Genomic DNA, 72,089 nt, shown 5'->3' with positions numbered 1-72,089 from the left:
AAACACTCATTGAAAAGGTTTTTGACCCCTGATTAAATAAAATCAAAACCAAACCTCAAGTCCCTTCAGGTTCCTGACCCTTGTTAACAATTCTAACTATCTATGTAAAAGTTGATTCTTATACACGAGTGCCAAATTTTCGAGTTTCAAAGTAAAACTTAACCACACAATACAGTTTATACATTAAAATCCTGAGTATCTATTGAAAGACCCACCTTCTGAGCAATACATAACTGTGCATCAGATTCCCATCATCTTACACTGAGTAAATTCCATTTTTCAATCTGGACAAAACTGTTCATCAGTTTTTGGAAAAATTTAAAATTTCAACAAAAGATGTGCTAACTAAATAGCAAACAGTGCAGACCATGATCAGACAGCACTAATCTGCCAGCTGGCCTTCGTCTGCACAGGTCGCATAGTTCTATCCAGTTGCCAACAGCAAGGTAAGGGTATGAAAGATTAAAATGTTAGAAATATGGAAAGCCCTATAAACAAATGTATTCATACTGAGAGTTTTATCACATTCACTGAGCAAAATATTATGGACATAGTCATTTTATTTGATTATTATAATAATTATGAATTATAATTATAAATTATATTTGATGTCAAAAAAGGACACAAAAAATACAGGTTTTATAGCTGGTGACTTAAGGCAAGTAAGTGCAAGTACATTGTAATGCTAACCAGTCTTATTATTAATCAATTATTACTTGTGGAAATAAAAAAGACACCTTAATCTGAGCTTATTGAAGGCACAAATATCAAAATAATAAAGCCTTTCTCATTACAATTGTACTAAATAACTAATACAAAAATACCTCTGATCTATAGCTAATATTTTAGTCAGTTTTCACACCTTATGCACTTGTCATAAACAGACAATACCTGTTTACTGTGATGTCAAAGCATTTCATTGATAAAAGTACAATAACATAGGGATCAATATCTCCATAACATATCAAAGTTATTATCTAACTGTGACAGTAGTATTTGGACTGATCCTTTAATCTGACCTTAAATATCACCTATATTAAATCATGTGAAAATAAATTAAAATGAGAAAGGTCAATTTATAACCAAAACAATTATTGGAAAACATCCTACTTGTTTCACTTCATACAAATTATAATAATATTATATGCCTACCAAACAGGGACAGTCATTTTCAATCTTATATCAAATTACCTTACATCAACAATAAACCTTAACACTATTTAGTCTGAAATATAATATGTGATATCATATTATCTAACTGAAAGACCTGCAAAATACAAATCTGCATTAAACATGCATAAAAAACAAGCACATTGGTCATAAGATATGGACGTATGGTATAATTTATCGACATTTGAGGGGCATTTTACGATAAGTGATCATAACACTGATATTAATCAGAATAGCTCTTTGACATAATGACAGGGGAAGGACTGAATTTGCTAGATAAATTAACCAAACAGGACGTACATAATTAAACACTGGTCACTTCACAATTGAAAGTTATTCACCAAATAAGGAAATGGGTTAATTGTTTGTAATTACAATACAGAATAGGTTCCTAATTGCTTTATTTTGATTGGTCTCATTTATTTTCATAATTAGGAGTTTCAAACACATGTTAATGTCCTTGAATTGTTATTATGTGTACATACATTTAATTGTTATTATGTGTACATACATTTAAGTTAATAGGCAATAGTGGCAATGCTTTATAATAACTCTGGTAATGTGCATACACATGTACAAGTAATATTAAAATCCAGCAGTCTTTTCTTTGTACTTTCAGTTTTTGTAAAAGATTTGGCATTTCTGGACAAAATATACATTCAAATTTTACTTAATCATTTTTATATTTTATATGTATGTAATCCTATTATGACTGTAAATTGTATTGTATCTCCTATGTTCATTTATTTTCAAATATATCTACAGTAAATTTCAATTCCGTACAAAAAATGATTACATACATGCATATAGTGGTATGTTCTGCTCTTTATTATAGAAGGAAATAAAAGATTCTTTTTGCATATTGCCTAAACAAGACATTAAATTAAAATCTGACAGAATGTTTTATCAAAATTGACAAGAAGTTTTCTTTGAGCCATTTACTCATTTTATCATTAACTTGGACATATCATTCTGCCTCCTATCATGTGATTATTCATTTATTGTGTAAATCCATTACACCAACTTACTCTACAATCTCAAAGACTGGTGCTCTAGTCAAAATATACTGATTCTGAGATATTTTCGTTCTGGGGTAGAATCTCGCCTTTTCTGAGATATTCACCCAGACACGAAAATAGCACAATATCTTGTGGCGCAGTACAATTAGTTGGACTAAGAGGTGCTCAAATTAAACTAGATCATCACCCTACATGTGTTTAACTCATTTCACCAGTATTAAAACACATCAATATTATTTTGCTTCCTGTCATGTTACTGCCTAAGGAAACAGCACTAATGGCTAAATGAGATTCTCACTGATATGGGAAGTTTTAGCTTAAGGAACATAATTATTTAACTAAAAAAGCTTTCCATAATATTAACCCTAATCGTGCAAACATCTATATCTTATGCATAATAAATGCAAGAAAGACAAATTATAAATACCATATCTAAGATCACAGATAAAAAAGCGATAAGCTTATGAATTTAAAGATATGTAGCATGTATTTATCTGAAGTCTAGATAAAGTCTAATTGTCTAGTTTAAAGTTTATTTTAATTTGGAAGCCGTTATAAAAACATCTGTGCAAGTTCAAAATAAGAGAGACTCAGAAATAAAAAACATTAAATTATCATAAGTAAACCTATACAGATCCATACAATATAACCTTATTAGATGACATTATCTGATTTACTTGTTATCTGAGGTAATAAACTTCATTTCCTGGATATCTGATCGGCAGGTGTTTCACTAATTTCAAGTCGTGTTAAAATTGCTAATTAAAAAAGGATCGGCAATAAACAGCACATTATTTACAATTTCAAGCAACATTCTTTCAATATCTGTTCCAGTTTTTCAAAATCATTCATTAATTTTATCATAGGTAAGGTCGCCAAATAGCATTCGTTAATTCAACTAATCCAAAATGGCGGCCATACCTAAACCGGTGCGAAATCCTTTGAAGATTTTTGAAACGCCGACTATTATAATTTTAAACGAAAATACAGATTAATTCAAAATAAAATGCACTTACACTTTCGAATGCCGACCTCAAATCTTCAATTTGTTCCTGCTCTAAACACACAGAAGATCTCCCTGCCATTTTCGATACTATACTGAAGTAATCTAGCTCAAGGGTGGGACTGTCACGTGACTTATGTGTAAATTTTACCAAATTGTCAAAGTCGCGATATATCAGCAGGTGCGCGTGACGTAACAGCTGTCAACACAATCCATATATGGAAGCGTTTACTATGATAGGGAAATAGATAACTTAAAGTGTTAATAATGAATCAGTAATGAGTCAATTAATGAATAATTACTATAGTTATAGCATAAAAAAGTGTTTTTTTGGTTTAATTACCCCGAGACATTCATTTAGTGTATATTTTAATATATTTCATGAAAGTGTATACTTAATAAGATCAGGTAGTATGTTAATAAGATGTGCATTTTGTTCTTTAAAGAAGCTTTGCTGAGGCCCAACACCCAATGCAAATTTTATACAAAGATCAACTGGGGCACTTAAAATGGAGAGATATGCATGAGATAACTAGGATACATACCCACAAATAATTTATAAATCATATTTTTGTGGTATTTAACTGGCCCAATTTAGGGCATTTTTTCACAATTAAAATCATTAATCAGGAAAATACCCAAGTCAGGAAATGAGTTGGTCCAGACCTACATCAAATGGCACATAAGTCTTTAAAAAAAAAATATAGCCTATATATTTCTAATTCTGGCATTTCAAAAAAAAAAACCAGTGGAGTCCCTTTAATTAAGATATTGAATATATAATATATATAATAAAACATAACAGGAATTTATTATATGAATATAGGTTTACCTTTTGATTTATTCTTCCTGGCTCTTTATGCAAGAATTATGTTGCATAATATAGTCCTACACATACTAGTATAAAAATACATGTATCAGTTTTTTTTCGTTATGAATTGTGGAGGTCATGAAGTCACTGACAATGGGATAAAATGTCAAAATATATCCTTTGTAGTGGTTATTGTCAAATCAATACTTCTTATGTATAGTTGTGGAACTTGCAGAAATCTGATTCAAAAAAGGGAGATAACTCTGTAACATTTTGTCATTATAGTCATATATTCTGACAATAATTTCAGTAATTGTTTACTATTTGTCCTGTTCAACTTACTTAGTTCAGGATAGGGAGATTATTTGAATAATAACATATTTCTCAGAATAAGTGTTAAGTGCCACTTGGGAGTTGAAAATTATTAAACTTATTGAAAAGGTTAATATTGTCCTTCTTTCAAGAACATACATGGAAGATAACTGGGCAAATTTATGACAGTTATAGAGCTTCCCAGAATTATGGCCTTTGTAATAGTAACTAGGTGTAAGAAGGCATTCATGTGTTTGTGCTAATCACACATGTACAAGATACTCCAGACTTGAAAAGGGGAGGTAAGTTTGCAAATTATTCTCAAACATACATTCTGCCCAAGTTCCATTGAGATCCCTCAAATATGATTCATGTTAATAACCAGACAGTATATTTCATTCTTTTCATTGCTTCAATGTACACACACTGAATTTGCTCAGTACTGGTTGACAGAACTGTAAGGCCCTAAAAGTGCCCCTCTACTCAGGAATGGCGTGTTCAAGCTATACTTAGGTCACACAATGTTTTTCCTCATATGACAAAGGTACTGGTCAGTTCCAGGAAGCAGACTCCTAGAGTTTGAAATGGGCTACACTTGGCCTAAACTCAGTTATTGGAACTGGCAACATTGTAATTTACATTTTGTATATGCTATACAGAGCCAGGCCATCCCTGCGGTCATAACCAGACTCCATACTGCTGGCTGGCCATCTTCAAAATTTTCATATTGCTATCCTAAAACTGATTATGGACGGTTCCAAAAAATTGAATAGTGGGCAAGTCCATTTAAGAAATTCAGCAGGTTAAGTTCATGCATGGTGAAGCATTTCTCAATTTAACCTTTAGCCTGCTAAAAGCGGCAACATATTCTTCCTATATGATCAGTGCAGACCATGATCAGACTGCACAAATGGTCTGTACTGTTCAGTATTCAGTCAGTGCATCATTTTATGCCCCATCCAAGAGATGGGTATACAGGTTAGTCAAAAAAACTTTAGATCTTGCCTTAATTGCTTTCAATTTTAAATTCTATAAATATCCTTTTGAATGTATTGTAAACGTTCAATAGATAAAAAGAGCGGGGCAGTCTTTTTTATATTTTAGGCAGTTGTTATATATTTTATCTTTAACATTTTTCATTATCAGTTATTAGTCAATGACCATTATAATACTCTATCTTTTTAAATTTACGACAGTCAGTTCAGCTCAGCTCGACAATGTATAATTGAGCATAATGTCACTTCAATTTTCCCTAAAAACAGTAAATGTTTAAGTCCAGATTAAAAGATGGGCAAGTCCATTTAAGGTAATTACAAATGTAGCATGGTAAGATTTATTCATTAATCATACCAGTGATGACAAGTCCATTTAAGGTATTGAGCCTGGTAAGAGTTCATCATTAAACATACCAGTTATATCTTCCAGAAATACTTATACATAAATACATGAACAGACTGTGCAATGGTTGGTCACAAGGTAACAAAATCATGACACATTTTTATCATTTATTACTTTTTTTTATCACTTTTAATGACATAATTCTACATGACAAGCTGACAATGTACAGCAATAAGATCACATTAACAACATGAGTCTGTGGTCACAATATAATTACAATAGCTATATGAGCCGTGTCATGACAAAACCAACATAATGGGTTTGCGACCAGCATGGATCCAGACCAGCCTGCGCATCTGCGCAGTCTGATCAGATTCATGCTGTTCGCTGTCTAACTCTATTACGAGTTGAGAAACTGACAGCGAACAGCATGGATCCTGATCAGACTGCGCGAATGCACAGGCTGGTCTGGATCCATGCTGGTGGCAAACCCATTATGTTGGTTTTGTCATTACAATAGCTATATAATATAATAGCATTTTAAAAGCAGATCCTTGGGGGGGGGGATGAATAATTTCCATCAAAACTTATGAAATTAACAATACAATTCATATTAATTTCAAGAACTAGCAAATTACTTAGAAAAACCTATCTCTGTCCATTTCAAGAACTAGGAAAATTACTTACTAGGAAATTACTTAAAGATAAAAAAATAACTTGTACTTTTTCAAGAACTAGCAAAGTAATAGAAGAAACCCATGGTTTAATGTACCATTTCAGGAAAATATTACACGAAACCTTTTATCATTTCAAGAACATATATCATGGAATTACTTATTTAAGAAACTTTAAAACAACCTCTTCCAGAAATGTGTTTCACTTAGAAACAAGCTAACATTAATGACAAAGTTCACCATGAATCTGTTTTTAATATGCCTTTAACAGAAATCAAACTCTTTGTTATGTGTTTAAAAATAGTCTGAAATTATAATTTGCTAAGAAATGCAGTGAATGAAGTTATAATTATGAAAGTGCCTTATTACAAATTTTTGCCTTGAAATTACAATTGAAGTTGTTTTTAAGGAAGTTTGATACATGTACAATCTAAATCAAAGTACTGTCTTTTCACAAGTGTATTATATATCAGAACAATATTTTTCAAGCATTGACTTAATGGAGACCCTAGAGATACATGCATTCTAGCTGGCAAATTAAAAAAAAATGTCCCATATGGGCATAGTGCCTTCAGCATGAAGGAGAAAAGTGATTTAAGTAAAGATTTTGACAGTTGATGCAATAGCAAACCCCCTTCTTTTCATAATACACTTAAAAAAAAATCTAGAACTTAAGTAAATCACACTTTTGAAGAAATGTCAACCAAACAATAAATCTACACATGATTTATTTCCACATTAAAGCAGCACACTTCCAGATGAGTCAAGAATAAGGAAATTATTCTAGAATTTTATCAAACGTAAAAATATTCAAGTTGCATTTTGAATGTTTGATACAAAAATATAACAGAATATTACTATTCAACAGAAACTCTGCTGAATTTGCAAAATGGATTTGCCCCTTCTTACTGGTGACTTAAGTTTCAAAAGGGTAAAAGCATAATCAACTTAGTTCTACCCGGATATTAACAAAATTAAAACAATATAATACTACACATTTTAACATGGTTATGGATAGAAAGCAAGTGCTCTGAGATTATTTATTTGTACAGTTCATATTTATTCCAACTATAACAAAAACAAAATATTCTTAAAATATACATTAAGATAAACTCAAATCTGAAAGCATGCTGCTCTAAGTCTTTGCACAAATCTTAATTAATAAAATTTTTACTTTAAGGTAACAAACCCTCCATACAAGCTCATGTAATTTCAACACACTATACCACTTACAGTATATTATAAGAAACCTTACAGCATCAATATGACACTGTTCTATATAACTTCTATCAACTTATTGTTTTTCAAATTCAATATTTGATAGGACCATCTTGCCAAGTTTTAACTATTTGTAACAAATACTTTTGATTAGGTTATTTGCCCCAGTATTATTATTTACTATGAATTTAAAATGACATTATGGGCATCCAAGAGTAAATGGGGATTGTTTGTTTTTTACGTGCATCAACAAAGTTTAGGTCATATAGCGACAAAACAGGAAAGATGATTTTGGCTTACCTCGGGTGTTACAAACTCAAAGCAACACCTGGGGTCAAAACCCCAACACCTGCCAGAGCTAAGAGATCCATAGACTCCAGCAATTTTAACCCATTTAGACACCTCTTACCATCAGGCAGGCTTAAACAAGGGCTGCAACTCTGATGCCTAAACCAGTAAAGGCAGCCCCTCAGCCACTCTTGTAAATGGCGAGTGTAAGGGTATGTCAAAACAACTTGCCATAATTGTTCCCAATTTTATATTCTCATTCAAATGAACAATAAATAACCAACATGACTAGAGGAAAATTCTTTAAGCATCCCTTGCAATGTATCTTTCACATTCAAAAAATGGGGCAGTCTTTTTATATTAAAGGTAGTTTTTATATCTTATCCTTTTCATTATTATTTAATGGTCAATTACCATTATAGCAGTCATCGTTCTTTTTAAATATTTCAGCTAATTTAGTTGAACTGGACAGTGAAAAGATGATCATAATGCCACTTTAAACAAATGCCTGTCTTGACCAATGAAAATCACAGTTACAAAGTATCATACAGTACTGGTTTTTAGCGAATCAAACACTTGAAGCTGTCTTACCATTGTCAGCATAATAGCATGCATTAAATAACAAAAATTAATTTTGAAAATATCTATTTCATTGTAGAAAAGATAAGATGTCCACTTCATAGAAGGAAAAAAAATTAGGACATATGGAAAAAGTTCTTTATCTATGTTTATGTATTTACATAACAATAATACTTTAAAATAATTTCCAATTTCCCCCTGATGAAAAATAAACATTTACATCCCACATGCAAAAAAAAATGTAGGTGAATGAATAAATAAGCTTTCAATCCCATACTCAGTAAGATACCTTTCTCAATTTCCAAACCCAGTAAATTATAACCATTTAACCTTAAAGCTAGCTTGAAAAAAGATCTGACTTCATGAAATAAATAAACCTATACTCAGTAAGGTACTTTCCTCTCAATTTCCAAAACGCTGTAAATTATAGCCATTTAAACTTAAAGCTAGCTGGAGAAAAAAATAATCTTGACTTCATGAAATAAATATAGCTGACAAAGCAAGATTTTCACTAATAAGATGAAATACAGCAATCATACAAAAAAAAAATTGGACTAAGTGCAATTCTGTTGTATCTTATTGATCTCATGCAAGTAACAAGCATTTTTGCCCAAAGCCCTTAAAAATGCCATTTTCTATATATCTTCTCCAAATACTACAATTCTGGAAACACTATCTTATTAATTACAGAAGTTTCCCTCAGAAAAAAAATTAGAAATCAACAAATAAGCATGCATGATTCTATTATACAGAAGTACCACAGGTCCCTGAAATGCATGTAAAGGACCATATTTAAAAATTCTTGGTGTAATTTACAAAGTATCAGCTCCCAGTATTTCTTTTTGTCATTAAATACATAAGTAAAATATTCTATATACAATGTACATTCATTTTACTCCTAGAAGCCCCATTTCATTTCTTTTTAATTAAAAGATGAAACTATGAGAGATGAATAATAATCTTTCGAAAAAAAAAATATAGTCATCATCTAACTTTCCCATTGCTAACCAAGCAGCTCAAAATCCAGCTTTGTAAAAACAAGAGGGCCATGATGGCCCTAGATCGCTCACCTGAATTATCAAACTCATCCAAACAATTACCTAGACAAGCATTCTGACCAAGTCTCATGACAGGTGAGTCAAAAATGTGACCACTACAGTGTTAACAAGGATTATCCATATTTGAGCAGTGCGACCTAGTTTTTTACCCAGGTGACACATATTCAAACTTGACCTAGAAATCATCAAAACAAACTTTCAGACCAATTTCCAGGATACTTGGATCAAAACAGTAGCAACTAGAGTGTTAACAAGATTTTTCTATTTTTAGCTCCGGTGACCTAGTTTCACATGCGATTTCGAACTCATCCAAGCAATTACCTAGACAAACATCCTGACCAAGTTTGATGATAATTGAGTCGAAAATGTGACCACTAGAATGTTAACAAGGTTTTTCCATATTTGGGCGGTGTGACCTAGTTTTTCATCCAAGATGACCCATGTTCGATCTTGACTTAGAAATCATCAAAACAAACTTTCAGACCAATTAACAGAATATTTAGATCACAACAGTAGCCACTAGAGTGTTAACAAGATTTTTTTCTATTTTTAGCTCCTGTGACCTAGTTTTTCATCCGAAATGTCCCATGTTCGATTTATTCCCAGCAATGACCTAGACAAGTTTCCTGACCAAGTTTGATGACAATTGAGTCAAAATTGTGACCACTAGAGTGTTAACAAGGTTTTTCTATTTTTAGCTCCTGTGACCTAGTTTTTCATCCGAGATGACCCATGTTCGAACTCATCCGAGCTATCACCTAGACAAGCATCTTGATCAAGTTTGATGATGATTGATGCAAAAATGTGACCGCTAAAGTGTTAACAAGGTTTTTCTATTTTTAGCTCTGGTGACCTACTTTTTCATCCGAGATGACCCATGTTCGAACTCATCCAAGCTATCAACTAGATAAGCATCCTGACCAAGTTTGATGATGATTGATGCAAAAATGTGACCACTAGAGTGTTCACAAGGTTTTTCTATTTATAGCTCCGGTGACCTAGTTTTCATCCGAGATGACCCATATTCGAACTCATCCGAGCTATTATCTAAACAAGCATCCTGACAAAGTTTGATGATGATTGGGTCAAAAATGTGACCACTAGAGTGTTCACAAGGTTTTTCTATTTTTAGCTCCTGTGACCTAGTTTTTCATCAGAGATGACCCATGTTCGAACTCATCCAAGCAATTGACTAGACAAGCATTCTGACCAAGTTTGATGATGATTGGTTCAAAAATGTGACCACTAGAGTGTTCACAAGGTTTTTCTATTTATAGCTCCTGTGACCTAGTTTTTCATCCGAGATGACCCATGTTCGAACTCATCCAAGCTATTATCTAGACAAACATCCTGACCAAGTTTGATGATGATTGGGTCAAAAATGTGACCTCTAGAGTGTTCACAAGGTTTTTCTATTTTTAGCTCTTGTGACCTAGTTTTTCATCCGAGATGACCCATGTTCGAACTCATCCGAGCTTTCAACTAGATAAGCATCCTGACCAAGTTTGATGATGATTGAGGCAAAAATGCGACCGCTAGAGTGTTCACAAGTAATTGTGGACGGCCGGACGGACGACGGACGACGGACATTCACCGATCCTAAAAGCTCACCCTGAGCAAGCTCAGGTGAGCTAAAAATGTGATCATAAAATTTCTTAAAGACACACCATGACATACTTTTGTACCAGACGTCTTCCTGTAACTTCACATTAATATTACATATTGTGCAGCGAGTAAAAACATATCACTTCTTACTGCAAACATATTTAATTTAACTTTATATTGTACCAAAGTTAAGTCTTTCAACACAATTATTTTCAGACACTTATGTACCTAAAATATATAAATACAATACAATAATAATCACAAAATCACAAGTAAGCCAAGGTGGGTCTTTAAGGAATTCCTGACCAATTTGTCATGATTAATGATTATAAATAATTCCATAGCTAGAATTTCAAGGACCTCAATAAAAATGTTTTTTCCTTGTTTTAATTATATGCTAAAATATTTGTCTGTGTTTAGTTATTTGCTTTTCCGCGATTTTCGTCCCTCGTCACTAACTTTACCCCGGGCCCTTTATTACGCCCCGGGTTTGTGGGCAAAAATGGTAGGATTTTTTCATAAGATCAAAAAAATTTTTTTCTCTGATAAGTCTATACAGTCATACACCTCACTTCCAACCTGAAATACAAATAAATATACAAATAAATAATGTTAAAATGTTAGATTAGTATACAGTCTTAAAATCATTTACTACTGAAACATATTATATGCTTTGTTTTATACAGTCCATCCATTAATCTTTGTACCAGTTTTTTCTCTTTTTTATCTGTTGAATTTTACCTTGCACCAACACAGTATAGGTCATGTGGCGACATTCCAGCTTTACTGGTTATGAAAGACCTCAGGTGCCCTTCCATGCATTATTTTATTATTTAGAACTACCAACATTCTGTAAGCGACCTGGATAACTTCCTCACATGAAAGAATCCAAAGTCTATGTTGGAATTAGAACCAACAAAGGGTAATGACCATGACCACTCACCCATGGATATTTTGCCATGCACACTATCTTCCCCATGAATCATAAATGATCATAAACTGGTCTCCATGTGGCCAATTAATTTATCTCATGTTAAGTATTTAGTACCTTATTTTACGAGTTATTTGCAACTTAGGAGGAAACAAACTGACAATCTCCTGCACTTGAATTAGTTTTTCAATAAAAATGCCACAGCTACAACTGAGTAACAAGGGCACTGTATTCAGTGTAAACGCTCTTGGTAAAAAATTCTGAGTAAAAAGGGGGCATAACTAAAAAATTCTTGCTTTCAGAATTATGCCCCTTGTCTTACAACTGCATCTAGTCATGATAACCAAGTATTTCATGTTGTTTCATGTTGATAATTTATAAAAAGTTTGAATAATGTGCTACATAAAGGATGCCAACAAAGACAATGCAGACATAATACAACTAGACTTCTTCGAAACAGACTATAGACTTTTTATTCAAAACAGACTAGCTAAACATGAGCAACTTCAAATCAATGACTTACCTTATTGTATTCCACAGCATTTCTAAATACTAAAGCTACATCGTCTATAACCTCCTGTGGTGAACCGTACACCAGACAGTTCAATTTGTCTTTAATTTTCTGAAAGCTGATGGGTTGCTTTATAATATTGTAGTAGTCAGGCACCTGCAGAAAGATATGTTAATCTGTGAAACAGTATTTAGCCATAAAGAAGTAATGGTTATCCGGAACTCTGCAAATGTGGGTGTTTAAGTCTATTATATTTTTTTTTTCATTTTTGAACATCATTTGTATGAATATTAACTTGTGTTTTGATAAAACATACTTCCATGCCAAATTCAAACACAAAAGACCAAAAATATTACAAAAAAACTGCCATTAAAACAAGAGCTGTCGGTAGGAAAGCAACGCTCGACTATTCTTAGTGCTTGATAGTAAAACAAGAGCTGTCGGTAGGACAGCATGCTCGACTATTCTTAGTGCTTGATAGTAAAAAAAATGCCTGATACAGTTACCTCCTCCTGTTTACAGGTTGGGGTCATGATGGTGAACAAGTGTGCAAAGTTTCAAAGCCATATGTCAATGGACTTTGAAAATATTTGAACTATTACAAAAACTTTAACGTAAATTCTAAGTCGAAAAAGGGGCATAATTCTGTCAAAATGCTTGAATAGAGTTACCTCCACCTGTTTACAGGTTGGGGTCATGATGTTGAACAAGTGTGCAAAGTTTCAAAAGCCATATGTCAATGGACTTTGAAAATATTTGAACTATTACAAAAACTTTAACGTAAATTCTAAGTCGAAAAAGGGGCAAATAATTCCTGTCAAAATGCTTAATAGAGTTACTTTCCTGCTGTCTACAGGTTGGGGTCATGATTGTTGAACAGTGTGCAAAAGTTTTCAAAGCCATATGTCTATGACTTTGAAAATATTTGAACTATTACAAAAACTTTAACGTAAATTCTAAGTCGAAAAAGGGGCAAATAATTCTGTCAAAATGCTGATAGAGTTACTCCTCCTGTCTACAGGTTGGGGTCATGAATGGTGAACAAGTGTGCAAAGTTTTCAAAAGCCATATGTATGGACTTTGAAAATATTTGAACTATTACAAAAAACTTTAAACGTAAAATTCTAAGTCGAAAAAGGGGCATAATTCTGTCAAAAATACTTGATAGAGTTACCTCCACCTGTCTACAGGTTGGGGTCATGATGGTGAACAAGTGTGCAAAGTTTCAAAGCCATATGTCAATGGACTTTGAAAATATTTGAACTATTACAAAAACTTTAACCGTAAATTCTAAGTCGAAAAAGGGGCATAATTCTGTCAAAATGCTTGATAGAGTTACCTCCTCCTGTCTACAGGTTGGGGTCATGATGGTGAACAAGTCAAAGCCATATGTCTATGGACTTTGGAAAATATTTGAACTATTACAAAAACTTTAACGTAAATTCTAAGTCGAAAAAAGGGGCATAATTCTGTCAAAATACTTGATAGAGTTACCTCCACCTGTCTACAGGTTGGGGTCATGATGGTGAACAAGTGTGGCAAAGTTTCAAAGCCATATGTCAATGGACTTTGAAAATATTTGAACTATTACAAAAACTTTAACGTAAATTCTAAGTCGAAAAAGGGGCATAATTCTGTCAAAATGCTTGATAGAGTTACCTCCTCCTGTCTACAGGTGGGGGTCATGATGGTGAACAAGTGTGCAAAGTTTCAAAAGCCATATGTCAATGGACTTTGAAAATATTTGAACTATTACAAAAAACTTTAACATAAACGCCGACGCCGACGCTCGGGTGACTGCGCAATAGCTCTACTTAATCGAGTAGTCCGAGCTAAAAAATGCTTGATACAGTTACCTCCACTCCTGTTTACAGGGTTGGGGTCATGATGGTGAACAAGTGTGCAAAGTTTCAAAGCCATATGTCAATGGACTTTGAAAATATTTTTGAAACTATTACAAAAACTTTAACGTAAATTCTAAGTCGAAAAAGGGGCATAATTCTGTCAAAATGCTTGATAGAGTTACCTCCTCCTGTTTACAATTGGGGTCATGATGTTGAACAAGTGTGCAAAGTTTCAAAAGCCATATGTCAATGGACTTTGAAAATATTTGAACTATTACAAAAAACTTTAACGTAAATTCTAAGTCGAAAAAGGGGCATAATTCTGTCAAAATGCTTGATGACAGTTACCTCCTCCTGTTTTACAGGTTGGGGTCATGATGATGAACAAGTGTGCAAAGTTTCAAAGCCATATGTCAATGGACTTTGAAAATATTTTGAACTATTACAAAAAACTTTAACGTAAATTCTAAGTCGAATAAGGGGCATAATTCTGTCAAAATGCTTGATAGAGTTTACCTCCTCCTGTTTACAGGTTGGGGTCATGAAATGTTGAACAAGTGGCAAAGTTTCAAAGCCATATGTCAATGGACTTGAAAAATTTGAACTATTACAAAAACTTTAAACGTAAATTCTAAGTCGAAAAAGGGGCATAATTCTGTCAAAATGCTTGATAGAGTTACCTCCTCTTGTCTACAGGTTGGGGTCATGATGGTGAACAAGTGTGCAAAGTTTTCAAAGCCATATGTCAATGGACTTTGAAAATATTTGAACTATTACAAAAAAACTTTAACGTAAATTCTAAGTCGAAAAAGGGGCATAATTCTGTCAAAATGCTTGATAGAGTTACCTCCTCCTGTCTACAGGTTGGGGTCATGATGGTGAACAAGTGTGCAAAGTTTCAAAGCCATATGTCTATGGACTTTGAAAATATTTGAACTATTACAAAAACTTTAACATAAGTGGTTACGCCGACGCCGACGCTCGGGTGACTGCAATAGCTCTACTTATTCTTATCGAATAGTCGAGCTAAAAAGGGCATTACACTTATCAATAAGTTGATAGCAGTGAAAATTGAACAAATCTTGTGTTTTAATAAAACATACTTCCATGTCAAATATAAAGGGGGCATTACTCTTACTAATGATGAGTTAATTTCAGTGAAAATCAAACAAAGCCTGTGTTTTGATATAACAAACTTACATGCTAAGTATAACCACCATAATACATCCCTAAGTTTCTTTCAAAGTTTTCAATAGTTTTTTTTTATTCTTGCTGTTTTTTTTGTTGTTTTTTTTTTTTAATTTAACCAGAACTAGTGTAGAACCACAAACCATACAAATGTTTATTAGATAACATCTTCACAAACTTTTTTCTCTCAATACAAACCAGTCACATGATAACAAGACATTATATACTTCAAATTACTTTAAATTTTACCACAATTGCTTCAAATTTCATTTTTACTTTGCATGAATATATTATTCTGTGAAATTTCCATAAATATCAGTCAAAACTTGTCTGTAACATTCATTTGTTTTATTGGGTTTTACGTCACACCAACAAAGTATAGGTCATGCAGTGACATTCCAGCTTTACTGGTGAAGGAAGGCCTAAGGTGCCCTTATATGCATTATTTCAGGCAAAAGGGGGCAACTTAGTAGAATCACCGAACTTCCATAACCTAGCTTGATAGCTTCCTCACATGAAAGAATCCAAAGTCCCTGTCGGGATTTGAACCCACAGCGGTGAGGGGTAAGTGGTTTGAAGTCAACAACCTTAACCACTCGGCCACGGACGCCCCATGTAACATTCATTTATAAAGGAGAGTAGCAATCCTTTTATATTCTAGGCAGTTTCGTATTTTATTCCCAACATTTTTTATTATCAGCTATTGGTCAATCATATCATAAAAGTCAAACTTTTGAAATTTGTTAACTAAAAAAGCTCAACCTGACAGCAAAAAGAAATGAGCTTAATGTCACATTAAGTGAGATTCCCAACAATCTACCAAAAACGCCTCTATTTAGTGCACTAGTTTCAGCTGCCAAGGAGATCTCTGACTCCAGCCGAATTTAATGCTTGTTATGAGTACATAAGCACTTACATCTTTCTTACTGACATTATGCCAGAACGGCCACGCTGCTTTAAAAGCCAACATCTTGTTGATAATGTCTTCAATGAGCTAAAGAGAAATAATAAAATCACAATAATATTTCATGTGCATTGTATTTGGTAACAGTTAAAACTTTAAAAACAGTTATATTTCTTTCAACTTTCAGGAACAAAGCTAATATAGTTTTATGATCAAACCAATGGTGTGTATGAAAGAATATATTAAAGCAGGATGAACTGTTATCATTGTATGGTTTTACTGCTTACTTAAAATTCTCAAATCTGTAGTATAATAATTATTCAATGGGGCAGCTACAGTCTAATGGTTAAGGTGTCTGCATCTCAGTCAAGGGCTTGTAGGCTTGAGCCAAACATGAACCATGACACTGTTAACTTATTTGATACAAACTCAATACTGCCAGAAAGCTGCACATAGTTCACAATCAGGCATAACTAATGAGTTTGATTGTGTCACTAGTACAGACTTATACCAACCACGATTTACACATCACAACAAAAAAAGGCAATCCTGCAGAAAGAAAGAATCAAAACTCTAAACAAAAGTCTTTTAATAAATTCATTGATGAAGAAAACCTCTAATGATAGAAATCAAGCAAAGCTAGTTTCACCATTTTGTAAACTTATTACAAACAAAAATGTTGGTCTTACTGATAATTCAGATGGGGCCCTTCTCGATACTTTTGGTCTTGTTTCATAGACAGGTTCTGGTGATGGGGCCGATCTTCTACTCCTTGATTTGCTCGTTTCATTTTTTGGTGAATCTTGTTTTGAATTTTTTGTAGTTTTGCTTTGTCTGCCAGCTCTACCCTTTGACGTACGAGCAGCTTTTTTTGGTGGAGGTTTCGAATCCTCGTCCTCAGTTTCGCCATCATAATCGTCGTTGTCTTCATTGTCCTGCGATTCGTCATCCGACGATTCCTCATCGCTAGATTCTACGTAACGTTTTCGCTTGCTTGCTGGACGACCTGTGCAAGTTTAGTATTTACTTCTTTAATAAAGAATTTCAGGTCTATCATACTGATACGAGAAATGAAAAATCAGTATCAAAAACTTCATATTTGGACTTTTATACCGATACAAGAACAAAATCAGTATCAAAAACTTTGCATCTGCTGTGCTATAAATTTCTACTTTTTTCCCGTAAGCTTTTGTAAGCTGCAAGTCATATTACAGATTCTATGAATCTTATATATCTTTACTATAATCCCAACTGTTTGTGGCTTTTGATTCTGTGCATTAATATAATAATTATTTCAAATTTAATGTATCACAATTAAATGAATAGTGTCAAATTCCATATAAATACTGAAAATCATATATCATGACAGGCTAAAAAGAAATTCACGGCTGATCACATATACAGTACAACTTATTAGCTTGAGCATAAATCACTGGTCATTAATAAATGAAAATTCCCCGTTATCTTTATAAAACCTCAACACTTACTACTGAATTTTTCTGCTTCCTAGTTGAAAAACCTTTATGTGTTTGACAGATTTTGATCTTGAAATAATAAATTTTAGATGTGCAGACTGGCCTGGCTCTATAATGGTGGCTCAGAAATCATAATCACTTTAGCATTGAATTTTTCTATGTTATAAACGGTTACCTTGTTTCCTTGCATCTTGAGTTACAGCCCCTCTTCTAGTTCTTCTCTTTACGCCATTCTTACAGTCATTACACAGCCATCGACCCCTAAAATACAAGATACAACATTGTTGTGAATTGCAATTTTTTTTCTATTATTATGAGACATACCAAAGTCATGGTGTCCCAGAGCTTTAACTGGTAATAGACCCAAGATTCAAACCGCTCCCTGACATTAAATCGGAAAGAATAACCAACCTATATAATATAACTGGGTATCTTAGTCAAATTAGCTAACATGACTTTCTGTTCTAAGGATCAATGTTTAACATAAAACATTTTGTTTGCTTACTTAACAATGGTTCCAGTACTTAAAACACCTTTCAGGGCTTTTTTTTACAGGTAGAGTAAGTTGCCCTATCTTTAAATTTGGGGGAAAATAACATGGTATTTTTGCAGAAAGGTTAGTAAAAACTTAATCAGGGTTCATACAGATCTCCAATGCCAAAATTCAAGGACTTTTTAAGCACTATTTAAGCATGTTTTCCCATTTTTCAAGCACATTTGTTGCACATATACCGACACAATTTTCAATCGAAGATGGGTAGTTTATTTGCCATTTTTTGTTGAATACACATTTTCTGACCACAATTTTAAGGAATTTATAGAAGAACAAGAAAGGGTCATCAAATACAGATTAGTTCAAAACAACTGCAATTTGCCCACTTACTGTTACCTTGAGTAAACATTTTATTGATTTTGATACTAAATTGGATCATTTTCTTTATACTTTGTTATTTTTTATCGAAACTATGTTATTCTGTGTTTCAAATTTTCAAGCACATTTTCAGCATATTTAAGCACTTTTTAAGCACTTTTCAAGAGAGTAATCAAATTCAAGGACTTTTAAGCACTTTTTTTCATTTTTAAGCACTTTTTAAGAAAGGGACTCAAATTTAAGCACTTTTTAAGACTGTACGAACCCTGCTAATGTAAATTGAAAACTGGATGATTACAAAGCATTTTTCAGAAGGGAAGCAGTCTATAGACAGCTCCTGCTATAGACGGGGATAAAAAATCCTCGCCTTCCTGATTAAATTTTGATAAACACTAATCATCCAAACCTGGGTGGGCGTCGTAATGGTGGATCGTGACATTCTAAATGATATGCAGAAGGACACTCGGCACAAAGTATTAAACTCTCGTCACCACCGCATTCTAAACATGCCTCATCGTGTTTTATACTTTTCGCTTTAGCTTCTTTAATCTCCGCGTCGTCTTCTGAGTCTTCATGATATCTTCCAGGGACGTCAATAACTCGTTTCCTTGCCAACGGCTGAAAAAATCATACAAATTAAAGTAAGATCTTCTTCATAACAACTCTGTTTTTTAAAGGGTATGGCAGAAAAACTGAAAAGGTATGTTACTCTGTTTTCAAATGGTATGGCAGAAAAACTGTAAGTTCATCATTTGTACAGCTTCAATTATACTTAAATTTCTTACTTCATTACTTTTTTACTTTACTTCAATACAAAGTTGTATAGAGACTACCCAAATTTTTCTGATATCATAATGTCAACCGGTGTACCTTTTTTTTTATCCTTTTATCCAATAATAAGAAGTCATCAATTAGGGTATGACCATAAACGATGCTACTGAAATCATGAATTATTGTAAATTTATAACTGCTGTAAATGTACCTATGCCTCGAACAAAAAACAAAGAGGGGAGATAACTTACTGCACAAGCAATACACTTCCAGTCTCCTTTTGGGACACATGGTAAGGCTGGTCGTAGACAGTATATATGGAAAGCCTGGTTGCAATCATCACATAACAACAGCTTCTCTTCTTCTCCCTTTTTCCTACAGATCTTACATTTCTAAAAACAAAAGGCAGCATCCATTATCACAGATTTTACTAAAGTGTAAAACCCTATATCAGACTGGACCCAAAAGTGATTCACCTTTTGCCACCATTATAGACGCAGGCCAGCCTGCAGATCTATGCATCCTGATCAGGATCTATACTGTTGGCTGACAAATTTTAACCTCGATTATTTCCAAAACTTGTACTGAACAGTTCCATAAACGGAAGCTGGACAACTCCATTTAATCTGGTTAATAGTTAAATCAGACAATATATTCAACCTCTTGTTTTCTCTTTTTTTCTTTTAATTTTTCAGCAATATCCAACACCCAAGTGTTTTTATGACATCTCCTGATAGTTGGTTAAGTTATTTTAACACTAGCATGGTAATTTCAAACAGTCATGGGGAAAAATTTGGATGATTTTCTTTACTTTCGATGCCACAGCCAATGCATTTGAAAGTAGAAAATTTTAGTTTAGTTATGCTTGAAAATTGGGGTAAAAAATAAATAACAAGAGGGCCATGATGGCCCTGAAGTCGCTCACCTGTACATAGGCCCCCTGAGCGGGGCCAGTTTAAACCCCAGGGCTTTTATTTAACAAACTTGGAAGACACCCATTAGAACATGTTTCATGCTAAATATCTTAGCTCTAGCTATTTTGGTTCATTAAAAGAAGATTTTTAAGTTTTTACTATATGCATATAGGGAAAATCAATGGGGCGGGGCCAATTTTGACCCCAGTGCTTTTATTTGAACAAACTTGGTAGACACCCATTAGAAGATGTTTCATGCTAAATATCTTAGCTCTAGCTATGGATTAAACGATGATCGAGTATAATCGAAAATTGATCGTTTATAGAACCAATCAGTGATGATCGATTACAAAGTTTAATAATCGATTATCGGTAATTTATTTTCTTGCTGTTACTTAAGTGACTGACTGTATCAGTGATTTTTTTACAAACTTATCAGTGTGGGTCCTTAGTACTCGCTGGGCTATAAATCTATGAGTCCCATAATTTAGCCGACAAATCCAAGTTACAAATCTTAATACTGCTTAAGTGATATGACAGGTATATTAACAATGGAATGGAGAAAAAAATGAATTTGATTTCTATATTAATTACAATGCTTCTGATACTGAAATTATTCAAAACTGTCAAATAAATTTAATATGTTTATTTCCATTAATTTAGTTTGATATTAATCAAAACTTCATTTTCCTTAATATTTTTAAGCTTACCTATAGTATAGCACATTATTATATCTTAGCTGGACCTAGAATATGATTGACATAAGTTGAACACTATTTGGTATTAATTTTAATACCAAATTTCTGTCAGACAGGACTCCCTACTTAGAAAAAGTATGCATCCAAAAGATGCACATTATTTGAAACTTTGCATCCATAGCAAATTCAATGAGTTCTGGACTCAGGATGCAAAGGTAAAAAAATCACTGCTGTATTATAAAAACACTAAATTAAAGCCAGTTTTGGTTGAAACAATAATTTTCATTCAATTGAATATGAAAGTATACTGGTGACCATGAAGTTAATAGTTGACAGTGAGGCATGCTAGTTTAAAGGTATACTATGCTCAAATTTGACATTAGAAAATATTTAAAATTGCTACACAGTCTATTTGTAAATATAAAATAAATATGTTTTGACTTCACACAAAGAAGATATGTTATAAAATTATTCTACACACTAAAGGTGGATGCAATATCAATATTTAGTGTCATTAAAAATGGCAGTTTTGTAAAGAAAGGACCAACTTAACTTGTTCCCATATATAGTTTATTCATTGCTTTTTTGAAAAGTGACACATAATAATTTTATAGATTTTAATGAATTTATTTGATAAAAATATTTTACTCAAGGATGAGCATAGTATATCTTTAAACTTATTTATTTCGGTTGATAAAGTGGTGGTTACATGCATGGAAATGGAATTCTTATAAATATTAAAGCATGATATGAACATTGTACATATTTACTTTGTTATTGTTATTGTTTCGATTATATAATCGATGATTGATCGAAAAGGGTTGTTCGATTATTTTCGATGATCAATTATGATTTTTTTCCGATTAAGAAACCCTAGCTCTAGCTCTTTTAGTTCTTTAAAAGAAGATTTTTTAAGTTTTTACTATATGCATATAGGGAAAATCAATGACCCCTGGGGCGGGGCCAATTTTTACCCAAGGGCTTTTATTTGAACAAAATTGAAAGACACCCATTAGAAGATGTTTCATGCTAAATATCTTAGCTCTAGCTCTTTGGGCTCTTTAAAAGAAGATTTTTGAAAGTTTTTACTATATGTATATAGGGAAAATCAATGACCCCCCTGGGGCGGGGCCAATTTTGACCCAAGGGCTTTTATTTGAACAAACTTGGTAGACATCCATTAGAACATGTTTCATGCTAAATATCTTAGCTCTAGCTCTTTTGGTTCATTAAAAGAAGATTTTTAAGTTTTTACTATATGCATATAGGGAAAATCAATGACCCCCTGGGGCTGGGCCAATTTTGACCCCAGGGCTTTTATTTGAACAAACTTGGTAGACACCCATTAGAAGATGTTTCATGCTAAATATCTTAGCTCTAGCTCTTTTGGTTCTTTAAAAGAAGATTTTTTAAGTTTTTACTATATGCATATAGGGAAAATCAATGACCCCCTGGGGCGGGGCCAATTTTGCCCCAGGGATTTTATTTGAACAAACTTGGTAGACACTCACCAGAAGATGTTTCATGCCAAAAATCTAAGCTCTAGCTCTTTGGTTTTTTTAGAAGAAGATATTTTAAGTTTTTTCTTTTGGTTGCCATGGCAACCAGAGTTCTGCATGGAATTAAATTCTTTGAACAATTTTCCAAAGTGACCACCATAGGAACATTCCTGTGAAGTTTGGATGAAATTGGCTGAGTGGTTAATGAGGAGATGTCATTTAAAGTAAAAGTTTACGGACGACGGACAGACGGACGCCGGACGAAAAGCGATCACAAAAGCTCACCCTGTCACTTTGTGACAGGTGAGCTAAAAAAGCCTATAATGTACATATACACAATTATTCTGTTGCTAGGTAACTTAAAAAGGATGTTTGTTATTATTAAAATCATGTTGCCTCATGTTTAGAGGCAGATACGACAAAAATTCAAACTAGTTTTGGTAAAACCTGCATAATTTTTAGATGCTGTAATAATTTCTAAGATCAAATTGGGAATTGTCAACAATTATCTTAATTGAGAAAAAACTTGTATTCAATTTATATTTTAGATAAATACATCAATTTTCTTAGTCAGTAGTCTTAATATTGGTACCCAAAAAAATGTGTGAGAAACAATATCAAACTGGAAAATCAACACTAGTAATTTCTGAAATTATGCTTATTATGGCCGATGCATTTTAAATTCAGAAAATTAAGTTTTTACTATTCCCTGGCAATTCAATATATAATACAAGATATAGCAAAGTCCTCTAGTGTTAATCTATCATACAAATAACATAATTTTCCCTTAAATATATGTATTTAAAATACTTACAGCATTTGCTGCTGATTTTTCCCATTTAACACAGTTTTCAAGTATACCAAGCAGGACGTGTAATCGAGACATAGTTTTGCTTGATTTGACAGCTTCTCTCCACTGCTGAATACCAGGGGCTTCAACTTTCACCTCTTCTATAACAGACAAAATAAACATTGCAATAACCTTACTGATATTTTTCTTTATCTAATGTATTACCTTTACCCAAGTTGAGTTTTCAACTCACAATTTTTCGATTGTGATGTCATACTTGTACTTCAATTATGATTTTTACGGTTTTAGGAAAACCTTAGACGTCTCTCTAAGCATTATATCGGAGGCTATTCATTTGAACATGGGTGCCGAGCAAAATCCCTAGCAACAAATCTATATAGGTTATCTGACTAATAATGGTAATGTTTCTGGTGTGTGTATACATACCAGCCAAGCATCTTTCAAACATGAAACTCATTAACTGTGCAGAACTCCCAATCCTCTATCGGCTAGTTATACTAATACATTGTTATTTATTTGTTGTATGCTTTTACACCAATCTTAACACAGTCTATGTGGTCAGTCTACCTAACCCATTTCCCTGCATAACTAAACAGTAAATTCCACAAGTGACCCACTTACAAATGCCAAATGATTTCTGAACCAGCAGTAAGAGACAAATGATGATAAGACTCAATGTCTGAGATCAAATGCCACAGAGAAATTTCTGTTCTCCCAAAAAATGGAGCCAACAACCCCTTCAATTACTTTATTACTGATCCAATACTCTCCCTATTGAGCTAAACAGGTGGACAAATGAGCTGACGGAGCAATATATAACTACCAACCTTCTTCCTCATCCTCTTCTTTAATATCATCACTTTCCACCTTCTTCTTTTTCTTTATTACCATGATTCCATCACGGAACTTCTCTAACACATTAGCTTGAGACTCTAATAAACAATCAGCCTGAAATTCACCCAGGAGAGAATCATCTCAATTTCTAATACTATACCTTACATAAATGCGTAAAAAACAAGAGCTGTCAGTAGGTCAGAATGCTTAACTATTTTCAGTGCTTAAAGATTGTAAAATAAGAGCCTGGATAATGTAGAATTTATAAGTTGATAAAGGGCCATAATAATTAATTCTGTCAAAATCTGCAAAGAATGTGCAGGCCATGTCAGGATCTATACTTAAGGCAATCTGCACAATTATCATTAATGCTAAATAAGATATAATTTTATCTCTATTTTAACATTTTTATGACAGAAGTCAAATTTTCTATTTCGATTAGGAATTCTTTGGAAGAAAAGTAGCAGAGTACTTCAAATGCCCCTATACAGTGATTGTAATTAAATAAAAACAAAAAGCTTGCACTATAGGATTGGTTCACAGCTGGGGATCTTCCAGTTATTATTTGACAGCAAGAAAGTTGAGTGACTCTAGCAATGAATTTAAGATATTGTAATAGAAAACACTCCACTAACAGATGTAAACAGAATCTTAAAATCTACTCATTCACTTACCATAGTAGATACATCTTCAGAAGTTTCTAATTTTACACTCCATGTATCAAAGTCATCCACACCTCCTAGGCCACCAGTCCTCAGTCGGAGTTCACTTTCTAACAATTCCTGCAAAAACATCAAACCTCTAAAATAACTCTTGTCTTACAACTTAGTATATCAATTTTTACAATTGACTATTATCTTTTACTATAACTTCTTGTATGAATATGCAAGTCTAGTAACTTTTATGTTGATATTTGATTTGCTACATTAACATTTTTGCACCACTACTACCCAGCGATCATAATAACTCAACTTTATCTTTCATACGGTCAATCTAAAAATATTATTTTACCTTTTTAAATGTTTTAAACATCTCCTTTTCACCATCACAGTCTCTCAGGTTCCTATTCTGCCTGAAAAAAAAGAAAGAAATACCATTACCGTAAAATTAGTTATTTACACAAATGTTAAATTTGTAAATTTGTTAAATGAAATTAAAATGATCTAAGCATAGAAATAATGTCTTGGAGACAAGAATTACATGTGCAGTTATTTTATTTTACGAGGATCATTCAATATATAATGCAACTCATATTATAATTTCCATAGTAAACAAACAACCACTTTTAAAATTGTCATGTAGATACGCTGATTAAAATTCAACTAGCCAAGACCGCCAATAGCAAACCCAACAGTTTTGTGTTTATTATCACCCAATATTTGCTGATATTTACAGATTCATAAGGCTTTGTAATCCTCAACTCATAGCCTACTGTCCACAACTGTTTGTTTGATTGGGTTTTACCTCCCACCGACACAGTATAAGTGATTTGGCCACGAAAACCCCAGTGTCCACAACTGCTTCTACCCATGGAACCAGTGCAAATCATTATCAGCAGGCACATTCATCCCGTTTGATCATCGTCTTCTCTGTTGCTGTTCCCTTTTCAATCAATATCTATTTTGAAATTTTACCCTAAAAATTATGAATGGTTTTGTCCTGATTGAAAGATGGACATGTCCAATTAATATTTTTAGCGGGATAATCCATAAACAAACACAAATGGTATACTGACCTTTGATACCTGCGAATAGCCGAGTAAACATCATCCGATCTTTTCTTCAGCTCCCTCTGCAGCACACTCTCCCTGGCCCCTTTTGGGTGAAGTGTCTCAATCAAGTCATCGATTTTTGAAAGTTTGTCGTATGTAAACCAAAGATTTTGACCAACATGAGGAAATCTATAAAATCAAATGAAAAATTATGCCATCTTTTGTTTTACATCAATCAAATGTATGAAAACTTGATACAGTATCATCATTGCTGAATTTAAAAATACTACAGCTTAAGCAAATTGATAGTGGTTTATCAGTATAAAAAGAAGAAAAACCAACCACTTTTTACTCATACCCTATTGGACATGAAAGTCAATGGAACCTGTATAGAGCCAGGCGAGCCTTCCTGTTGGGTTTTTTTTTTTGGGGGGGGGGGGGGGGGGGGATTGCAGGGGGGATGGGGGGGTTGGCAGTCTGAACATGCCCTATTCTGGTTGTTCGATACTGAAATTCCTTAATCCTTTAACTCCTGATGTTTGCAGTTCAAGATTCAAAGATATTATAATTTGTTACCCAAATCAGGTTTGGGTTTATTTCATATATTTTTATTGGTTTCCCATTGCACCAACACAATTTAGGTCATATGGCGACATTTGAGCTTTACTGGCTGAGGAACACCTCAGGTGCCCTTCCATGCATTATTTCAGGCATAAAAAGACACCCAAGTAGAACCGCCAACATTCTGTAAGCTAGCTGAATAGCTTTCTCACATGAAAGAATAAAAATTTCCTGTGGAGATTCAAACCTTATGAAGAGACCATACCATAGCACTGAGGGGCCATTGGTTTGAAGTCAACATCCTTGAACAATCGGCAACAGACACCTGTATAGGGTTAAGCAAGGTTTTAAAGCATTATTAAAGTAAGGACTTACGTAGTATCAACACATTTTGCCATCTTTATGTGCCTGGTTTTCTTCTTTGGACCCGATGTACCCTCGGCATCTTCCTCCATCACAGATTCATCGTCTGAAGAGCTTGACATATCTACATCATCATCATTGTCTTTCCTCACTGTGTATTCCATCTCATCACCAGCCCATCCTTTTTTAATTGTAAATATATGTTATATAAATAAGAAACAACAACACAAGAAAAATGACAATGCCATGAAACCAGGATTTCAATTATCACCATTGTAGAAAGTTTTCTTGTAGTTGGAATACAAATACAAGCAAAGTTCTTAACAATGTAACAATATGCAATGTTAATGATAAACAACAGATCCTGCCACGCTTTTAATAGTTTGGTCTAGTCAAGCTTGTTGTTTTGTCCAAGTTTGAATATTTTTCATAAATAAATGGCAAAGTGAAGCAAAATTCAATCATTATACCTTGATGGTTAAGATCATTTTTAGGTCAAGGTCATTTCTAAATTATTTAACATGGAAACTAATTTTCTATTTTAAGTAATTGTGATCTTGAACCTAGGGGCCCCAAGAGCAATTTCAAGCTGGGTCTTACATAAATGAATAGTTTCATTGAAATAATTCATTCTAAACTGAAGTTACTGACCGGAAACCGATTTTTTATTTTAAGTTAGCGACCTTGACACTGGATGGCCTAAAAGTAATCTACACATACACTTGCTATACACAAAGTTTTGATAAGTCAATCTGAACTAAAGTTTTTGACCAGAAACCATCTTTTTAGATGCCCACAGGTCTTACCCTAACCTAAGAATAACAAGGGCTTTCAAGATTGAATTCAAAATCGATCAAACAATTTATTCAAATCAGCCCAAATCTTAGTCAATACCTTACCTTTTTCAACATAGACACCTGGGGTGGTTTGACAGAAGATCCAGTATCTAGAATGATTCCTATCTGTGCCAACTGGAGTTTGTCGCAGTGTTAATTTAGCCAAGGCTATGCCTTCCTGTAAAACAAAATAAATTTATCATAGAACTGCGGAACATGCATTCCATAAAACTGGTTACAATTACTTGTCTGTATCATCTTATAAAATCAAGTGATACAGTCAGACCAAAATCTACACCACTATTAATTCTAGATATATTATAATGACAGCCTGAAGTCTATTGAAATATCTCCCAAGCCAGCTTCCTGGAAAACAATACGGTCAAGACCAAGTTTAAGGCTCAAACACACAATTCCTGGATTGAGAGGCAGACAAATTAGCTAGTAGGCCACCTATCTTGTATGCTCCATAGCACATACATTCAACTAACAATCTGTAATTCATATTTTACTTACTTAAACTTAAAGACTGTTTAGTTTATACAGAATTCATCTTAGTTTAAATGTGTAGAAAGTTATAAGCTTATAATATTGACACACTCTCCAAACTGTTCCTGGAACAAACCAGTAATCAGCACTAAGTTTAAAGTTTCTTGATCAATGAAACAACAACCTGTTCTAGACCAGGTTTAAAACACAAGTGGCCAGCAAACCTTACATCTTGAGTATGAGAGGTTAACCACTAGACCATGCACAACCTTAGACTACTGTTAAATATCACATATCTAAGATGAAAAAAATTTCTTACATTAAAATTTTTCTCAAATAGCTCCTTCTGTCTTTCTTCCTCCTCCTGTTGTCTCCTATATCAAATACAAACAAAAATTGTGTCAATAAAATCCCACTTAAAATCGTTTTAATTTGAGACCTGCAATCGTAGTTCTAGTTTTCATATAACAAGATTCAAAGTAACACCTTCACTGACTGTGGAGGAAACTTGCAAGACCAGAACCAGGAATTTTACGCTTGCTAAACAAATAGGGAAAATTTAGTCATACTCTATGACAAGAGCTACTGATATTGGTCACTGCTGCACTTAAAACATGTATGAAACTCTACAGTGATTGTGAACACAGAACTTGTATGCTAAACATAGCATAAAACTAAGTCAAATACAAAATATGTTGTGATTAGTTAATGATATTCTACATCCAACATATGGGCCTACACACCATATTATAAATTTCTGGAAAAAAAATACCCTCTAAACATAAAAGGCTTTAAAGATAAACGGCCGTCTTTGCAGTATATATATGGAACTGTAGTAATGTGAATGTCTCAATTTTTTCCTAATTTGACAAAATATTACACTAGAATTCTCAAAATGAAATGCATAGACCTCTTTCAAATTACTGGGTAAAAAGCCCTGAATTGATCTTTGCTGACAATAATTGTCAAGCTATTCTTTAGTTACAATTTGAGCACCATAGACATCACTTACAAAAACTCACCTTATTTTGTCTTCCAATTCTTTCTTCCGTCTTTCTTCCTGAGCTTGAGCAGTTGTCAAACGCCGTCTTTTTATTGTGGTAATTAAATCCCCATCATCATCTTCCGTAACAGTTTCACTGTTTGAACTAGGAGATTTATTATTTTGGGCATTTTCATCTGTTTTACCATAAAACTGGGTGAGTAACATATTGTTGATTGCTGAAAAGGAAAAAAAAAAATTCAGCATCAGCATGCATAAAAATTTAATTCAGAGCTCCAGATAATTTTTTTGGCCGAGGAGTTTTTACCCCTCGAAATCTAGAGCGAGGGGTAAAATGCAAATTCTGAAAAACTTAAGGGGTAAAACTTGTCAAAAAACCATTTTGCATTTTTTTAAACAAATTAAACTTATTGTTTTTGTTTGTTTGTTTATTTTCTTTTTTTTTAGAAAAACAAATGAAATACTGATTCAATGTGAAACAATACAAAACATGCTCTGTAAAGACGGACTTCCAGAGAATACTGGAACTCAAGTTTAGGATACACAGCAAAATTATCTGGGCTTCCATTTTCAAACTTTGGAAGTCAAAGACTTTAAAATCTCACATTTTATAGGTAAAGTAGGAAAAGTATTAGATTTTGGAAGTCACAAGCCAAAATGAAGGAGTAAACGACTCCCAATTTCCACTAGTGGAAGCCCTGAAATTATTTTATATTCTAGGAGTCAATATTTTCTTTCTTTATTTCTGATGACATGTACCTTATCATGTACCCCAGTTTGAACAATTATATAGTGGAAATTATGTAAAAAGAAAAATAAACAAGAATTTTATATCTTTCCTTAAAAAAAAGTATTGGTCTGAAAGAAAATTGTCCGTAACTGTAGACTGGGTACGAAAATATTGAGTACAAAACATCAGGTGAAAAACGTGTTTTTTTTTGTTCCAACAACAAAAGTGAAAGAAATTAAAATATATTTTTGTTTATATTGAGGCATAAACATGTCAATAGATGCCTAAACAAACTTAATACTATGTTAACTCCTACAATGATTATCTAGCACAAATTTTATCAATAATTTCACAGGTTGATCTACGGGAGTTACCTCCCTTTTGTACTTCCTGCTACTTTTGTTTTATACATGCATTGTTGACAACAGAATTTTTAGTTTTCAAAGCAATAAAGTAGAAATATATTGATTTTTTTATGCTCAAAACATCCACTTTATAAATATAAAATGTTTACACTTCTATTGTTTCACGCTTAAATTTTGACATACAAGCCTATTTTCATTTTGTATGCGGAATTTTGACGCACAAATTTTGAAAGTGATGCGTATTTTAGATTTTCTTTGCGTATTTTACGCTGATACGCACGCTATCTGGAGCTCTGATTTATTTTAGGATAATTTCCGTCAGTATAGTTTTTTTATTGTTTATGTTTCTTTCTCTTTTTCCTTCATGTTGATTTATATACACTCAGAAGAAATTTGTCCACAGGACTTGATGCGCCAATATTGTGGCACATTTACATACATTGTATAAAAATAGTATTACAACAATAACTTACAGAAATCTATGGCTAAGTAAACTCTAGATATTGATAATGGACAATGATTTTACAAAAGCTATGATACACATGGAGGTTATACTTTCATACATTTTACTTGGTGTCAGGCAAAACTTAAAATGTTAAGTACAATTTTAAAGCAAGTGGAAAAAGAATACAGCAATGAATAGAAGGTTAGCATAACTAGTAATATATATATATATATATATGTGATCTATTTATTTTGTTTAATTTATATGTATTAAGTTTAAAGATAATCACTCCAGTACTTCTGGAGTTATGCTCTGGCCAAAGTTTTTCAAGTAAATCTGATAAAAGGGAATAACTCTAAAATTAGGCTAGATAGAGTTATTGTTCTTGCACACTGCACTTCCTCCCAAAGTGCTACGTCACAGTATTAAGTTTGTAGAATATCCCTCAACTACTTTAAGAGTTATGCTTCGGACAGTTTTTTCAAATTAATCAAATAAAGGGGAATAACTCTCAAGAAAGCAAGGTAGTCATTGTTCTTGCACAATGAACTCTTAAAAAATGTCATAGAGATCTTGTGCCTAGTGTAACACTCGACCTTTGACCTAGTTTTTGACCCCAGATGACTCATCTGAGATAACAGCACTATAAACATTCCTACAAATGTTAATGAAAGCTTGTGCCTTAAAAAAAATGTTTCAAATGTATCACAACAAGTTAAAACTTAGATATTTAAAAATCACATCAGTTTACAAAACTTTTGAAAATCATAAACTTACGGGCATCTTTTTCATGTTTTTCTTTCTTTTTATTGTCTGTGGTCTCATTTTCTTTCTTTTTATCATCAGCACCATCTTTCTCACTTCCCTTTTTCTGTTTCTCTTCTTCTTTCTTGGCCTTAATCTTTGCAAACTTTTCTTTCCTAAAAAAATATTTTTTCCTTCGTTATCAGGTTGCATTTTAATATGATCAAAACTTTTTTGCTTTTTTTTTTTCACCCAGTTGAAAATGGGTAGGTTTTGCCCTTTTAAAAATGTTACAGAATTTTTGTTTGTTTTGTGTTTTACGTCACAGTATAGGTCATATCGTGACGTTCCAGCTTTACAGGTGGAGGAAGACCTCAGGTGCCCTTCTGTGCATTATTTCAGGCACGAACGGGCACCTGAGTAGAACCACCAACGTTCCGTAAGCTAGCTGGATAGCTTCCTCACATGAAAGAATCCAAAGTCCCTTTCGGGAATCGAACCCACAGTGGTGAGGGGCAAGTGGTTTGAAGTCAACGACCTTAACCACTCGGCCACGGACGCCCCTGTTACAGAATTAAGAAATAACATAAATCATTAAAATTAACCATATATCAAATCGATTATCTGCCTCCCATCATTGCAGAGCTACAGGTAAGCAGCGTATCTGCGTAATTACCAAATAATTTTGACCTATTTACCCAAATAAACTAAAACCTTCGGTAATAAAAACGCAAATCAAAATATCAGTACCCAATTTGTTTTGATACTCTAGCGTATTACTAATATCTCACATTGTAATTCACCTAGCAAAAGCTGCTAAACAAATTTGAAAACAGCCTGTTTCCCTTCTGTTCTTTCGTTTTCCATTTGTTAACAGGGAACAATTGAGTAGACTGGTTATATTTAAGTCATTTTTTTCGCAGAAAAGCTTTTCATACTTATGAGAGATAACTAAATCGCGGCCCAGACTGAGGTTTATTTACTTTTTGCTTCAACAAAATGGCGAAACGGGGCCGAAAAAAATCAATTATTTCAATGCAGTCTAACAAAATATTTGGATATCTTACATAACCAGAGCCTAAGGATGTTGTAAAAAATTTGTTAAATGAACTTTTAGTACAGTCTTTGTGTATATTGTTTCTGAGATACTTGACAATATTTTGACCGATGCAAATCTATGCAAATCAATAAATTTTTCGATGATATCCAGTTTTGTTTCTGTGTTACCCAATTGCTTGTCAAGTCCAGGGGTAAATACCTAATTAACTTAAAAGCTAATCTGTAGCTGTGATCATTGTAAAATTTCTTAAATGCACTTAAGCCTTGCTTTCATTTTTGGAACTGTAATATTTTCAGTTTTGGGAAATTCAATACCAAGCAATGATTAACTGAAATATATTAAGATGATCCCCTATTCTACTTATACCCGTCTTATACATAATGCATACAAAATTGTATTCAACCGAGGGAGTATTAACTATTACTGTAAATGTTAAAACAGGGTTCGACACTAACTGTTTTTACCAGGGATCCCATAGGAATCCCTGAGATTTAATTCAGGGATTCCTCCTAAATGTCAGGGATTCCTCAGATCAAAATAGTAAAATATGGAGGCGAAGAATAACAAGGGATTGCAGCAATTCGATTTCAAATTCTTTTCATTTTTGAGACTACATACAGGATATATTGTCTTGTTTCAGATGCAGAAAATGTAGTTTATGAGCTCTTTGGAAATAATGCTATTTAAAGTTTTAAAAGCGTTTCAAAGTATATATTTGGACTGCTAAGATAAATTAAAACATAATATATTTTTACATGAACATGGAAACAGAATAACATTAAGCTCACTGAACAAGAGTTCGATTTGAAAATAGGTTGCTAAAACCTGTTTTCTCCCTGGAGTTGATAATTGTGAACCAGTTTCTGTATCTAAATGAAGGTATAATGCAAGTGACTTGACAAGGTGGTTTGAATTTTTGAAGTTAAATAGGAACTGGGGAAACATTTTCCCAGATAGCCTAGGGTTCACTGAAATAGAGCCCACTTATCATATGTAGATCTTTAAAAAGTTACAGGTAATGATCAGGCTCCATATTCCAGAAAGGTCTGGTATGGATAAGTGTCTATAATTATTTACTTTCATGTCATTTTTAAGGAAATTCTTAATAATAATCACTTTAAAAAAATATTTGATTTCATTTTACATTTTTGTGTTTAAAAGGAAAAATCCCATAGATTGTTGTAAATTAAATATTTTGATAATCTTTTACTTAAGCTAATAAAAATATCAAGAAACAGTTTTGTTTGCATTACAAGTACGGTACCTTTAAATGATTTCATTTTTAAAAATGATAAGTTGCTCCAAGTCCCTGACAGGATGGGCAATATCCAAATTTATTGTTCTCAATTTTTACACTGAAATGTCCGATCCCTTTCCTCCCTGTGTATTGATTTTTTTGTAAGTTTTGACACCTGTCACATCAAAGGCACTCACCCCATACAAGCAGTCATGTAGCTCACAACACTGATTGGCTAAAAGCACTGTCAGATGAAATATACGTCATTTGCTGTATATTTCGTCATTTGCTGTATGTTTCACGTAACGCGTAAGGATTTTTGTATTTCTTGTCGGTAAATAATGCGTGACCTTGATTGAACTTAGACTTTAGTTAGACAATGTTTTTTAATTTAGCATTGAAGGCTGTGAGTTTCAAAAAGGATTTTAAACTTAAAAGTCTGGATTCTTTTTATTTTGTTTATTAATTATACTTTTGCTGTAGTCTACTGTAGGGAGAAAAAATACACCAGTTATCTTTTTTTCACAATTTTGACGAAAATTTACAATGGTCACAAGTGCCGAATTTTTGGCAATAAAAAAACAAACAACAAACACTGGATAACTGTACAGTAGCTACCGCCGGCATTGCCGATCAACACAAATTTGAAGTACACATCGCTTGTGTAATAATTATACGATAATTACATTTCTTTTTTGAATTTTCACAACTCTATTTTATGAAGTCAATGCATGATATAAAATTACTGTATACAAGAATGTTTCTTCAATCAAAACATTTTTGTCATTTTATATCGCAAATGAGTTGATAGCAGTCACTGCACAAAGAAAAACTAGCGTACATAATTCAAGAGTGTAGATTTTACCGGCGGGGTTTTTCTTTTCTTTCTTGAACCACTTTTCTTGAATATTTGTGATTCAATGACATTAATTCAGAAAATTTCAAAAATTTACACAGCAATTTTTCAGGGATCCCAACAGAATCCCCAGCTAGGAATCACAGGGATTCCTCCCGACTTTTTGGGATCCTCGGAATCCCGGGACCCCATTAGTGTCGAACCCTGTAAAATGATGAAATTATACATTTGTATACATAACCATCAATGGGTAATTTGATTTTTAAAATTACAGAATTCCTGCAATCTAAGTAACAGTAAGACTGTCAAGAATACGTACCAAAGTTCAGTGGACTTTTGTTGTGTTTCCTCCATGTAATACTGCACAGAGTACGTTCCCATCACCCTCTCACACAGTCCTTTAAATATAGCCAGTTTTTGAATTGGTTCCAGTTCATAGAACTCTTGTGTTTCCAACAGTTGTAACAACTCATCAGGCTGCAATGTAAAGGCAAAAAACAATAAACAGCTGAATACTGGAAGTTGGGATAGCGTGCTTTTTATGCAATTTTTACATTTCAAAAAGGAGTGCGAAAAGTAACGTAAACAAATCTGTTAAAACAGTCACTATTTCTTTCAATAGACACGCTAAAAAATATATAAATCCAGATTTCATAAAAACAAAAGAAGCCAACAAACTTTGAGCAAGTATAGGTGAAAATGTTTACAAATATTTGGACATTTCTAGATTTAATTTCAAAATGTTGTAAATTTAGCAGAGGCCAATATTCTGATTCTTCTTCAAGCATTAAAAAATGTTCAATGACTTACAACTTCACATTCTTCAACATCATCAAGATTTTCACTAGTATCACTCTTGCTGTCTGACATGTCATGCCTCCTTAAACACAATCTCACCAGTTCCGAGCACGAGCCTGGTGTAACTGGGATATCTGACAACGGTACTTTCAATTCTTCATAATCCTACAAAGAAAATTATAAGGATTTAGCCGATACTGAAATTAACCTTGTAACAACTGAAGTTTTTGTAAAGGGATTGTCAAGTTTTAAGGGATTTCAATTTCAAAATCTAAGAATTTATTTACCAATTTAACAGTATATAGTCTTGAGGTTGGTTGAGGCAAGGATTTTCTTAATTTATATTTTTTTTTTTTTTATATTTCAACACCTAGGTTTGTAATGTTATACGGGCATTCAAGCATTTTGAGGAAAGGTCCCAAGCTTAAAGTAAGAAATATATTTGTCATTTTGAGAAATTTGAAGAAGTTGAAAAACTACATCAAGTTTTATTTATATGTGCAATCATATCATCTCTCACTGCTGTTAAGAAATAAGTCAAAACAGTTCATTTTTTTTTTTTTTTTTTTTTGAAAAAATTAATATTTTCTTGGCAGCTGCTGCAAATTAAGTAACACTGAATGAGAATGTAAATTAATATTAACCAAACGTAGGCAGGTAGCCTATTACATGTTGCTGCAGATTTATCCACCTACATGGCCCTTCAACTTATGTTATATATGATATGATATGTACCTCAGCAATCTGGTCCTGTAACAAGGTCTGTAACAACACTGTGAGAGTCCGACATAGGTATGTGAAACCATCTTTACCACTTGCTAATGCTTTCATGAAACAATCTGGAAGAAAGAAAAAAAAAATTAAAAATAATAATGTTTCTTCAAGGCTTTTAAACGCTGAAACAATTACATTCATGAAATGTCTAAATCAGAGGTATATTTCCTCCGATAGCTCCTTGAATAAAATTCTACATAACATGGATTCAAACCCATAGTCAGGGGCCAGTGGTCCAGTGTCCTTTTCAAAGATGAAAATAACCAAACTTACACACAGGTGAGTACAACAGCTCTCCATATTCTTCTAAAAGTCCAGCTAAAATTCAATATATTCTGTGCTGTCAAAGAGCAGCTACTGAAAACATACCTGTGTAGATTGGGTACTCATCATCCGGCATCAAGAGACCAGCATAGCATGATATAAAGTCTGTCACCATGGCAATATCTCCAAACAGTTCATTAGGAAGACCATCTGGGGTTACAACTAGTGTTGGTGCTGGTAATGGCTGTAAATCTAATATGGTATCCTCAAATTTCTGAAATATTTATTAAATTTAAACTTTGAATTGATTGTTCTAAGTTCAAAGCAGGCAAATCCATCTTACGAATATAGCAGGTTACAGGTTAAATTCTTTTCGTTCATTTTTTCAGTCATTTCCAAAATATACTGTAAATGCGACCAAATATAGCAACAAAAAGTACAGGAAAGAAAATATAAAATTGAATATTTTTTGTCCATTTCAACACATTTGTTTTGATCATATCTCTGAATTCAGTCAACCTCACAAGCTTTCCTGGATAATTAACCAGTAATTTTAACTCTTTCCTTAACTGACTGACTAAACCAGTAATTTTAACTCTTTCCTTAACTGACTGACTACTAAGTATTTAATTCCACATTTTTGGATCGGCCTTGAAAGATAAATGACCTTTAAACTCAATGTCCGAGATTGTCACAGAGAAATTTTGCCTAATTTGAGGATCAAACCTATGGATTACAAATCTAATGTCACCATAGCCAAAAAACAAATCAATATCAAATATTAAAAACATTAAAAGTTGGCCAACACAGCAAAATTGAAAATGTTACAGGGTCCCTTATAAGGCCTGTTCATTGACATAGCAAATAAAGACAGGCTGCCTTCCAAACCCCTATCACCGACTCTATAACTCTACATTCAACCTAAACATGTAAATTGATTCTAATTAAGAATTCTAAAACATCCACAGATAGTGATCATGAAACCTTAAATGCCATCACATTTGTGACATTCAATGACAAAAGCAGTGTATGGTCCCTAACAGTAACACTCACCCTCATAGTGTTTTTATATTTTTTCCTGGCCTCTTTTGCACGCTCTCGGGCTTTATTTTCCAAATATGTCTTCTTTTCCTCCTCAGTCATTTTAGCTCTAAAATATTCAAGCAGTAATTCTTAAAGTTTATGTTGTCAAAATCTGCTGTATTAACTATATAATAATATTGCGAAAGAATGTCTATTATAATAGTAATCCATCAATAGATTGAAAACAACAAATATTTAGACTAAATTTAGTTTGGTTTTAGTTTGGTTATACAGGGTACCAACACTATTTAGGTAATATGATGCCGACTCAGGAAAGATGTTTTTGGCTTACCTCTGGTATTACAAACTTAAAGCAACACCACGGGTCAAAACCACCTCACCTGATGAAGCTAAGAGATGCAAAGACTCCAATAATTTTAACCCATTGAGTCAGCTCTTACAATCACTCAGGGATAAACGGCGCTTTCAATTTTGATGCCTCAATCATTAAAGGCAACCCCTTAGCCACAAGAAGCAAGGGTTTAATGATGTTTCATGACAAGTAGTATATAAAATTGGAGTCAGGTTATCACAAATTGTTCATTCATTATGACTTTCATATTCACACTTGTACCATTTATACTTCTATCGGCATAATGCTCTATCTCATAGATATATTCATTTCACATTTACTAAAAACTGTAACAAACAGCACAAAACATTTTAGCGCAAAAATAGAAAAACTGAAACAAACAGCACAAAACATTTTAGCGCAAAAATAGAAAAACTTACATTTTTCGCTTCTCCTGTAAAAAGTTGTATTTTTTCATGACATGTTCTTTACAAAGTCCTTTCAAATTGTCCCTCTGAGTTTTACTCAGACATTTTGCCGATTGTAACGCGTACATACCAATAAGTGGATTATCTTTCTTTTTAATTGCTGCCTGCAACCTGTATAATCAATTTTAAAGTTAATTTACTTTCACATTGTAGAATTTGTAAAATGACTAATCAAATTTATAACTGATATCTTAAACTACATTGTTGTTTATAAATATACTTTAGGCTACACACAAATAATTAACAGCTAAAATTTGGTGGAAAAAAATGTTAACAAAAAGTATTATCCTCATAAATGAGCCAAGGTCAGTTTGAGTTTGACATAATTATATAAACGAATTAAAGCAGCATACCTTCAGATTTCATTAAATTTATCAAAATGTATTTAAAAGTAAAGTATTGTTAAGTGAACCAAGAAAGTAATACACATTGCAAATGGCACTTACAATCCATGTAAAGTACCCGAAAGACGTCAAAATATGCAAACATAGTCCTTACTACAGACACAGTAGAAATATGATTATAAATACTGCAAAATTAAGTTATTAATCACACATAAATTATTAACTGAATCTTGCATCTGTTTCCTTTTCTTAAAGTTTAGTACATTTTTCTCAAGTTTGATCTTTATTTAAATATTTTGGCTCATCTGGAGGTGTGCAACTTTAACAGTCTTATATGAGAAACTGTACCTCTAAAATACTGGTTCTTAAACCTAGCGCAATGAGACAATATTTTGCCACATGTTTTATAAATCTTGTATTTAAAGAATAACATACTTTTCAATACAGATAGGTGTCTTGGAAGGACTCAATAGCTTCTTCTTCATATCCAATGATGTCTGAGTCTTCAATGGACTTTTACTCTTCTTCTCAGGAGTTTTCATCCCTTTCTTCTTCAAAGTGTCTATTAATGTCAATTGTTTGGGGTCCTAAAAAAAGTTTTATTAAAATAGTTAGCAGGTTATCTTTTTGTTATAGTTTCATTCAACGAAACATACTGATCAAACCAAAAAAGGATATGAAGGCATTATCACTCTATCACAAGAGGCCAATCTAAGGCCCTGTCCCAATCAAATATTGCCTCAAGTTTTTGCCGAAATTCAGGGGGGGGGGGGGACTTGTTTCTTATAAGAAGTGACAAGTTCTATGATCATTCACATGTTAAAAAGTCATGTTTAAGAGTTTTCAACTTTTCACATTTCCCAAAAAGCTGAACAATTTTTCCTAATAAAACAGCTGGAAAATGCCACAGAAGGAAGACGCAGATAATTTTTTCATGGTCGGTCCAGTACCCTCAAGAATTTTTAGAAATCAAGCGCAAATTTACAATTATTACCTTCCAACAACAAAAATTTTGGGTTTATTTTAAAATTAATTTTATTTTACACCTCAATGGCTTATTAAAATTAACACTTTAGTTAAGATAATTTTCATTCATTTGAAAAATGCATGTCTTGTCCAAAATTACTCTATCAAGGAAAAGGAAAAACTTGTTCATATATTACTTCCTTGATTGTTTTACCAACACTGGTGATAAAAAATCTGAATAAGCAAATAACACAGTAAGATCTTAAAACAAACTTCTGCAAAATAGCATCATTTGATACAGATTTATTTCAGTTTAATATTTATGTACTGCCCATGCCTTTAAAATTAGAAAAAATTAGTTCCATAACCAACAGAAAATTGGGGAATATTTAACAAAACCTTTTGGAACACAAAGTGGTGTAAAATGCTAAATTTTCCCAAGTCAAAATTACGACAAATGTTTTATCTTAACTGTACAAATTAACTCCATACCTGCCCCTTTTTAGACTTCTTCTTGTCTTTCTTGATTTTCTTCTTCTCCAACTGCTTCTGTAAGTCAGCTAAAGGACATTGGCTTTTTCGATTTACTACTTTTTTAATTTTTCTGCAAGTCTGCGAGAGACTGCGATTTTTTCCCAGATTTCACTGGGCTACTAGTATTACTAGATTTTTTCTGAGGAGTCAACTGAGATTTTACTTTTGACAGTGGTGTATCTGAGTCTGAATCTGAAATAATCTCGGTCACTACACTTTTATTTTCATTCCCTTCCTCATTTTCCGATTCCAAATCAGAGGAATCATCCGAAGAATCTAATTCTGCCACTTCATTTTTCTTCGATTGTTTTTCCTTCTGTTGTTTCAGTTTTTCACTTTTCTTTTCAATTTTTGAGATCGATCTTTTTGCCTTTTCTTTACGTTTTTCCTCTTTGGCATCCATCTTTGACTTTATTCTTGACGAACCTTTGCCAGTAGACTTGATACCTTTTGTCTCCTCCCTAATTTTCTTGGCAATTTCATCAGGTTTCCACTGCATGAAAATATCAACATAAGATTTATTTAGGAGAAGGAATTTTTTTATAACTAGAGCTGTCAGTAGGACAGCGCGCTTGACTTTACTCAGTGCTTGATAGTAAAACATAAGTCTGGAAAATGTAGAATTTTTTAAGTTAAAAAAGGCCCTAAATCAGCTGGCCATAATTCTGTCAAAATCCATGTTAGAGTAATGGGCCTTGACCAGTAATATACTCTCAGATAAGTGTGTGAAGTTTAATCCAATTTCTTTCAGTACTTGCACACAGAAACTTAGCCAAATTGTGACTGTGATGTCAGGGTGCGAACAAAAGCTCTCCCTATTCTTCTGAAAAGCAAGCTTAAAGTCCCAAAACACATGCATGTTTATTTTTTTCAAATTCTTTTTTGAGCAAACTACCTCGATCTTTTATAATCTTATTTACAAGAAAGAAATATTTCAACTTAAGATAATCCAAACTTATGTTACTTAAAGCCAACATGAACATTTCGAAGTTCTTTGTCCAAAAATATACAACTGGATAGATCCATATCTCTGCATTTTATCAACAGGCAAATCCTTACGATCCAAAAATCAAACTGTTTAATATTTCAAACAAGTTTGCTTACCTTAATTGGGGATAAGAGAAAACTAGCATATTTGTTCTGTAGATCCAATTTCTTTACTTGGGCTTCATCAACAATCCATGGACTGTTAGGAGAATAACCCGATCTGACAGTGTATGTACGTATAAATAACCGCAACAGTTCCTTTGACGGTGGTTTGTCACCACGACTGAAATATCCGAGGTATGCATTAAACAAAGATGCTTGTACTTACAAAATATAATTTTTTCATACCAAGAACGCATAATGTTCAATCATGTTCTTTGTTAAAATGTAATGTTTACTGCCCCTACGACAAGCCATTGTTTGTGTGAGGAACTACTCTTGCAGCTTAGAATCAAACTAAAATATGTATAAACTTAAAACAAAGTAAGGAGAAAGAAGGATACTCTTAAATTCCCCAAGTTGCCTTCATTATATAAGATTAAAATATTACACCTTAGTGAAATACATGTGCATGATTAAAATGTCTGAGAATTAACCTGAGAATTAGAACACACAGCCGTGACAGTGTAATTTACATCTGCCATAAAAGTTGATCAGCAATCATAATTGCAGCAAGAAAAGGTGTAAAAAGTATATCTCAAGATCAAAATATTCTTGAATTATTCTTTACAGACGATTTCAAAACTTCAACACATAAAAATATGTACACATAAAATATCAACTCATATATAGGTTTTAATAAAGAACATATAGGGGGAAAATCGGGACTTATATCTTGCTTACACACAACAAGGATATCGATTTATTAAAGGCCGACATTTGTGAAATTAAAAAACTAACAGAAACTCATCGTAAAAATCTGCCTCTCAAGTAAAAAGTTGCATTACTAAAAAGCATTGTAGTCAGTAAAATTTCATAACAGATAATCATTTAAATTATAGCGATTAAAAAAGAAATCTAGAAGAAAGCAATAATGGTCTCCCATACCTTAAATCATTTGCTGGAACAGAATGGATAACACTATCTTCATTCTCGAACCTAATGCTGTACATATATGGTAGCAACTGGAAAATAGAAAAATCAAATAAAACATTCAACAAAAATATTCATTGTGATTAAAGAAATATTTCAAGAGGCACATCTGATGTTCAAAAAGATTTTAACAATATCAGTCCATGGACAGTGCACTTCACTTTTCTCCGAGCTAGATAGTAAAATAAAAGCAACAGAAAAGGGGGCACAACTATGCAAATGTGCTTATATATTTCAACAAATATTGACTCTAGAGTTATGAACCTTGTCACATTATTATGATATGGGAGATTATATAAAACTTAAATTTAAAGTTTGAAGTAAATTATTTAAGAAATAAAAGAGTAAAAATAACAATTTCTAGAAAAAAATCAAAGTTCAACGGCAGAATATTTCTGAAAATATTCAGGCTAGAGTTATGAATCTTGAGATACCTTAAGAAATAAGAAGTTAAAATAATTTAGCTCAGCCAAAAATCATTTAACTGAAAAAACTCCAAAAAAACATGATATATGCATAAGTACTCGAGGTACTGATCATTTCAAATTTCATTAGTGGTATAAGAGAAGTAATCCAGAATTAAAGGGCAATAAGTCTGACAAAAATCAATGAACTTGAAATGGCACTGATCATTCCTGATGAAACTGGATGAAATTGCACCTGTAGTTTTTGAAAGATAGTCCGAATACCCTTTTTGATGGACAAACAGAAATGGTAAGAAGTGACCTCTGTAAGTCGCTGTAGCAGGCGATACAATATAATCACTTAAAAATCACTCATTATACTTTGCTGCTTGCAACTCTCAAATTCACACTGGCTTCTTTGACTTCTTACAAATTTATAGTGCCGTACAGACAGTGCTGTGAAGTGGCATTTATCGCTCTTTGGGCAATTAAAAAAACAAAATTTAAAGTTACCTTAGGTGGTACCCATTTTTTGGGTGACGATGAAGGGTTACTGTCCTTGTTTTCTTTGTCACTTGATGGCGAGTTACAATTACTAGTTGGATTTCCCTTTAAATATATGAATAAAAATTTCATTATACATAAATTTCATTTATAATTTAATATTGAAGTTAAAAAGAGTAATGAATAGATTTTTATAAAGAACAATTTATAGCCACACCTGTTAGATAATGTGGCGACAATATATATTATAGACGTAAGAAATGATTCCTTATTTGTTCTGATTTGTAAAACTAGCAAACAAGTACTAAAACCACTGCCCACTACAGCCTAGTTTAACAATAGAGTTGTCATCAATAGACAATATTGATGTTTCATTGATATTTTCTGTCATTTAATAATTGATACACATTTCGTAAAAATTGATAATGTTGATTAATTATTTAAACGTCTGTAAATTATGAAAATTCACCCAAAACATAAAAGTGAAAACTTAAAAGAATGTCCAAAATTGAAAATTTGGCAAAATCAGTTTGCTTGTGTCTGTTCATAGATGACAGTGGTAAAATGCTATCAACTATTATAAATACTACAAACCATATTATATTTAGTTAAATAGTAACACAAACCTCAAATCCTGCAGGGTCAACCTTCACAATCACTGCTTTCATCCTGAAGTGGCAAAAGATCTTGTACTTAACAGTGCATCAATTGTAACATATATTCTTTAAGCAAGACCTTTGGTCATGAATATTTTTTTTATATATAAAGTTCTTTCAGTAAAATATATGCATTCACAATTTATATTGTTAAGTCTAAACAAAATGAATGTAAACTTTTGGCATTTGCCTTATAAATAAATGAAAGCGGATGAAATTAAATTGTCAAGTTTTTTTTTAAAATTTGTTATGCTTATCTAACACTTACGATTTTCCACCAGCCTTGACCTTAAGAAGTACTCTCTCTCCAACAACAAGTACTTGCTGTAACATTAGCCATGCTTCGTCTACTAATATATCCAATGACTTTACACCTAAGAAAATCATTAAGATATAATATAATGTATTTGTATCTGGTTTTTATGTCATGCTTTTTGTGGTTTTTTTGCCAATATTTGGTGATATTCCCAAATGAAATCTCCTTTTTTCTCTGCAAATTCTACGACAATAATTCACAAATGAAAATTCCAAAATATATAATTGAAATTGATAGTAAATTTTTAACTGGTATACTGGGTTTATAAAATACAGACACAAACATGCACCCAAGTAAAACCACCAATTTTCTGTAAAGTAGCTGGAGATTACTTTACAAAGATGCTAGCGCGACTAGAAATTACAGTGGTTTTAGGCAAGTGGTTTGAAGTCAATCCAAAATACTGAATATAAGACTGTTTTCACAACAGTAAGATTTTCATACTCTAATCAGGAGGAACATTGGTATTAGAATAGTATGACTAGTATGTATAATCTCCAGGGCCTGAAAGTAACTTGTAGATATTGGTATAATCAGGAAAGATTCCTTATTATTTAGACACACAGGAAGCAATCATCTGACCCAACTTCAAGTCACTATGAGTCTATGATCATTATAAATTATGCATAGTAAATAATTATAAGCCACTTGCTTGAAACATGTATATCAATACTGCTTTAACAAATTGTTGAGCTGGAATTTATTACAATCCTATTACAGATACATTCACTAAATACTTTATACATTGAATAAATAATCTTACTGTGATGAACAAGTTCAAGAACGGGTTTGTCATAACATGGTGCAAACTGTTCCTTCAATGTTTTAAGTACAGCCTTCTCTGAATTCCAAGCCTCCTCGTGAGTGAGATTTACATGTCCAGTGCTTTGGCATGTCCAGATTCTTTTTTCATATACATGCAAACGCTTCTCATATTCCCTAGTTTCTTGTTAAGGTATGCAATTTATAATAATAATACAAGTAGAAATAATGACATTAATTCAAGCTGTACAAGAAAAACAGGGCACACGCCTGACGCCAAAGGCATGTAAAATCCAATTCCGACCTTCAAAATTCAAAAGATTGTAAGTCAGTGGGTTAGCCCCCAAGGGTTTTTAATTTCAGAATGACTATGTTTTCTTACTATACTAGTTTCAGTTTCAATTCTTGAGTGCTTGTTGTGTAATTTATGATCAGTACATATGTATATCTGGTAAGATTTGTGTAGTAAGTCCTGCAATCATAATCAATGCATAATCTATATTTATCAACTTGAGTTCAGTGATTGGTTGGCAATATACTGACAAAACTCAAGTCAAAATGTAAATGTTCATTTGGTAGTAAACGGTAAACTTAAATATTCCCTAGAGAGTTAGGGTTACCCATACATTGCTATTATTCTACAATGTTTTCTTTTTATCAACATACATACTTCCAATCTGACACAAACTTAAGTCATACCTAACTATAATTCTATAATTCAGCATTTGGTAGCAGGTACTGAGGCCACGAAGACATTCCATTGTTACAGCAACAGGACATAGGCATGAGGAAGTTGGAACACCTCTGCCTAAGGAAGAAGATAAAAATTATCTTACTTCAATGTTTCGATGCAAAGTTAAAAAACACTCCTATATATCTCCATTATTGCAATTACATGTTGTTATAAAATCTGTATTTCATTTAATACAGGAGAAGAACATTAATTCAGATTAAGAAGATCTGAGTGATGATGACATGGACATGTCTGAAGTCAGAAGACCTTGCCTTTAACTTTAATGAATATTTTCTAAGTGTCCTCTACATAGTTACTACTAAATGAAGTTAATCCATGATCTTTCCCTATTTGCAAAACAAGCTAAAGTAAGACTAGCACCTGGGGCAACTGCACCTACATTATTAACTATCTGTATTAAAATGAGCAGGGCTTCCATAAGTTCCAAAATTTTGAAGTCTTCAGCTGCATAAATTTAAATATCTGACATTGGAAGTAACATTATAATATAGGCGATAAGGAAAAGCAATACATTTTGTAAGCCAAAATCAAGGAATGACACCAAGACATCAACTAACAGAAGCCCCGAATGAATGCACTTTTGATAAATTACTAAATCATGTAAATATTATCTAAACCATGTAATTATCAATAACCAACAATATTTTAAAACAAAAACACACTTCTTTTATTTGTTTGCTTATTGTTTTTGGTATTTTGCAAATCCTGATTAATTAAATGTAGTATCTGCTGTGGTTTTTAGAAAATAAAGAGTAGTGACCTTTGACCTTTCATATTCCATTGCACAACACACCCTACCCCACTCAATAATTCGCCTAATTCAGCATAATGACCAATGTACTTTACACAGAATTGATATTACATCAATACTCAATATGAAAACATCAAAGATTTCTATCGAAATTCAAGGAAATCGTCAAAATAAACAGGTAACCCCAGTCAAGCAAGCTGGCAACCCAAGAAAAACAATGGCTGCCATTTCAGATTCTTTGTCCTATTGTCCGAAGAAATATACATTTTCTCAAGCATTTATCAAGATAAAATATGCTATTTGCATGGAAAATTGTCACCGAATGAACTAAATTAACGTATGAAATACTTGACGAACTACATTATACGGGTGAAAATGATGTTTTTTAGCAATTTTTCTGAACGACTTCTCGCAGAAAGTTGAATGGAAAGTTTGCTCCAATTAACCCTATTATTGGTTTTCACCGATGATAACGTATGTCTTATGATAACTGAATGAAGATTCACCATGAAAACAGTTAATTTTTCTTGAAAATGGTCGTTTTATCGTCTGCAAATTGCATTTTCCATGGGCGGCCGCCCATCTTGGATTATTTGGTTGAATATGAATTTTGCAAAGGATACAGTTGAGAACGAAATTGTTCCTTTGTATGTGGAATGGTATATATTTCTTCTTCTGGTTTAACATCCGACAAGGGTTTAACACAATTGAAAATCCGTTTAGAAAGGAGCGGCATCGTGTAATAAATCCACGAAACGTCGCCGAAAACTGTTGTTCAAAATCTGGCGCGCATAAGCAAAAATGGCGCTGCTCATCGGCATATTTGTATCACGTGATATTTTGGTTTTGTTCTTTTTAGTTGAATTTAGTTTATTGTTTTTATTTAGAAAATGAACCCCGCATCCCTTTAATTTGGCTATTCAGTTTAATAATTTGTATTTTAATCGTCTAGAAAAAGGTATTTCACCCTACGAGACTGACCTAATTTTGCGGGAAATTTGAGAAATGCTAGAGTTACTTCCCTTATTGATGGACAGCACCTGGCAGGCTGGTGTAAAATTTATGTTGACAGTGGACAATGAGGTGTGAAATTAACATTTTCACTATGTCAGTCGCAAATGTTTAATCTTAATTATATCATTTATGTTTAAATTTCAGTTAATTATAAAATTAACATGATTTATGTTAATTTTCTGGAAGAAACGATGTCTTTTTCCTTTCTAGACCTACCCTGTTAACATGATGCTGGCACACTACTGGTTAGTTATCATTAAAATGTGCTTGATGTGAATAGGTTAATTGTAAAGGTTTTGACAAGATTTTTTGGTCAAGATCGTTTCAGTTGTTGGTGGCTATTTGCAGAGAAGTTGTGATTTTCAGCATGCATAAAATTTTACAAATGCAACCTTTCTTCTCATCTGTAGGCTATCTGGATAAGACCACTATCTACTTTTCAGGAGTAAAACTTGTATAAAATAATCTTAAGAAAATGGAATGAATGTAAGATATATTCCTGGTCTATCTATCTTCCGTAAATGTCAAACCCCTCGGGATGTAGAATGTATGTGATGTCAGAGCTCTGTAAATTGTTGTTCAATTCAGTACATGTTCAATTCGAGAGTAGATGTTCTATTCAAGGATTTAGCCAACATTTGCGTAACCTGTAAAATTTACATATCAGTGTTTTCTGAATGTGTCAGTGTCCCTTTGTCGTTTGAAACAGTATCTATCTATATTCCATTAATGTGACTGTCAAACCCCACGCGGGGACGTAGACATGACTCTAGACTAGTCACTTCAGAGAAAGTTAACAGTAATTTAGTTCTATTTTATATTGTTAAAATTTAGCAATTTTGTTGGGTAAAAAGTTTAAATAATGCATTGTAAGTGCCAAGACTTATGATAAACACCTTATTAAACAGAATCAGTTGAATCTCTCTGTTTCTGATGTTTAAGTCATTGACAATTTTGTCTAATGTAGCAACAATTTGGCAATCATGAATTTTCATTTAATAGTTGTGAAAAATAGATACTTTTTGGCTTTGTGTCAGACCAAAAACTGTGTGAATGGAGTGTAGGACAAAAGCCCTCCCGGACAAAAGCCCTCCCGTCAAAAAGAGACAAGGCGGACAAAAGCCCTCCCATGAAAATGACAAGGCAGACAAAAGCCCTCCCGTGAAAATAACAGGGTGGACAAAAGCCCTCCCATAAAAATGACTTGGCAGACAAAAGCCCTCCCGTGACTATAATAGGGCGGACAAAAGCCCTCCCGCAGCAAATACATATAAATGTACGTTGAATAGTTAATATTTTCATTTCAATGCACTCAACATATTAAAATTGTAATCATTGATATTTTTGTTTTCCATTTGCATAAGCGTGTTTGTTTGAGCTTGAGCACATTCCTAACAGGCATCTGAATAATAAGTGCTCAACTCTGTAAGTGCTTATTTATTCACGTAGATATGAAGGATTACTCCTATGTGAGGGTAAGATCAATAGAGTAATAAATGATGAAAAGAAGTTAAAATTATCTTACTTGAAAGTTAAAGACATAAATAATGTACCTTGTAATGAGTCAATTACTGTTGAAAGTGACTTTGTTTTTAACGGCATAAAAAAGTTACCTTGTTAAACATTTCAGGAAGGTATATTCAGATTAAAAGGTGGTTCTAGCTCATACACATACTTAGGCCAATTAAAAACAACAACAAATATATATTAAAAATAATTTTAATGTTGAGTGCACTGAAAAAAACACAGGTATTCAACATAGATATTTATTTTTGTTACGGGAGGGCTTTTGTCCGCCTTGTTAATTTCACTTGAGGGCTTTTGTCCGCCCAATCATTTTCATGGGAGGGCTTTTGTCCGCCCTGTCATTTTCACGGGAGGGCTTTTGTCCGCCCTGTCATTTTCACGGGAGGGCTTTTGTCCGCCTTGTCACTTTTTGACAGGAGGGCTTTTGTCCGTTTCCCGTGTGAATGATAAACCACTGAATTTACATCTTGTTTTAGAGTTTAAAAAAAATGTGATACCTCCTATGCCTTTGTTGATTACATTCTAGTTGTGGTCTAAACTGGTTTTTCAGGTATCAACTTTTTGTGCTTAAACAACCTTTTCTAGCAAGTCATTCCACAAATTCACAACTCTGATTGAGAAATAATTTTTTAGCAATGAACTTAACAGTTCTAGTTGCCTTCACTTTAACAAGGAAATAATAGCTGCTGTACATTATACCAGAGCAGAGATGGAGTGTAGATGACCAAAAGAAAGGTTTTCATGATCAATTACAAGGAAAGTGACCTGCACACTCCAGGAATCGAACCCTAGTGGCCTGATTCAGAGGCCAATGCTGTACGAATAAACCTTACAGGACAGTAATGACTCATTTTCACTCTAATCACCTTATCTATACCTTCTGAGATGATCACTCAAGCATGACTTATTTTCATTGCCTTATTCAAAATGATAATTATTTCTGAGACATCTTGTTAAAATACGTCTTCCAAACATTTGCATGCTAGATGGTATCTCCAAAACTACAGATGTGAATGGGCTGAAACTTAACGCACTTATTTGAGAGCACAATAGAAGGTCTCTGTGTAAGACCCATAACAAACATGGACTTTGACAGAATTATGGCCCTTTTTAAAGTTAAAATATTCTACATTATCCAGACTCTTGTTTAACTTTTACTATCCAGCACCAAGGATTGTCTGATGAAATACATGTATACAATATTATTTTCCAGAAAAACAAAAATGAAATGACGCATGTGACAAGTTGAGATGTTCATCACTAGATATTCAAGGGCTGTTCACTAAACCTAATAAAAAATGGGTGTGACTCAGTTATGGCAGATACTTGCCCCAGTGGAGCAGCACAGGGCACTGTCCTCACTGTCTGGCCAAACTCTTGCTGTAGACCTGTCAATTTGGGTCTGTGAAAATCAGTGTGTTAAACAGATGCAAGGAGTTGTATCAAAACCTTATTTAAGGTAAGAAGAAAAGCATTTTTATTCTTTTTATTTTAATTTTTATATATACACTGTACTAAGTTGTTACATGAATTAGAGGAGTGTTATGGTAACGTAATATTAAATTGATGCAGTTGGTAGTTAATTCAGACTTTAGAGAAGTAGGCTAGTTGTGCTGAACAATCTATAAATTTGCATTTGCATACTTGTAATACTAAATGCATGCTAATATATAATAATTGAGCAAAAAAATAATATGTACTAAATATATAAAAAAACAAAACAATGTAAGTGTTAGGTGTTCTTGGTGTGCCTGTCACTGGTGTATTCAATATCATCAGAAAATTCTTCATTCCTTTCTTGATAAAAGTACAGTCGTACTGAAACTAGTAGAATCTATAATAAAATTGGTTAAACTGACCTGTAACATGACATCCTTACATCCTCTCTACCGCAAACAAATTCTTATGTGTAATATTTCCTAAGGATATTCAAGACAGCAGTCTGAGTCAGAGCAAAGCAGGTTTTTTTTGCTGCTTTTTAATGCTTTCATTCATGAGAAATTATTGGGTCTTGCTTTTAATGAAAAAAGATTACCTTTTTTTTCAGGAATTTGTTTTTCCGCATTTCTCATCTTACACAGCTTGGTGTAAAGCTGGTATTTGTTATAGAGGGTGCGGCACCGGAATTAAAATGGGATACAATGATAAAGAGACAACAGTCAAGGTTTCCAGGCCGACAAGGGAAACAAGCGCCACAAAGACCTGCCGGAAAACAGACTAGAAGGAATTTCAACTCTTGGTTGAAAGAGGTAATTTTATGGTTAAAAATAGAAACAGATATTTATGTGATTTTGAGAGATTAATGGAATCATGAGCAACCAATATGTGCGCCAATTAGATAATTATTAGGACTTGTGATAATGAGCTTTGTGATTTAAAATCAGTTGTGGCAGTTGCTGTCAGTGCTGGCATTTACCAGTAAATATTACCACTTAATTATTAACAATGAAAGTATTGGGCAAATACTGCAGTGTTGCTCCTGGATCAAAACTTCTGGGAGACACAAGGGCCTGTAGAATAAAATTTACAGCAACATTTTGACACAAATTGTCAATTTTTAAATCTGTCTGCCATTTTTACTGAAATCATGGAGATGGTACCTTTTCTATTGATATGTAATGTGTAATGTCTATACAAATACATAATGCATGCTACAACTCTGTATTGAGCCAAAGGAGCTTAAGTACATGTAGCAGAAAGACGAAATATTACTGTTAATAACTAAGGTTAAAAATTTAAAATTTGCCTGCATTTGCTCACTCTCACTGATGTATTGTAGGCCACAGTTGAAGATCAAAAACTGTTTAGTAAATTTACTTTGAATAATTGTGCTCTCTGAACATAGAAAATTTTTGCAAAGCTCCTGTTTTTGCTTTTAAAGCTGCACACCTCCAATTGAGCCAAAACATTTCAAGAAATTCAATCTTCAGAAAAATGTATTAAGATCTGAAGAAAAAAGTAAAAAGATTCAATATTTAATTATCTACTTGTTATGTGTGATTAATGACTGATTTTGAAGTATCAATCACTATAATTCTACTGTGTTACTAAAGCAGTGAGAGGTATTTATGTATATTTTGACCTCTTGTTAATTAACGTGGATTGTAAGTGCCGTTTGCAATGTGCATATTACTTCCTTTGTTCACTTCACAATATTTTACTTCAAAATACATTTTCAAAATTTTGATGAAAATTAGCATGAATCTGGAGGCATGATGCTTTAAAGCTTTTGCAATATTTTAGCATACTGTCCATTTCACATCTCTTGTATTTTTATTTCAGTGCTGCGAGTTACTAGAAATTTTAGGGATTCCATACATTCAGAGTAAAGGGGAGGCTGAAGCCTTGTGTGCTCTGTTGAATGCTAATGGGGTAAGTATAAAATATAACCGCAAAATATATTTTTAAGCGGAAGTCAGTGTATGGTATAAGCCATGCCCATGGGGTCATAATTGGCCCCACTTCAGGGTTACATTGACCTGTAAAAATACCAGATATGTCTGCAGAAATACAAGTAGCGGTCCTGATCCTGTATATGGGTTTTAGGAATATTACAGTAGAACTTTTGTGTTGAACTTCAATTAGATTTTCACGATGTTTCGAAGTCAAATTTCTGATTCTTTTTCCCTATTATATTCTTAATAAAAAAATATTGGATTTTTATGTGTCGATTTTTTCAATGTGTAGAAGTTTTTATGTGTTTCTGTGAGCAGAAATTCAAGAATATTTTAACCCTTTACCACATATATACGCTAAACAACGCACTTTCGACCCCCCCCCCCCCCTTTTTTAGGCCTCAAATAGTGAAAAAAATGTCCTATTTGGGCAAGAAAATTTTGGACTTGTGAGAGGCTAAAAATGACCCCAGGTCGATCATAATGTAACGTTTAACCAACGCTGAAAAGCCTTTGACTCTATCTCAATCCCTTGAGCAGTTGCAGCACTTTGAAATAAATTTTGATGGAAAAAATCGAGGCAAAATAGTGATTTTTGGCAATTTTGAGATGTCCCCTCGTTGCCATGGTAACAGGAAATTTAAGACTGAGCATGTCTTTACAAAGGCAATGGTCCAGTCAACATTTGTGCCAAGTTTGATTAGTATTGAAGCATTTTTCATAGTTTCATAGCAGTTTGAACTTGTAACAGGAGGCTTTTCAGTGAAAACGGCCATTTTTCACAATATGCTCATGGGGGAAAGGGTTAAAGTCCTTTGATTTATTAAATTATTAGGCACTTTCAAATTTAGCATATTTTTGATGATTGTCAATAAGTATGACAGGTGTTTATTACACTGCTATTTGTGATTGAAATTTGATATAGAATTGAGCTAAATAAATATAAGAATATATTTTTAAAATTTTGCAGTTGGTAGATGGTTGTCTTACCAATGATGGAGATGCATTTTTGTATGGTGCCACTACTGTATATAGAAACTTCACCATGAACTCTAAGGTAGGTCTTTCATAGTTACAATTAAAAACTTTTGGACCATTCTTAATCCTGTTTGTACATAAGTTGATATGAGGAAACTATCTGGCTAGCTATAGGAATATTGTTATCCAGATAGTTGACAAAGGGTTGGTTATCAAGCTAGCTAACAGAAGGTTGGTTATCCAGCTAACTGGCAGGAGGTTGGTTATCCAGCTAGGTAACAGAAGGTTGGTTATCCAGCTAGCTGGCAGGATGTTGGTTATCCAGCTAGCTAACAGAAGGTTGGTTATCCGGCTTGCTAACAGCAGGTTGGTTAGCCAGCTAGCTAACAGAATATCAGTTAGCTAACAGATGGTTGGTTATCCAACTAGCTAGCAGATGGTTGGTTATCCAGCTAGCTTGAAAAGTGTTAGTTATCCAGCTAGCTTGAAGAAGGTTAGTTATCCAGCTAGCTAATAGGTTGGTTATCCAGTTAGCTAATAGAAGGTTGATATTTCTTCTTTGATGTCTACTCTTTAATACCTGAAATAATACATGGATTGGCACCTCCACTTGTAACGCTACAAAAGTTTCGATTTGACCTTGGTATGGCCTGTAACACTCAATACCCAAACAAATTAACGTAATTAGATTCCAGTTTTAAAAGGGTCAGCTTTTATTTTTGTAAACCTACAAGCCGGTATGAAAATAATTTTGCAATTTTTAGGAATAGAATAAATGATTTTTTTCAGGACCCACATGTAGAGATGTACAGACTCAGTGACATTCAATCAAAGCTTGGTATAGATAGGGGCGGCCTTGTGGCTCTAGGTCTTCTGATTGGCTGTGATTTTGTACCAAAAGGTGTGCCTGGTATTGGTATAGCCAATGCTGTCCGCTTGCTGCAGTCTCTACAAGGTCAGGATGTTCTTATCAGGTAAGACAAAGTTTTCTTTAAGTGTTAACTTTTTGAAAATTTTGTATATTTTTTTGTATTTTTTTACAGATTTTAATTTACATGTTTTTAGTCATTTCTGGGTGGTCAATCCACCTAATCAGCTTTTATTGATAACGTTGGTTTTGTCATGACATGGCTCATATTATCTATTTTAGGTTACAGTCTTGGAGTACCATGTCAGAGAAAGAATGTGTTGATCAGACGGAAATTCTAGCTCGCAGAAAGGCTATCCAAGTACCCGATTTTCCACAGATAAAGGTATTCCTTACATATTTATAGAGGTACAACAATTCATTCCGATGCATTGAAAATTGGTCTTGTGGGCATGGATTCGATTTCCAATGTCAACTATAATAATTTCGATTTCATTCACACACAAAAAAACACACATGAAAATGCAAGTTTAAGTCTCTCACTAGCTAGTTTAGCACTTTATTATGTTATATACGATGTATTTATTTAACCATGTGATTCAATCTGTGAGCACGTATGTTCATATGTTCAAAAAAGAAATCTAAAAAAGTCCTCCCAACAAAACTTTAATAAAATTTAATTTGTAGGAATTTTTCAAGTATCCCGAGGGTAAGGAAATTAAGATCCAAAAAGAGCTAATAAAAAATAAAACAAATTTTAAAGATGGACCCTTTTGAAATACCCCTGGAGTTGCGTGGAAAAATTTGTGTATTTACATCTGTAAAATGATGCCAGCTGGGGCTCTTTGGTCTGATGATCAACATTATTTAGTAATCTATCATTGTAAAATGTTGTGTAGCTTATTGTAGTAAAATGGGATTTTTATTAAAAAATAATATTTTAACATCATAGGTAATAGATGAATTCTTATGTGCCAAGGATAGGTGCCCGTCAAGACTTCCGGAATGGAAACGTCCAGTCCCAGCAAAACTACAGGTAGATTCATTGTTTTAAAATTTTTCTAACACTTCTATAAATACGTTAATGGAATTTATGCATACAAAAAAAGTTCCCTTGTTTATTTTTGGGGAAGTTTTTCCAGCTAGCTTCAGAAAGTTTGGGTTTACTCAATCGCCGTTTTTTTTCCTGAAATAATCCACAGAATGGCACCTGAGGTATTCTTCCACCAGTAAAGCAGAAAATTGCCATATGACCTATACTGTGTTGGTGCACCCCTCCCCCCCCCCCCCCCCCCCCCCCCCCAAAAAAAAATAATACATATAAACAGCTTGTTAAAATGAAGTACAGTGAAACATGCCAGAGTGACCATGTGTATTAAGTGACTTACCTTTAGCGGCCATTTGAAGTGCGAGCAGTGAGAGCACATTAGTCAGCTAATTGTGATCTTTTCATTAAGAAATAGTTTGATAAAACAGTCCAGTCTTGCAGTGATTATTAACCAGCTTTTCTAACACAAAACTGATTTTTAGATGATAAATCTTTCTTGCAGCTGAAGGATTGCCTTAAAGGGTTGAGGCATCAGAATTTCAGCTACTGTTTATCCCTGGCTGCATGATTATAAGAGGCGACAAAATGGGTTCAAATTTCTAGAGTCCATGCATAAAAATTTGAGTGAAAAGTGTCACAACCCTTTTCATTTTTTGAGTAAATTTTCACAAAGATATTGATTATTCCTCGGAAGTAGATCGAGTGAATTGTCTGAAATCTTGTACATGAGATATTGGTCCAGACCAACATCCAGTTATGCTATAACTTGCAAAAATATTTTTGGTCCCTTCATGTCAAGTTTATCTTAATATAAGTTGAGTTGGTAGAGGAAAACCTTCTCTTTTTTTGGCAAGTCTATTTAGGGATTTTCAACTTAAAAACCCAACCAACTTAAAAAAAAGATGAACTGGATGACAACATTGTATTTGTTTAATTTCAGGAGTTTTCTCAGATCAAACTTGAATGGCCATTGGAGTATACAATAGAAAAGGTGTTACCATTGATTACTTTGTGGGACATGCAAGATCTGTCCCAGTCTAAAAACCCTTCAGTTCATCAACACCTGAAACCACACAGGTATAAAACAGTTATGTTATTCTCTGAAAACTCTTAACCCTTTACTCCATGTGTATGTGTTTTTATGGTACAGATTTTTCAGGATCTCCACTGTTTGCTTTAATATAAAAAAAAGAATCAAAAAAAGAATTTTCGATTGAAAAGCGCAGTGTTGGTTCTAGACTGCACCAATGTGCAGGCTGATCTGGACCTGTACTGGTCGCATATAGTATAAGGCACTGTCTATGGGGTAACGGGTTATCAACATCTAAACTACTTGTGGTTTTATATTTCTGCTTCCTCTAAATTTCTTTCAGTTTATCAACATCTAAAACTATATGACATTATGTGTACAATGTACCTGTAAAACTGTTTGATTTGTTAAGACTGATAAATGTTTAGTTATTTAGCTATTTGATTGTTGATATGAATGCTTTTGATTTTAATAACTTACGTATGTTAAAAGTATAGAGCTAGTTCAGCCAGCATATCTCTGCAATATGATTGGTTTGTAAAGAATTTATCTTTAGTTTTATTTTGTAGGAAGCTAGAAGCTCTAACCACTTGCCCATAACTGCTGTGGGTTTCTAATCATGATAGGGACTTTTGATTCTTTCATGTGAGGAAGCTCTCCAGCTAGCTTACAGAACATTGATGGTTTTACTCAGGTGATGGCTCATGTCTAAAACAATTCACAGAATGGCGTCTGAGATCTTCCTCCTTGAATTGAGCTGGAAAGTCGCCATATGACCTATAGTGTGTTGGTGTGATGTAAAACGTAACTAAAAAAAGAAGCTATATGCTTATAGACACACTGGAATCCATTCCTTGAACCATTCAGTACTAAGCTTTTAAGTGATGTAGCTCAAGGATGCAATGGCTTGGCCCATATGGAACTCAACAGCATTATGATTAGCACTTAACCCATTAAGAGCAACCTAATGAAACATTTTACACCTAATGTTACATTTCTAGTACATTTTGATTAATAAAAAATAAATTTTGCAATATTTGTAGGATTGTGAAAACAAGAATTAGGCAAGGTGAACCCTGCTATGAAGTTGAATGGATTAAACCAGGTAGAATATTTTCACTTTCTTTTGTAAAGTCCACTTTCAACCTTAAAGCTGTCTTTTGTACCAATAGTAACACATACTGTATAAATGGTTAATTTTGTGATGTGGAAATACTTCCGATTTTTGGGAATTGAAATTATTCGCAAATATTTGATCACGAAATAATACAGCACAATCACTCTATTTAAGGAAAAAGGGAAAATTACTTAAAAAATTAATAGTAGCCTTGTATATAGGTTATATAAACGTCAGGATTATCCAATGAAAAGAGACATTCTAAACATGCAGTATTGTAAATTTTTGCATTTTGTTACTGAGATGAATGATAATAAATACACAAGTTTCTTACCTACAATATCATTTCTAGTTGTATTTAAATAGATACTGATATGTTTACAAAGTGTGGTTTTTGTGTCGCCTTGAAAAAGGCGGCATATAGGGGTTACTTTTGTCGGCGGTGTCGACGTCGTTGACGGCGTCCCCTAAAGCTTGTCCAGAGCATAAGTCAGTCATTATAAGTCGGAATTGACTTCAAACTTGGTATGCATGCTACTTATAATGACCCAAAGTGCAGTGCACAAGAACTGGAACTCTGCATTTCTTATTTTTTGAGTTATTGCCCTTTGTTTATTTTCATACTTTATTTTTGTCCAGGCCATTTCTCCTAAAGTATAAAAGCTATGGACTTGAAACTTCATAGGATAATAGATCTCATTAAGAAGAAGTGCAGTGCACAAGAACTGGAACTCTGCATTTCTTATTTTTTGAGTTATTGCCCTTTGTTAATTTTCATACTTTATTTTTGTCCAGGCCATTTCTCCTAAAGTATAAAAGCTATGGACTTGAAACTTCATAGGATGATAGATCTCATTAAGAAGAAGTGCAGTGCCCAAGAACTGGTACTCTGCATTTCTTATTTTTTGAGTTATTGCCCTTTGTTTAATTTTCATACTTTATTTTTGTCCGGGCCATTCCTCCTAAAGTATAAAAGCTATGGACATAAAACTTCATAGGATGATAGATCACATTAAGAAGAATTGCAGCGTCCAAGAACTGGTACTCTGCATTTCTTATTTTTTGAGTTATTGCCCTTAAGGCCTTTGTTAATTTTCATACTTTATTTTTGTCCAGGCCATTTCTCATAAATTATAAAAGCTTTAGACTTGAAACTTAATAGGATGATAGATCTTATTGATAAGAAGTGCAGTGCACAGAAACTACTGATCTGCATTTCTAATTTTTCGAGGAATTGCCCTTGATTTTCAAATTTCATTTTTGTCCTGGCCATTTCTCTTAAACTATATTGTTCACAAAGCGACACATCAGACTCGCGGAGTTCTAGTTTTTAATTCACAGTATAATTTGTTGTTTTGTTTCAGTAACTGACACAGTGACCGAGGGCTCGTATTATGTTACCATAGAGTCCCAAGAGTTATTTACCAAATGCTATCCTACAGTGGTTAAAGCTTTTATAACACAATCCACAGAATCAAAGAAAAAGCCAAAAGGTTTTTATTAAATACTTAATACTGAACTTTATGTTTTATGAATCATTTATTGATACTAAAGGCTTAACATTTAATATAGCTTTGAGATATTGCCAGACAGTCGGATGACGTTCTTTCGAATTACATGTACTTGTACTTCCTCAGTGTAACTGTACGCTGAGCATGGTATTATAAATTATTGCCTGCTTGGACTTCATTGTGCAAGTTTGTAGAGGATTGATGGTTGTATCAATTATCTGCATTTGCCCCTAACCACTGTGGGTTCGAATCCCGGCAGACACTTTGGATTCTTTCATGTGAGGAAGCTATCCAGCTAGCTTATGGAACGTCGGTGGTTCTACTCAGGTGCCCGTTTGTGCCTGAAAAAATGTACGGAAGGGCATCTGAGGTATTTCTCCACCAGTTAAGTTGGAACTTTGCCATATGACCTATACTGTGTTGGTGCGACTTTAAAGCCAATCAAACAAACCAAAGATCTGTTCTGGAATAAATGTCTTTCTCCACCTTGAAAGTGTAACGATATTGTTCTATATAGATACTGTGTTAGTCTTAAATTAAGCCCAACTTAATGAAACAGCTATGTTATTCAAACTGTATAGAAATTATATATTTTAGATTGAGATTTCCAAATTACATTTTATTTCTAATATTGACACATTTATATTAATATCATTGGCTATATTTATCTTCTTACAGCAAAGAAAAAGAAGAAGAAGGAAGAGTCTGTACAGCCTCCATCCCTTGACAATCTGTCATTCCAGTTTGAAAAGGTCAATCTTGGACAGGTGACCTCCGTTAAAGACCTGCACCCGTCGTTTTCCGAGTATGATGAGACGACCCTCACCACAAAAGCCAAGCAGCCGAGGCACTTAACCCTTAGTCCTAATGGTAAAAAAACTGTTAACAAAGGTGAAAGTTCAGAGAATAGAAAACCAGTCAGTGTCCCATTCTCAATGTCTGATGAAACAGTGGCACATTCTGAAAAAGACCTTGAAAACAGTTCCTTTGTGCCTCTAAGTCAAAGAGTGAAGTTAAGAATGCAAAATAAGCATGGTAGTAATAAAGAAAATGAAGATAAGAAGGAAAAGATTGTAAAAAGTGTTATAAATGATGAGAAATTCTCTATAATGAAGAGCCCCGGTGCAGACTTGAGTAACATGAGTTCTTTGTTAGAAGATATTCAGAATTTATCTTTGAAAGAAGCAGATAAATTTAGACACAAGATGAAAGAAAAACCAGGTTTAGGCTCATACAGTAAGTTACAGCAGGAAAGTTCACCACATGTGATGTCTGTAAGGCAGACAACCCCTATGAGCATCTCTTCAAGGAAAATGAGCACAATGAAAGATTTTCAGAAAATGTCAAGTCCATCCACTGAAGAAATCTGCACCCCTAATGACTTACATGAAGCATAAAGGAGCACTGGGTGACAGTTTTGAAATTCAAAAAAGTCCATACTACATAGAAAATCCATTTGCTCCAGATAAATCCAAGTCTGAAAAGAACGTTATAGATATTTCTAGTCCTGGATTTTTCTCTAGACCTGAACCGAAAAAAGAACCAGAAGAGGTAGACACAAGATGTGCAGCAGAAAAACTTATAGAGAAGATAGAGAGTGGTATAAATAGGGTTGGAACTGTGGAGAAAGTTCATCTTGGCAAAGAACCATCTTCTCAATCCCAGAAAACAGTATTCCCTAAAAATGGATCTGGTGAAGACAAATTTACTGTAGAATCTTTAATGTCAATTCTAAATAGCTCTAGTTCAGGGAAGAGTTTAGCCACTCCCACTCAGCAGCAGGGTAAACAGAAAACTTCAACACCAGGTAACCAGTCTGCCTTTGGTCTTGAAACTAGTCTAGGTCAATTTGGTGATTTTCAAATTCAGCATTCACTTTTAGATAGCTTGTGTTCTGGACTGGTTCAAGCATTAACACCAAAAGGAGTTTCAATGACAAAGGATGAGTATGATAAACTTCTGAACACACTAAATGCAATGGATTCTGAAGATGAAGAGGATGATCTAGTTGAAAATGGTATGAATGAAAATAATGCAGCATATGAGGGGATAAAGTGTAATATAGATTTCTCTGAACTGGAGAAAGCCTCTACAGGTTTCAAAAACTTGAATCAGAAACTTCTATTAAAACCCATTCAAATTGACGATGAAGACGTAATGGCAAAATTGTCAAAGTCAGCTAGGAAAAAATTACGTAGAAGAGAGCGAAAAAGAGAGCAAGAGTTAGAAAGTATAGCTCAGATGAAAAATGTTTCTAAATCTAAAGGAAAGACGAAAAATATGACACCTGAACAGAGTTCAAGGAGAAATTCAGTAAAATCAAACAATTCGGATAGTAGCAGTTTGGATAAAAAGATGGATAAAAGAAAAAACAAAAAAGAAAATGGTGATCAAAATATATTACAGACAAAGAGTGAAAGGAAAGTTAAACTGGATACACAAAGCGTTAACAAAACAAATCTCAAAAACAATGATAATTCTCCTAGCGTAAACATGCCCAGAAATAAAAATTTGCTACCAGATAAAGATAATAAAACCTTTGAAAATCCACCTGAAGTAACAGAAGAAAACAATCAAATGTTAAAGAAGAAGAAAAAGAAGAAAAAAGTTAAGAAAGCTTCACCTGTAATTGATATATCAGCTGATGATAGTATTCTTGATTATAAAAAGGTCAGCTCTTGTGCTGAATACCTTAGAAAAGCATTAGAAAACAACCAAAGAAAGTCAAGCGAGAATAAAATAATCAAAGCCTCTCCATTCATGGATGTATCTGCAGATGATACTCTGCTTGAATTGGAAGGACTTTCTTGTAAAGTTATCGGAGATGAGCTAGACTCTGATCTAGAAATCAAACTGAAAAAGAAAAAAAGACTATCAAAGGAGAAATTGTGTTCAAAGTATGGAATTAGTCAAACGTGTTCTTTAGACAAAGAGCCTGTCCTTTCTATTAATGATATGCTGAAAAATGAAACTGATCATGCTGAATCTGTTGAGTCTAGGGGTTGTAAATGTGAAGGAAATTTGGAGCAAAACGGTGATGACATTGAAAAGGTAATTGACAATAGTGAAAAATTTGATGGGCATTCAGAGAAAGTAATACATGTTGAAGACACCGTAGAGAAAGATTTATGCCAAGTTAGATCTCCTCCTGAAAATGAATTGGATGATGCTTTGAATGTACAGAGCAGTGTAGAGTTTGTTCCTAATGAAATAGAAATTGATGGTAATTTAGTTAAGGATGAGATTAAGGTAGAAATTGATGGTAATTCAGTTAAAGATGAGATTCAGGTAAATAGCAGTGCAGCTAAAGAACTTATCAGGGACTTTAAATATTTTGATGATGCTGAAGATTCATTGGGAAAAAGAAATGACATGGTTGTACCTGAAATATCTGAAAACATACCAGAAAACAGGGTAGATTTTCAGGTATCACCTAATGCTGTAGATAATGGAAGTGCAAATAAAGAAGAATCAAAGCATGAAAAGGTGAACATTGGAAATAGCAAAAAATCAAAAGAAAACAAAGATAGAGACGATGATAGCGATGGATCTGAAAATATTGTAAATGATATTGAATCTTTGAATGGATATGATAAAGACAATAGTGTTATGCATAATGTGGTGCTTGACAATTTAGATACGGATAAAACAGGAGATACAAGAAATGATGCAATGGGTTCTGTTGGAGATGAAGATGACATTGTTGAAGGTATAGAAATTGCAAATGATTTTGTGGCTTTAAATACATATCATGAAAATGGCAAAGATTTGCATGATGTAGATGTTGATAGGGCTACCTCTGATGATGATAAGGTTGAGAGGGTAATTGATGCAAGTAATGATGTAGTGGTGCTAAATGGAAAAGAAAATGCAAATTGTGTCACTGATAAAGCTTCTGCTGCTGATATTAATAACAAATGCAATGGTATGGATAATGAATATGAGGCAAAATATGGAACAGTTGTTGGTAAAATGGAAAGCGAAAGCAATGTAGAAGTTGATGTTAGATCTGAAAGTGATACAGCTGCACTTTGTATAAATAAGGATGTTAAAGATCTTCATAAAGTGAAGGTAGAAATGAATGATCTGACTGCATTGGGTACTGGCTTGAGTGTTTCAAATCATATGAATGACATTGGTGCTTGTGTGAATGGCAGGGTAGAAGAAAATGTTCAACATATAATAAATCTTAAAAGTGACGTAAATGGTGTGGATAGAAAACAGACATTTAGTTCTGATTCATCAGATGATGAGGTTGAAATTAAAAACTTAAATGGAGAATTTAAGGAAGAATTTACTAAAGACTTTGAGGTGGAACAGTTTAACCAATTGACTTCTAGCATTGAAAATTTTGGAGAGAATGACACAAGTTATCCTGAGGTGTTCCAGAGTCCAGCTTGCTTGGCTGATAGGTTAAAACTTCGACTTAGAAAAACTTCGACAAAAAACGTGCTGGATGCTTTCACAAATGGAAAATGACTGTGTGTTTAGTATTACCTCTACTTACTTTCTTTCATTTTTATAACTTTTGGTACATTTTTTTTTCATATTTGTATAGTATCCTAGTTCATATTTCATTTACATTTTGTTTCTTTTTCTTTTTTAAGCAAAAAAGACAGCACCTTTTAGGGTGTTTTGTTATTTTGTTACATTTTTATCTGCTGTATGAATATAGTTAGGATTGCAAGCTCTTTTTTGTGGCCATATCGAGGACTTAACAAACATGGTTGGTATTGGGGGAAAAAAATACATTGCAAGGTGTCCAACTGGGTATATTCTAAAATTAGCAAACGTACTCGGAACTGTCCTTGATAGAAACTATATTGATGTATTTTGAATATTTTTCTTTTGATCAGTAATCATCATATATTTCATTAATTTGAAGAAACTGTTTATTTGATTAATAAATCAAGTGTCTAGAAATTATGAAAAAATTAACTCAAAAACTTGGGTCACAACCATGTTTCATCATATGACACAAGCAGTGGTTAGTTCAAGTTACAGTGGACTCAAATGTAGTTCATCTCTCGACTCAAATGTAGTTCATATAAGCTACAATATCTCTCCAGGATCAAGCTTATGTTTAACCTTATTTGTTTGTATGTCATCCTTCTGTGTTCATACATTCAATTTGCAGCATCAGTCTTTCTATATCTATTTAACCTTAAATCTTCTGGAAACAAAAGTGATCAGCCTTTGCCACCAGTATAGAATCAGGCTAGTGTGCATGTCTGTCCAGTCTGGCCAGGCTCCATTCTGTTGGAAGCTTAAGTTTTGTATTTTGATATTGAAATATCTCGAACTTGGAATGGATTGTTTCATATTCAAACTTATACAGACCCATATTATTATTACCAGACTATATTTAAGAAATATAGGAAATCGAGGGTTAAATATAATCATTTTTCATTTTAGTTCATTTTCCCATAGATGAGCAACATGCTGTTCTGTTTATGTTTTCATTATTTGTGCATTTAGGAAGTAAGTTTTGATACAAGTTATTGACTTATTTATTTACCTTTGATGCTCAATGTTTAGGAAGTACTATATATGCAAATTGTAATTTAGAATTTGTAATAATTTCCTCTAAGAAGTACAGGCATACTATTGATGTTGTGGAAATGAATTTGGCATCTGTGTAAGAAGTCTCTTGTTTTATCCATTCAGTGTGTAAACTTTTTTTCTTTTACTTTTCTTTCATGAAAACATGAAAGTACAATGATGTATAAAACTTGCTTTTTTGATAAATGATTTATGTTTTGTACAAACCTTTTTCTAAATTTATGTTATTCATGCTTACACTATGGCTTTTGCTATTTACAACAGAACACATTTGTTTTTATAATGGGCATAAAATTTTGAATGAACCTAGCAAGGACCTGTTACGTAGCATATTTCTCCTTCTATAAGCTCCCTTTCTTTTATAATTCCATTTCCCCAGTTTTTGTTGTTTTTTTGAAAAGATCCCTTGTCAACCCCACCTTGTATTTTAGTAATTGAAAGGATGTAGTAACAGATTGTTATTAAATTCAATAACAGTTGTATATATGGTTTTTGTTTTTCACTCGACAAGTCTAATCTGAATAAACCAGAAATTGATAATTGAAGGTTCAAGAAATGGAAGCCAGACAAGTTCATTAAAGAAATTCAGCATGTAAAGGGTTAAATAAGAAAAACTGGGTCCCTAAAAAGCACCATGTTGATGTTTTGCACAGCCCCAAAAGGTAGAAATATAGAATGTATTTTTTAATAATCAGGGTTTTCTGTGATGGTTTGGCTGGTCACAATATATTTTATGCAGTATATTTTCCATAACCCGACTCGTGTGGATAAGTTGCCTGTTATTTCTAGATTGCAGGGCCTTTTTTCCTTCTATAGCAGGGGCCTTGAAAAGGACGGCTTCCCCAAAGAAAAATTCTTAAAATTCATGCAGTTTTCCCAAAATAGTGAATTTACAGCAAGTTTTTTCTTCCCCTTTTGTAAAGATACTGTATAATTTTCCCAAAAAATTAAGGGCATGAAGGGTAGGGCGGCTTCCCCAATCTGTGAAAAAAAGTCCTGGAGTTGTGCGAGCTATATAAGCATGCTACAATTTTCGCAGGGCCATATAATTATAACCTGCGAAGAATCTTTATCACTATTAATATGGCATTATTTGCATTTACCGTAGTCTGCTTTTTCTTACCTTTATTATTTCATTTTTGTTGTTGTTGTTGATATTTTTCTAGTTTTATAAAGGTTGTGTCAGTACTGATAAAAGTATAAAGTGATAATTATGTTACTCTTTAAATGCTATTGGAATCGTCTATGTCACTGGATTAAAGTCTGGTTAACTAGCTCATTATACACTTGAATCATATTCTTTGTTGTTTAATTATAGCCTTTGGATTCTGAAACCCCCTTTAAAATAACTATGGATAATCCCAGTCCAATGCAGGGCAAATTCATTTTTCAGATTTGGTAAATTGCAGAGAAACTGTTTATTACTGAATTACTGATTAGTTATCTATGAAAGCAGGCCAGAGACCATAGAAAACATCTATATCACTGGATAGACTAAATTCCTCTTTGCCGCTGTAAACAGTTACCATCTAGCTAGATATTCCGGTCTGTACCGGCAGCCAGTGTAAGATTCTTATTGTATACCTGATCAAACCAAGTATTTTTTGTTTGGCTAGTTAATTTGTTTCTCTTTAGAGATCTCCAAAATTTTGCAAAATATTACATTTATACAGATAGGATATGCATTTTATTCATTCCATGTCATAATGCAAAGGAAAGATTGTATAAAAAAAGTGTGTGTGTTTTTTTTATTGACATGTATTTTTATGTCTGTATATTTTTTTATTGTATGATATTTTCCATGATGTTGTGCTTGTAGCTGTTTCAAACTATGATGATATATATATATAGGCTGATTGTGGATAATGAAGAGTTTGATAGACCTGTGCTGTGCCGTATATCTATAGCTAGACATGCAAGCTTACCTGCTGCGCTGTATTTAGCAATTTGGTGTTGACACCTAAACTTGAAAATGTACGGTTCTAAATTCAAAAAGCCTAAGTAAATTTTATAAATTTAACAGGGTAAAGGTTAAAATACTAAAAAAAAATTTGAAAAAATAAAATTGTATCCACTAAATTGAAGTATTTGAAGCTTCTAACTATTTTCAAGTTAGAAGCATGCCTCCAAATTCATGCTAATTTTCATGAAAATTTGGTATTTAAAAGTAAAATATTGTGAATTTGAACAAAGTAATTGAAACATTGCAAACGGCACCTACAATACATGTAAATTACAAAAAAGAGGTCAAAATATGCAAAAATAGCCTTTATTGAAGAAGTTACCAGTTTATCAGTCATTAATGGCGGATAACTTAAATTCTTGAATCTTTCTCAAATTGGATTTTCTTGAAATGTTTAAACTTGTCTGGAGGCATGAGGCTTTAAGAACATCTGTGAAAGATAAGTCATGGAAGAATTTTCATTTGTTTCGTGTTGGGGAAACTAATCTGCATGATTTTGAAAGGTCAATGACTCTAGGCATGTGTTTAACTGGACTTCATGTATTTGATGCCCACTTTCATCACTGTTACTGTAATGGGTCATTAGACCCTTATAGGTCTTAACGATTGCTGGTGTCGTTAAGTCAATATGTTATGGCAATATTGCTGGTGAAATTAAGTCAATAAGTTATGGCAACAATACTGGTGTTGAGTCTACATGTTCTGGCAACAATATTGGTGTTGTTAAGTCAATATGTTATGGCAATATTACTGGTGTTGTAATGTCAACATGTTATGGCAACAATACTGGTGTTGTTAAGTCAACATGTTATGCCAACACAACTGGTGTTGTTAAGTCAACATGTTATGGCAACAGTACTGGTGTAGTTAAGTCAACATGTTATGGCAACAGTACTGGTGTAGTTAAGTCAACATGTTATGGCAACAGTACTGGTGTAGTTAAGTCAACATGTTATGGCAACAGTACTGGTGTAGTAATGTCAACATGTTACGGCAAGGTTGCTGGTGTCGTCATGTCAATATGTTACAACAACTTCAAGTAACTGTTACATTGGTCCATCTGTACCTAAAATGTAATTGTATAACTTTCATGTAGTAGATCTACATTGTTTATATCATTTAACATTTGATGTGTATTATTAAAGTGCAGGGTTGAAATTGTACATGGTTTTTATGCTGGTGCTGAAAGTTTTGTTTTTTCTTGTTGTTAAATGTGTTTATGTATGAATATGTTTTGATGTACTTTGCTTTAACCCATAACTTGCTGGAAGTGAAATTGACTTTGCCACCAGTATAGAACCAGGCCAACCTGCGAGTATGTACAGTCTGATCAGGCTCTATGCTGTTGGTAGCTCAGTTTTTGAATTTTAATATTTGAAATCCCTTTAACCAGCCTTCATCTTTTACTTTTTTGTTAGAAAAACTGTTCTGCATTGTTTGCAAACTAAGTACATGTATATCAGTAATTATATCTCGGAAAAGTGCATTATATCACTGTTCAGCATTTTTTCAAAAAAGCATCCCAAGCATTATTTATAACTTGTCAGTGATGTTCGTTTCTAAAAATAGAAGAATGGGAAACAACAACTAGTCAGATTTACTTATTTAAATATTGAGAGCGGACCTGTGAATTAGAGGTATCAAGGGGTTTCCTTATTGTTTATGTATCTTACTGTCAGCAAATTTCATTTTCTACCTGAAGTCTTTTAATTTGACAAGACTTTAGTATGTGAATTGATTTATCTAAAAATAACATATTTAACCTTAAGAAAAGCTGAAGGCCGCTTTAAAGTTAGATGGGCTGCTTCAAATTCAATCCAAGATAAATCAATTACACAAATTCAGCAGGTAAAGGGTTTAAAACACAGACAATTTTGATTTATGCACAGCGTCTGAAAAAAATGCAATGTTTTAAATATATTTAAAATGATTGCGAGTCAAAGGTCCAGAGTCCAACACAAATGCTAGCCTATTAATGTTTGGCAGTGACCTGTGTTGTACAAACAATAAGGAAGTTAGGAAAAATAGCAACATATTTTTACCAAAGAGAATTAACTTGGATGGATTTTGTTCATGTTTTTTCTTCATTTTGTACAAGTTTTTTTCATATGTGTTTCCATACCTCTCATTTAATGTTTGATAGAAAAAAAAAGAACAGGGTGAAATCATTTCTTATAATTGTACTTTGTAGCATTTTATTGCATGAATTGCCATTTTTCTCAGTTAATGAAAAAAAAACTAAACACAAAAAAACAATGTTGTTCGTAATAAAAAAGGAAATATCATAAAATGTGGTTGTTTTTTGTTACATTTATCCATATAATATCATACTTTAATAACATTGGACAGTATGCACATATCCAGATAGGGAATGATGGGGGGGGGAGTCATTCATAACTTCCCCAGCAATTTGGTTATTCTGTAAGAATATCATTGAAATATGGTATAACACCAAGGTTTGAGTATCAACATACATTTTTTGTGAAAATTAAGTATAATTTCAACAGGTTCTATTGATTCCTTTCTGGAAAACTATACATGAAAAACCTGATGGCAGCAGTAAAAAAACCTCGAATGTCTAAACTCAAACCAGGGCAAGTCTACGAGGAAAATGTAGGGATAACTTTTTTCAGCACCTCATTCACATTTAATAATTTCTTGGTTTATGCAAAATTTATTTTAGTTAAATTGTGAAGTAAGCTATAATCATATAGGCACACTTTAGAACTCGTTTAGAGAACCAACTAATACTGAGCAATGATTCAACGACTCGCTCTGACAGGGTGTCACCCAACCAGTACTGGGCAATGAGTGTAATGTTTCTGCAACGACTTGCCTCCGACTGGTTAACAAGTAATCTAATGATCGGTAGCCACAAGGGTTCATTAATTTCTTGTTTAACTGTTTTGATACTTAAGAAGTACTACATGAAATATCGAAAGAGAAAGTAAAATCATGTTGACCAAATCTGTCTTAGTTGGTAAAATAAAATGTATCTTAAAAGTACAATACAAATATGTAGACTGAAAACATATACAAGAATGTGATTAATAGAAATAGGTAAAAAATGGTTTAGTATTTTCCTCCCAAAACTTTTACCTGCAGGCAATCAATATTTTCATAATTCAGCTCAATAAAGTACACCACAAACTTTTATTGGTGTCATTAAAAAAATTGTTGTTTTTCAATATTTTTTACACTGAAAAAGTACTGTACCTTGTCTCATAAAAAATTAAAATGCTCAGAAATAATAAATGTAATATTTTTCCATTTGAATTTGTTTATTTTTGTTATCTACATATTAAGAAGACCTGAGCTACCTAAAAATGTTGCCACAATTACTTCCAAAATGTTTTAAATGAACATGTGCAAATTAGCTGAAAATTAATAAGCATGAAAGTTATTTTGCCATGTCATCATGATGGGCCAGAAGCAGACATGGGGTCATAACTTCTAAATGTAACCCATTAAATTACAATAACATCAATAAAATTTGGCCCACAAGTTTTGCCAGAAATAAATTTCAAACTTTTACAAAAGGTTTTGGCATTGAATGTCTGTAAAAACCGTTTCAACAGTAAGTTCTGATATTATTTTCCCATTAAGGAAGTGATAAGGAATGTGGATGAAACACTAGAAATATTGGCAAGAAATGGCAGATTATCTAATTTTACTTAATAACATCACAGATTTTCTTGTTCTGTTTACCATAATTTCATTGTATCAAAGGTTAAATCTCTTGTTCTCCATGAGATTAGTATTGTAACCTTGTCTGATATTTCCATGGCAACATCTGGCATAAAATTATATCCCATTATAAGATAAGAGAGTTCATCTCTTAAGGACAGAAATCTGTATTATCTTCTAGTGACACTCCAGTCTGTTAATGAGAAGGGTAGCAAAACTTGGCATATAACACAATCTCATACCAAATTGAAACATACATATACCCAATATGTCAAACATGCAGGAAAAATCTTTTTTTCCAAAATGCATGCCTAATCAATATTGACAATATGTCGTCCGTTTAATAATCACCCATGCAAACCAGTTTAAAGTATATACAGTCAAGACTTTGATTTGCTAATCTAAATCTCATAAGAAATATGTACTAGTGTAAGTACATGTGAGGTGAGGCGGCACATGTACTAGTAAAGGTACGCATGGGGAGGCTTAGGTACCTAGTTTTGTGGAATGTGACTAGAAGGGACTCTGAATTCTCTTGTATGATGAAGCTTTCCGGCTTGTTTACAGAAGGAAGGTGCTTCTACATGAATAGCTCTCTGTTCTTAGTACTGAATAAACTTTGGAATTCTCTTCCCTTAGATATCAGAAATTCCACAAATTAACAGTCATTCAAAAATAATTATCTGAAATGGTGGTTCACTGGAGGGAATAAAACACATCAATTTGTATTATAAAATGTATACATGTATCTGAATTGCAATGTTTATATTCTTATATAATGTTTTTTCCCTAGATTTTCATTTAACATGTTTTAATAACTACATTGTATTTGTAATTTTGTTGTTGTTTATCATACCTTCAAAGAAGTCTGCCCACTTAACTCGATCAATAGGGACAACAACTAATAATTAATCTAGGACCCGCTGGTTCAATTTTTGGGGCAGGGAGAAATTTCACGAAGACATTCTCGGCTCCAAGAAGTCTGTGCGCTTAGCTCAATATGGTATGCATCTGACAACAGATTGACCTGTTGTATTTTTTTCTTAGTTTATTTTACTATTCCAGTTCAGTTACTCATAGCTGAGACACCCCCCTGAAAAACAGTTATTTTACTTTTTCAAAGGTAGTGTAAGGCACCGAGACACAAATTAAGGCCTCATAAGAAAGACCGTCATTATCATTACTTGTGCCACGAGAAATTACACCTTCAACACTTCGATAACTAGACAACCATGTTACCACTGGACTGCTAATCTGTTTCAAAGATTTTGTTTCTTGCTCTGCCCAAATTTCTCATAAAAATAGATATTCATATTTAACCATTTCTTTGATTTTCAACCATTTTACATTAAACTCACATTTTTCATAAAGTATAAATGACACAAGAAAAGAAGGCATTTGTCTATTTTTCTTTTATGAGGAAATAAAAAAAAGTAACATTTTTCTCAGAAAGGGGAGATAATTTTATTGCATAGATGTGTAACATCTAAAAACACAGCCAACATAGCACAGACACTGAACTACATAACAAAATAAAGAAATACATAAAATGTGAAGTAAAATTATGTCCAAAATTTGGTGTACCGTAGTCTTTGTAAATATTTAGACAAAGAAAAATTGGTAAAAAAGAAGATTATGACTTTTCATTTTAATATTTTTATACAATGCCTTAAGACATTCTTGATTTATAGATGGTTCACATATAACATAAATTTAAACTTCAATTAACATACATTTAAACTCAATAAATAATTACAAATAACATAGATTGTCTAGTTTTCAACAATATGCATGCATCTGTTCTATTTCACTTTTTCTTTCTACTAACAATAACCCATCTGTAAACCAGTCTCAGAATTCGATGCTGCCATTGGCTTATTTCAAAAGCTAAAAA

General features: G+C 33.2%; 4 protein-coding genes across 4 annotated transcripts in view; 2 read left to right on the top strand and 2 right to left on the bottom strand.

The window, feature by feature from the left end:
* LOC132722177 (plastin-3-like) overlaps positions 1-3,365 on the bottom strand; it is a 33,998-nt gene extending 30,633 nt beyond the window's left edge. Inside the window, exon 1 of the mRNA XM_060706625.1 lies at positions 3,206-3,365. Coding sequence (XP_060562608.1) covers positions 3,206-3,274 — 69 coding nt within the window. The 5' untranslated portion in view covers positions 3,275-3,365. The remainder of the gene's footprint in view (positions 1-3,205) is intronic.
* An 8,226-nt stretch (positions 3,366-11,591) lies between these two features.
* On the bottom strand, positions 11,592-47,325 carry LOC132722185 (tyrosine-protein kinase BAZ1B-like). The gene is given in 33 exon segments (XM_060706634.1): positions 11,592-11,654; positions 12,530-12,673; positions 16,466-16,543; positions 17,143-17,459; positions 18,104-18,189; positions 19,206-19,417; positions 19,822-19,962; positions 23,496-23,632; positions 24,320-24,440; positions 25,001-25,108; positions 25,338-25,398; positions 26,062-26,226; positions 26,974-27,142; positions 27,861-27,975; positions 28,606-28,660; positions 29,309-29,507; positions 31,607-31,749; positions 35,046-35,203; positions 35,537-35,689; positions 36,260-36,363; positions 36,668-36,836; positions 37,616-37,712; positions 38,378-38,536; positions 39,205-39,356; positions 40,228-40,365; positions 40,367-40,762; positions 41,374-41,539; positions 42,304-42,380; positions 43,266-43,361; positions 43,883-43,925; positions 44,181-44,286; positions 44,992-45,167; positions 47,119-47,325. Coding segments are annotated over 33 exon segments (4,617 nt in total). The 5' UTR covers positions 47,232-47,325.
* Positions 47,326-47,476: 151 nt separating this feature from the next.
* LOC132722184 (flap endonuclease GEN homolog 1-like) lies at positions 47,477-60,343 on the top strand. The gene is made up of 13 exons (XM_060706632.1): positions 47,477-47,578; positions 50,250-50,495; positions 51,084-51,285; positions 52,319-52,408; positions 53,402-53,488; positions 54,199-54,383; positions 54,560-54,662; positions 55,230-55,313; positions 56,266-56,402; positions 57,399-57,460; positions 58,837-58,965; positions 59,662-60,219; positions 60,267-60,343. The coding sequence occupies exons 2-13, from the start codon at positions 50,335-50,337 to the stop codon at positions 60,341-60,343; spliced, it is 1,875 nt and encodes a 624-aa protein (XP_060562615.1). The 5' UTR covers positions 47,477-47,578; positions 50,250-50,334.
* A 10-nt stretch (positions 60,344-60,353) lies between these two features.
* LOC132722176 (RING finger protein PFF0165c-like) lies at positions 60,354-68,798 on the top strand. The gene is made up of 2 exons (XM_060706624.1): positions 60,354-62,232; positions 62,272-68,798. The coding sequence occupies exons 1-2, from the start codon at positions 60,361-60,363 to the stop codon at positions 63,460-63,462; spliced, it is 3,063 nt and encodes a 1,020-aa protein (XP_060562607.1). The 5' UTR covers positions 60,354-60,360; the 3' UTR covers positions 63,463-68,798.
* The last annotated feature ends 3,291 nt before the right edge of the window (positions 68,799-72,089 follow it).

This window comes from Ruditapes philippinarum, unplaced genomic scaffold, assembly GCF_026571515.1.
Source record: "Ruditapes philippinarum isolate M1 unplaced genomic scaffold, ASM2657151v2 ctg1955_1_1_1_1, whole genome shotgun sequence".
NCBI lineage: Eukaryota > Metazoa > Mollusca > Bivalvia > Venerida > Veneridae > Ruditapes > Ruditapes philippinarum.
This window is presented reverse-complemented; position numbering and strand designations above follow the sequence as displayed.

What these genes read in the sequence shown, in the direction of transcription:
- LOC132722184 (XM_060706632.1), top strand. Translation starts at nt 50,335, where the DNA reads ATGGGTGTGACTCAGTTATGGCAGATACTTGCCCCAGTGGAGCAGCAC. An exon ending in CCGATTTTCCACAGATAAAG is followed by an intron (nt 54,663 to 55,229) that starts GTATTCCTTACA and finishes TTAACATCATAG; the next exon opens with GTAATAGATGAATTCTTATG. An exon ending in AGTTGAATGGATTAAACCAG is followed by an intron (nt 57,461 to 58,836) that starts GTAGAATATTTT and finishes GTTTTGTTTCAG; the next exon opens with TAACTGACACAGTGACCGAG.
- LOC132722176 (XM_060706624.1), top strand. Translation starts at nt 60,361, where the DNA reads ATGACTTACATGAAGCATAAAGGAGCACTGGGTGACAGTTTTGAAATT. An exon ending in TAGTTAAGGATGAGATTAAG is followed by an intron (nt 62,233 to 62,271) that starts GTAGAAATTGAT and finishes GATGAGATTCAG; the next exon opens with GTAAATAGCAGTGCAGCTAA.